Here is a 72,089-nt window from a genome sequence, read left to right as displayed (position 1 = left end):
GCATTAATAAATGAAGCTAAACAAACAAATTTGCTTTAAAGTGCAATTCAGCTCTTGAGTCATTTCTATGCTAATTACATCAAAATATCAGATCGTGCACCAAATTAGGCAGGAGGTGTCTCAGTGTAGAAAGGAGGGAGCAAAGGGAAAATGTAAGAAATGAGAGAGAATTGGACGGCAAGAAAAATATGAAACAGCAAACAGGATGACTTCCTCTGAAAAAATGGGTGAGGCGAAGATATATTTGATTCTATTTTTAAAGGATAACTCTTTAGCTGTGTGATGACAAATGACTTTCTCTGTGTCACAGAAAACAAAGTGCCCCACTGGGAGCTCTGTGCTATTTCGTGATTTCTCTGACCCTGGCAGTGACAAAGTGAAAGTAAAAAGAGAGACTTCCAGCCAAAGAAAGTCCCACAGCAATAGAAATAAAGTAGCCTTATAGGGCGTGACGGCGCATTTTTACAGGTTAAGTCCTCTGCGTTTGTGAAAGGGAGCGAACAAAAAGAGGGTGCCAGATAATTGATCGAAACAGCATGAAAAGATTACAAGTGTCTGTGTCAATATCCAACTGCATAACTACTGGACAGAATGTGTAATCAATGCCATTTGCTTCAGGAAGGACAGACAGGTATTAATCCCATGAGCTGCACCTTGCATTTGACATTGATGACTCTCAATACTAACCTCAATTTTTCAAAGGCGCCAGGGAATCCATTTGTTCTTGAGATGCTCCAACCTCTTCGCCCACCTTTTGATTCTTTCAAAATTCTTATTGATTCGTCCAACTTACAAGGGCCCAGTCACATTTGCTGTAGCCCTTTCTTGGATTATTGGATTTGGATCGGCTGGTTTTGTTCCTTGTTTGTTTCCTTTACTTAAAGCTACATTAATCAGTCTTTATTGATAGTAACATTGAATTAAAGGACTCTGCGTAATGTGGAATTGTTGCTGCTAACATTGTTTGGGTTTGGTTTTGGTCCAAATTGGCAGAAAGCCACAGTATGAAGGTGGCTGATGAGAAGAGGCAATAATTTGCATTACTTGGAGAGCCAAACAGTATCTGTATGTCTATAGGGATAAATGCCTAACACACAGCGCCTATGGCATACGTTGACATATTCAATCGACCATCCAATCACATAAAACTGGGTTCTTCTCTATTTCCCATTGGTTGACAGTTTAGATTGAGCCCCCACTGTGCTTTGTCCTGTCTCAACTTCCCGTTTCAATAACTGATGAGTAAAGATGGCATTTATTTCATTGGGTCTGAAAGGTCATATTTTATAAAGGAATAGTTCAATGTTTTGGGATATATCCAGTTAGACAAGAAGATTGGTACCACTCACTTTTTGTCCATTAGATATGAAGAGAGAGCCAATAAACAGCTAGCGTAGCTTAGCATGAAGCAGCAGGAAAATGACTAGGTATTAATCAGCTAAGTGTTTCCCCACTCCTTTATTTATTTGAAACCTTTTATTGACTTTTTTTTGCATAAAGCTATGGTAATGTATAATATAGCACAAACACAATAATCCCAGTCCTAATCAATTTGGTTTGTGATTATGTGCAGAGCAACAGAACAAGTCAGGCATATGGCTTTCAACTAAAGAAATAAATCTGACCACAGGCTCCTTGGCTTAGGGTTTCCTGTGAAAATATTAGCAGTCGTGATGCTCAGTAATTCATTCAAATGTGAAGTTTTACTGTGCATATCAAACATTATATTATCACAAATTAAGATTTGTCTGAGGCAGCAGACTCTGCAGACATCTATGAATTACCAATACAGAGACTTTTAAGAACCATTTTAAAGGGAAATCAGTTAAATTGAGTCCAGGTCAAATTATTTGCATTGGTCAAATATTCAATCACTAAAAGATCTTAAATGTTGTGTTGATATTGTAGGTCAGGGGTGTTACAGACGTAATGTGGATACTGTTAAACTGGAAGAAAAGGAGAGAAGATAAGAGGTGGTAAACAAATGTGACTGGAGAAGAAACGGAAGGAAGCAGAGAAGCAAATGGGATAAGATCTGAGATTTGGGAAACAAATAGGTAACTCAACTATTTCAAAAAAATGCAATATTCACCATTTGGCAAAAACCAATACCTGAGAAGATGAATTTATTGCTGGCACTAAGCAAACTTATTTATGGCTCACTATTAAAATGTACTGAATATTGAGATATTCTGGTAAAAAATAACTACAGAAAGCACATTTAAAAACATACTGAAGTCTACTGAATAATTTTACTTTTTGCTCATGAGATTGTCTGTCTTTTGGAGCTGTTTATTTGACCAGGACTTATACGATATATACATACTGTAGATGATTGCACAACAATTATCCAATACAATGTATCATATAATTTTAGGCTTATTCAGAATGCTGTTGATGATCTTTTAGTTTTATTTATTTATTTATTTCTGGACAATGTACATTAATGAACATATACAATAATACACGTGACTATGCCATATTGTAGCCTGGAGGCTACAATGAGCAGCGTTTTACAATGGATGGGAGTACTGGACATCTTGGAGGCAAAGAAAAAATATTTCATCTCCGAATTTCACAAACTGAAAAGCCAAACGATTTAAGGATACTTCAAAAATGGGATGTATATATTTGTCTAATCTCAATAATTGGCCCTTGATTGCTTGACTGCAAAACAGAATAAATTCATAATTGTTTAATCAGACGTGATTAATTCAGATTTAGACGTGAAATGATTTTAGTGTGTTTGGGGAGATATTTAATTCATGGCACTTGGTTGGGGTTAAATTAATTAATATGAAAATTACCTCCCATGATTAGGTTCACCTAGCCAACAGGCAGGGAATGGGGCTGCATCTAGGGGGAAATTAACAAGCATGTACAATGAACATGGCACCCCAAACTGAGACTAAATTACAAGAGCTTTGTGGAAATGGAAGTGCTGAAGAGATGGAAATGTACTACGAGGAAGCTGGCAGTCACGAAAGCAGCTTTCAGGTTTTATCGATAAACTTACATAGCTCACGATCCTTTTAAGACATATCTAGATAAACGGGAAATCATGCTGTTTGAAATTACACAATTGTAGCTGGATAACTGACCCGCTTGTTCTTCTCCTAACTCCATTTGACTAACCTTGACTTTTAGAAATGTATTTGTTTGTATCATTCATGGGTGTAAACTTTCAAAATGATCTTGCCGACATTGGGTCGGAATATGTCAAGGTATTAGGTAAATAAGAGGTTGTTTTTGTAAACTGCATATCTGCTTGGTGTAAACTGCCATTGAGGGTGTAAAAAGGGAAAGGTTAACAATGTATGTTTTTAAAACAGTCTTCTAGCATCCAGTCTACTTGTCACTCCTCTTGGTCCACAGCCATTGGTGATGGCCCTGATGGCTTTCTTCCTGTGTGGTCCCGTGCCATGCCAAGGAGCTTGAGGGCCCTGCATAGGGATTGGCCGGTGCAGCCTCTGCGGCCAGTTTCAATGAGCATACATTGCAAACAACATCCTCGGCTCCAGCAATCAGGTCTTCGTGCTTGTCTCCTTTTTGCTCTTTGAGGTGTCCTCCATCTGGTCTTTCCAAGAGACAGTGGTCAATCAGTGGTTAATCCCACTTGTCTTGCTGTTAGAGAAAACAGGGCCATGTCTGGACTGGACATGCCTGGACTGAGAGTTGTCTCTGGTGTCTGGGATCTTGAGCTGCCTTCCTAGGCAAGAACCTCACTTGATGATCTTTCATCGGTGCTGCTGCAGGTTCTTCCCTCTGACAGAGCCTTAACTGCAATTATTCACTTTGTCTAAAAAGAAAAGCAGGTATTGCTAAGAAAAGAAAATTGCAAAGGACCTGTGCATGAAATGAGAACAGCAACACCATCAGGAGGTCAGGGATATATATATAAAGGCCTAGCATGTGCTGAGTTTACAAACAGGCCAATTTGGAAATCAGAAGATGCAATTTTCTTTTCCACCCATTCTTGTCTCATTGAGGATGGGAAGCCTTGAGCAGACCTCTTAGGCATAACAGCCTTTTGGCCTCACATGGTGCCAATCAGGTTGTAGCTTGAGTGAGCCTTGCCTTGAGTGGGCTAAAAGTGCACTCATACTCTCTCCCTCTCTAAGCTGATATGAGCATCAGTGTTGACTTAATCGACAATACCTTAATGCCTCTACACAATGGGCTCGACAGACTAACAGAGGAGAGCCATGCTAAAATGTAGTCACTGAACCTAACAGTCAAACTGTACAACTTACCTCAAGAAAGTCAGATAAAACTTCTCGTCTGTGGCCGTGTCGCAGCCTGCTTCCGTTCACTCTTTTGTAATATATCATACATTGATAAGAATATGTTGTAACAGTATAGTGTAAAGTAGTTTATGTTATGGTTCTACATCCAACTGTTTAAATGAGCCAGATAACCAATTAATGCATTTTTCAACCCACAAGGCATACAAATTCTTTGAATTTCAATAAAAGTGTAATTTTGGATTCATTCCATCGATTATATTTCAACTTGCTGATCATACGAAATTGGAAGTATATCAATGAGATGGACAAGTCAGTGAGGAAAATATCAAGTAATTAAGATCTACCATGCCCTTGATGAGAAACAAAGGAATTGAATATGCCTTACATATTTAGGGAAGTCAGTACTGCTTCTATAATCACTGCATATTTTACTGTGTGTTTACAACTCGCGAACAGACTGCTTAACGAAAGAGAACAGGTTGCTTGTCTCATATGTTTTGCAAATGAGCCTGTACAGTACTGATGTATCTAGACTTTGGAGGTATTGCTCACAAAGAAAACATGGCCGCAAAAACAATTGTTTCCCTAGGGACATGCAGCTTGCACAGAAGGGGGTGGGGGTGGGGGATGCATGGGGGGGCTGTTGGGGAATGCCAAGTGAGCAACAGCCATTACACTTTCAATTGGTAAATTACCTTGTGTTATGTGCCAGGCTTTTTACTCTCTTACATGCAGATTTCCCCCTGAAACCATTCATTGATCATGGAAATTAATCCCACGCATATTTATTTGCCAGGTAGAATCTACGACTCAGGTAGGCTCAACATTTGTTTTCCTGGTTGTCACCGTGTCTCCAGGGAGCCATGTGCCACCTGTTCTGTTTCTGGGCAAAAAATGATTGCACGAAAGTGGGAATGGAGGTTTTTTTTTTTTGCCTTCCTGATTTTCAGTGAGAGTTTGGTGGCACATTAGCCTGCAGCTTCAACTCTCATTGCACCGTGAAGAAGCCGGAAACTTAACAGCAAAAATGATTGATGAGTGGCTCATAGCAGAAAACTCTCAAGGGTGTTCGCTAGAAAAGTCAACTTTTTTAAAATTAAGTAAAACTACTAATCTTTTTATTTTTTATATACTTATGTTCACGTTGCTATGATGTTTCAGTAGTTTCTAGTTGAACAATTGCCAGTTCTACAATATAACTTTTCTATAATACCTTGAAAGAAAACACATTGGTAATTTTTTAGAATGCAAATTGTACATTACTCTACATGCAAAAGATATGAAATTATGACTCAAACATTACTACAATTACTTTTTTCTGTTTCTAACATTACAACATGGCACTTAAAATCCCTGGAGTGTCAATGATTAACAACCCCCCTTGTACGACCCAGGGCATCTGGATGAGATATGGGAGATATGGGCTTCCTGACAGACTGTCAGTTTTAGTGATCAATAAATAAATCAATGGATTAATCAGTTAATGTTCTGACATCCAACTGAAGGTGAAATTGTCAGATGGCTCCAGATTTACGCAGAAGATCAGCAAGCCCTGGGGTCTCTTTAATAAATTCTTTAACCTCATCATTAATGTTCAAGGACACATACTTTTAGACATAAGCAGTGGTTTTAATATGGCCTTACACATCCAGATATGTCTGTGTAATCCAAGATGTATGTATCTCAATTACACTGCAAACAAACAATACAAAGTTTTCTGTTTTTACTTGCATTATAATTCTTCACTCTGAAACAGTTGGGGGAAATGTCACTGGTAATTACAGATATCAGCATTATATTGAACCCAAGTTAACCACTTGTTTGATCTAAATTGTATTCAAGCCTCCAGTAAAGTGCATACAGAGCACAGTACCTTAGTCATTAACATGGTTGCCCTGTACCAAGAAGATCCAAGCCGTGGGCACTTGTGTGTGCAGTTTGCTTTTTCTCACTTGGCTCACTTAAATTCCCTCCCACGGTCCGTAGACATGCAGGTCAGGATTGACTGTAAACCAGCAAAAGAGAGTGTTTGTATCTGCCTATGTGCTTAAATCAAAAAAAGTGACATGCTGCTTTTCAAAACGATACTCTTAGCAATGCTGTTGATATAGCAATTTGATTGGCCTTTAGCTCGCTTACACACAGTGAGTCTCACAAAGCGCATCTGTCATTGGTAGTTTCAGACTGAAACAGCTGTCATTCTCAACCTCAGTGCCCACATTACAAATTAACTTGCGACCATCTTTGCATTCATGGTTGGTCTTAAAATGAGGTGAAGCGATGCTGTGAACACCAGATTGATGTAGGTTAATGTCTATAAAGTGGAATTGTACTAGACTAGAGAACCAGGGAATGTATATTTTGTTGTATATATCTCATTTTTGAGTGAATGTGTAGCCTAAGTGAGATATAATTTTGTGAAGTAACTTTTTCATTGAAGCTTTTTAGAGGTAAACTTTCACCACAGTGTGGACAGTACATGCAGATGAGCAGCTCACAGTCTACCCCTCCATATGTGAATATAAAATTACTGAATAAAGATATTAAGAACAATGTCTGTATTTTGTTTTCAGTAGAACCCTCTATATTCCACTGAAAGTTCATGGAACAGCCCTGGGAGGAAAAAGAAAATTATGTTATTTTTGCTGTTTTAGTTGCATAAATAGGCCGCTAATGTTAGACCAAATTAAATCATGATATGATATCATCCAAACTTTTATTACTTTTGATCCATTTCTTCAGCAGACAACCGTTTGCTTCTTCAATTTACCAAATCCACACTCTGATTAGCTTCATTCATGTAACTTCCTAAACACACCTATGATTAATTAAGAGGATCAATACAAATACTTTTTGCCAAGATTATGCTGACTGGACTTGTTGTATTACTTGTGATCTAAGCCTGAAAACAGACTGTATTAAGAAACATAAATCAAATGGTGAATAAAATGCCATGTGTTGGTCAGGAAGAATTAATTTAGAGGAAGAAGAGGAAGAGTAAATTACAGTATTTTATGTTACTTTTTTACTGAATTTGTAGCTTGTGCAACAAAAAAATAAGACATTGTTGCATTTGTGTTACAGATCATGATGCAGACATTTGCAGATGATGAAAATAATCGGTGCAGACATTCTGATGCACTTTGATATCCGTACATGTGTCGACCTTTTGCCCTGCGAGGGCGCTCAAGACTTATTCTTTTTCTGCCCTCTGATCCCCTGGCAATTTAAGCACTCACAGTTAAAGTTTGCATGCAGCTCACTCCCACAACATCCGTCAAACCAGAATCATGTTTGTATGTCTAGGGAAGACCCTACAGAGCAGCTCAAATAGTCTCCACATCAAGTAAAATTCCAGCCATAGCTATCTGACATCACTTTTTTCTGTACACTTTTGGTAAGGTCATACTTGATTGCCATACTTTTCTCTAAATGAGGCCCCTCGTTTAGTCTTTCCTGCTGCTGTATAAAGCCAGGCAAGGAAACCTAACAGAAACTTTTGAGAAACGCCCACAGAACAACTGGAAGATTAAAAAGAATTGGTAAAGTTGCAATTTATTTTCTGCCAAACATTCTAGTCGTTTAGTTTTTTTTGAAGCAGGCCCCCCGTTCTAAAGTGGGCAGCATCAGTATTGGGCATGAACTTCTGCTGTGTTAACCTTTAAAGGAGTAGCAAGAAACGGGTAGGAAAATGGAGCGAAGTCACAAAAGTAAGGGATGGAGAGCCTAGGAACTACAGGGAACGGTTGAGATGAAAAGAGGAAATGACACACAGGGAGAAACATCGGAAGAAAAGGAGAGCAGAGCGGAGAAAAGAGCACAACCTTCTGTAATGAGCCCTGCTTAAGAAGCAGCACTATACCGTCTGTTGGATTTCATTTTGTATCTCTGTGCATTTTCTCTTTCAGTCCCAACACTGTAATCATGTTGTCTTGTAAAACTTCTTGAAAAAAAAAACACAACATAAGAAATCTTCTTTCTGTTTGGCTCCCATCGTTGGTGGCTCTATTCACATCCCTTTTCAAACATTCAGACAAGAAATGTGCACAGTGTTCCGATGTTTCCATTCGTTGTCTCACTCTGTTTCTCCTCGATCGGACGCTTTGAGTCTACAAGGCAACATGGAGAGCAAGAGTACACAAAGCTGCTTTTGCGCAGCCTTTGTTGAGATTCAAATGGGCTTCACTGTAAGAACTCTTAAGGTGGGTTTGTTCTTCTTGTCATAGCGGTCTCTGGATAGATACTCTTCAAGATGATGACACTGTATCTTTTGACAAGACGGGAATAACTGGAGATGTTCATTTTGAATAAGAATAGGGACAACTCAATCTGAGAAAGTTGTTCTCAAATACCCCCTAAAAAGTTTTTGACAGTATGAAATGGGATATTCGCCCAAAACAGTAATACCGTTCCCTAAGGAGTTCAACAGACCAGAAATGGCACAGATCTCTTATGTTGCTGATGGCAAGAAAACTCCAATTTCTGACTGCTGTTCTAATTGAGTGGATGAAGGGTGATGTGTGAGAGGAACAGTGACTTTGGCATCACTGACTGCACATTTGCTCTGAGTTTTTCTAAAAAATAAAAAAAAAGTGCTTGCTAATTGGCATATTTCAAAGATGAACCCTCTCTTCAAAGACATCGAACAAAATAGGCATTGGTACATGGTTCAAGAGCAACTTAATAACAGCCAATCTGAGCTTTTCTAATTAACTTAAAGTCGGAGGATCTGTGTGATGTTCTAAAACAGCTAGTGCCTTATTTTTTCAAGTTATTTACACAGCATATGCATCGATATGGCCGGCTTTGTTGCTCTCTGTGTCAATTCTTCCAGCCCTCAAAGATAAGTCATCCAGTTTGCATTGTCTGCATTTCTTTGAGGGTCACATTGCTTGAATAACAATGTTATTTTGATTTGTGCATCTCTGCCTTCTATCACTGAGCTGTTTCTAATGACACAGACAACTCCCCGTAGACCAATTATTCCAGCTTCTTCATCGGCAGCACAGCCTGACTATTAGTGTGGACTTAGGGATATAGTTAAAGCACTATATGATGTCCTCTGTTTGTGTGGGCGTGTATATTTGCGTGCTCATGTTGCAACTGAGAGGGCGGCGTCAGTGCGCTTTTATCATGAGCCTTCTTTAGAGTCCTCACAATGAGAGCTCTATCTCCAGAGGGAGCCCGTCCAGCTTCACCAAATAAGACTGTGCTGGGAAAAAGGCAAGGGAAGCTGTCAAAGAAACATGGAGAGAACATGCCCAGGCATAATGAAATTGGCAGCACGAGCACGGTAGGCGTTTCATGGCGATCTCATGCTGCTGTAATTATTCCGTGCCCTGGATTGTACCAATTCCAGCCGATTTCAGACAGGTGTTTACTCCAACTGAGTGGCCAGTGCCTACGGCTGTCTACACAACAACACATTTCATTTAGATCAGCGGGCTCCGTGAACGTGGGGGAAGGGGGCTGCTGGCAGGTGCATTATATTGAAGTCAGCTTGAAACATTCCATGCGAGTGCTTCCAAGTGTGCCTCATCCAGCCAGCAGTTTTCTAATTGAAAAGCCTCCATCTTCAAAGAGTTTCACAAAGTTCCTCAATCCGTCTTGGCCGTCATTTTAGAAATTGCATATCTAAAATTCCAATGAAAAAGTTAAATTGATTTAAAACTTTACACACAAATTCTGAGTACAAAAAAAAAAAAAAAAACAGAAACAAAACAACAAAAACATTCTTCATATGCAGTATTTGCACGTAAAGAAACCCATGGATGTCGATTGCTCATGCAGATTATCACATCACATATTTGTGTTATGAAAGTTGTTGCATGTATGGAGAATTGATTGTTGGGAATCTCCCTATCATAAGGTCCATTTTCTCAACAACCCCATGTCGGGCCCAAAGGCTCATTGCAAGGGATTACTATTTATTTGTTTAAACAAAGGTTTTTGTTTAGTTTTTTAAAGATAATCATACATAATACCTTTTAAAGGGTTATTTTACACAAATTAAAAAGATCAAAATCAGTCAAACAGGAACACACTGTTGTTGTCTCAAGGAATGAACTGCACCAACCAAAACCTGGCTTAATTAAGTTAAATCAGTTTGCTTGGCTACATATTACTAAGAGTATATGAAAAAATATGTCATTTTCAACTGTAAGGGGAAGCACCAGCATTTGTCCTCTCTAATTCATATCGAAGTAGCATTTGTCTCAAGTGTCCTCACAAAGCCTTGCATATAGCCGAGAGGCCAGCAAAAACAAAACATAAATTTCACACTTACACACTTTCCAGTGGGGCAGGGGTGAAGAGGACGCTTTGACAAGGCACACACTCAGGGACAAGAGCCTGATGTAGAGCGTGTTTCACCCCCAACGAGTAATAAAACACTCAAGGAACAGCCTCTTACTGCCATGGTAACAAATGTCCATATGTGTGTGGCGGAGAGACAAGATGAGCTTCCAGTGTAAGGAGAAAGTAAAAGATGTAACCTCAAAAGCGGAGGTCAATTAAGTTGGAAGTTATCCATGGTTTAGAGGAGGGACAGTGCTGTCGTCACACAAGATAATAGCCATTACTGAGTACAAGACCCAGATACAATTTCTTGCGGGCTATATGCCAATGCTGTCAGTTTGCATCTATAAGGTGTTCTGCTAAAAGGAAAAGAGGGAGAAGGCGTTCTTATAGGTCAGAGACAACAGGCCTCTGGAAACTTTGATAAATAGTTCCTGGCAAGTCTTTTGTGCAGTGCTTTTCGCCCCAATTTGTTTATTTGCTCAGACCCATCATGATGCATTACAGATCTATACTGTTCTGAATCCTCTGCAGTGCTGACTTTGACAGCATTTGTAAAGACAAAGAGAGCAGCAAGCAGCACAATCTCTCCCTTTTGTTCCGTTCGGGCTCCTAAAACCTGTACAAAAGTGTTTGTTTGAGAACACGCTTGTAATTATGTGCGGGAATCCATCTCCGTGTCTGTGTGTGTATCTATCTCACAATAAATAGCGCCATAAAGTTTACCTTCTGGTTTCTTCCATTAAACACAGTCTCAGTACCACTGCAAGACTGTAAACATTACAGCTAAGCTCAATCATTTGAACTGAGATGTGTGTTTAAACTACAAATAACTTTGAAGTCCCATTGCCTTCCTATCTTTTCTTTATCTCTTTTTTCACTATCTGTTCCTCACAGTTCCCTTGTCTTCCTCAGGCGAGCTCATTCTTTTTTAACCAGCCTTTTTTTGTTCAGTTTCCCTTTCTCTATTATCCACTCTCTCTCTGATGTCTTCTTTCCTGTCTTACTCTTCCCTCCCTCTGAAGATGGCCTTCACACCATGAAGGGAAAAATGAGCTCGGTGAGGGGCCAGGCAGGCACGGCATAGGCAGGCACGGCATAGTCAGGCGAAGAATCGAGCGGTAAACTGACAGTTCAAACACGTACGTGCGAGGCCTACAGCCACATTAATTGAGGGAAGCTCAGCAGGTGTGGTGAGGCAGCGCTGTCCGCTGTTAGGAAGTGCTGACACTTCAAAAAATGACCACCGCTGGTAGTAATGCTCCTGTCTTGCATCACTCAGTGGTGCAGGTATCATTATAGACACACAAGGAAGGGCAAGACTGTGATTGGTAAGAGTTGACTTATTATAGGCACTGCTGGGGAGGATATATCCCTCCTGATGTAATCTTCAAGCCTAGCTTCCAATTTTCCTTAATGTACCTGACAGATGAGCTCATATTTGCTCCATGAATTTGTTCACAGTTGATACAATAAAAGAAACAGAAGTTTATAGTATGTTACTGATATTTAATTAAACAGTCTCTACCGTATTCCTCCATTTGCTGTCAGGGTTCTGGCTTGTTAAAGAGGAACACCTGTGGATTTAATTGGTTATTCCAAACACTTTGATTAAAACAGTAAAACGGGTAGCACTTTCCAGGTGTCTGTGAATTTACAGAGCAAACTCCATCCAAATGTAGAGTAGTGCCAATTTGAACCGGATTTCCACAAAATTGGCAAAAAGAAAATGAATGTGAATGGATGTTTCCATCCATTACTGTTATACAGTACAAGCAAGAGGAATTTGGAGGCATCAAGATCAACAGCCAGTGATGCCAAATCTTCAGTCGGATGCCTTTAAATCATTGCAAAAGGAGAGTGCACAGTGTGATGATGTAATTTAATAATGAACTCCAGTGTTTCCACTTGTGTGTTTTATATTCAAATTGATAATGCAAATAAAAATGGTGGATTAATTAATAAAATGTGTCATTATTGCCTTTCTCATTGGCTGCAACTGGGTTTTCAAGCCAAGAATCAGTACTTTCCCATTTATTTCCATTGCCAATGTTCACTGACAATGCAGGAAGCAGAGGTTTTTTTTATAGGTGAAAAATAAGGGTGTGGAGGTAGGAGTGGCCTGACTGTAACCATAGTTTATCTTCCATGAAAATGACTATTCTCTAATCTTAGCCATACCTGTTGTCACAAAAACATATTGTAGGGCAAAAAAAGAAGGTAATCTCAGGATTTCCAGGAACAGAATGCAGCTAAAGCCTTCTACATCGTCTACATTGGCCTCAACATAAGCAGCCACACTGGTCAATCGTCTTCGTTAAATAGGCAGGGAAAATAAATGAAACACTATGGAACTAATTGGTGGAAGACGCCAGATGCCGACTGTCTCAACTGTCACAACTGCTTGTTCACAGTAATTACACCAAGGTTTACAAGTTAATGTGAAAACTATACTTGATAGGTTTTACATATACCTGCAATGCAGAGAATAAGACACCTCTGACATGTTTTTTTATCACCACTTTAAAATTATTCATGTGATGCTAACATACCTTCATCCAAGACAACACATGCTGTGTATAATATTTGAGACTAAGAGATACACTGAATGGCACATCCTTTCAGCTACAAAGAGACATTTCATCTGCAAAGGGCCCCCTTACTGAGAGTGAAATCACAAAGGGAAACCATGCAATTTAATGTGGATGCCAAGAGAAGTAAATTATACATCTAAATGTTAGCTGATATTCAATTTCCCCCAATACAAACGGCGCCCTGAAGAGAGATTTTGGTGTCAAATAGGGACAGCTTAGAAAAACTAAATTAGCACAGGTCACCCACTTATGAGAGCTATTTGGAAGAGTGGAGGGGCTGTCCCTAATAAGGAAGATACTGCCTTTTTAGAGGGGATGTAACCACATAAACACTTATCACTGCATAACAGAAAGTGTAGCGAGGGTGAAACTCGAGGGTCATGGCTAATTGGTTTGTAAATTTAAATGCAAACAGTGGAAGTTGCTGTCCGGTCATAGAAAAGACTGACAGGAGTTTACCAGAAGACAATGCTTGAAATTATGCAGTTTATGAGGAATCAGTCATAACAATGTGTTCCGTTTAGCAAGGGTTGGCTGGGTAGAGTGTGTAGCAGGCAGGACTTGATGCAGATTACATAGTAAGTGCCGCATGTGATCATAAACAAGTTTTTTGCCATTTGTTGGCATCCTTACACCTTACCGAACCTCCATTCCAGAATTTCTCCAGTTTGACATTTCTGTTGGCATCTTCCTGTAGATGACCCTGCTTCTTCACCGTAGGATGTTGGTTTTCGTTTGGTTTCACGTTAGCTGCATGATAGAAACGTCATTGACAGGCCCACTTGCTCAATGGGAATTATTCGCACATGGGCTCAACTGGAAATAACACAGACTTTGCAACACCTAGCTGGCAGAGTAACTTCCATTTGATGTCCCATTCCACCTTTTTCCCTAGCCGGGATTCGAACCAGGAACCCTCTCGCTGTGAGGTGCTGACCACCACACCACCGTGTCGCCCTTGTTGGATTTTGACTCCAGATATTTACAGTTGACGTGGAAACATGACTAAACCAAGTATCAAGTTGTTAAAAACCATAATGCAAAATTGTACAGATGTCAGGTTTCTATATATGGTTTTATTTTCAGTTTGGATTATTATTTATTGGTATTTCTACTTATTTACTACTATCAAAAGATACACTTCTTAAAGTATTGTAAAAAAAAAATTAAAAAAAATGAAGCTTCACAGACATGAAAAATGCAAAGGCACCTTGCCAAATCTCTCATTTTGTCTGCACCTGAAAGTGAACCCACACAACAACCATCCTGACTAAGAAATCAATAAAAATCAATGTGTATGTAAGCAAATCCAAACCTTCCTTTCAACACCGCCTTGACAAAAATGAAACGATCCTTCCATTCAGTTGTTTACACTGCGGTCGATTGTCTCAGATACAACTGGGTGAGAAAATCATACATATCGCCTGCATTCTGATGAGTTGTTATCTGCCAATTATTTTCCTCCGGCTGTCAACAGAAATGAAGCTGTATTTCTGCAAGCATGGCTAGCAACCCGCAGGGAGGCCTGTCTGTCGGGCGTGTGTGTTGGTTATGGCGGTGGTGGTGTGTAAGTTCATTTGGGGATGTTGCACTACGTAATCCAAACAAATAGACTGCCTCCTTATTGTCCTCCCCTCCTTCTTTCTTCCCCCCACTTTAAACCCCGTTTTTTCATGTTCTTGTTCACATTCATATTCATTTTTTACTGTCCCTTTTCTTTATTCCCTGAGCTTCTTCCTTGTTTACCCTTAGTATAGATCCATGGCTTTCTACATGAAGTTCGGTCTCTGGTTTTGATACAGACTATTCCTCTGTCTCTTGCTTTTTCTTGAGCTTTCTCTGTCGTCCGCCTATTCACACTGTTTCTGTCCTACTAATGCTGTATTCATGACTCACCTGCTGATTTTAAGTCTGGTGTTATGATTTATTTTTCTTCTGTTTCTCTGTCAAACACATGCACAAACTATTAAAAGTCCCACATTGGAATACGTGAAATGTCCATGCCTTTTTTAAAATTAGAGTTCAAGTTACCATATAAATTCTGGAAAAGTATCAAAACATCCGAGAGAAATGTTCACAGCCCGTGTTCGGAAACTGTGACTTTCAACAAGCCGTCAGGACTTCCATACATTTATGACGTCACAACTAAGCTAAAGTGCTACTACAATGCCCATAACAGTAATTCCCCAGCTGCGATGATGGTGACACAGACAGCACAGATGTGGAATACCTGGAAAATGCTGACCAATCAGAGCAGAATGGGCATTTTTTTTGGAGGGGGGGCTTAAAGAGGCAGGAGCTTAAACAAAGGTTACAGACGGAGGGTGAATACAGGTATTTATTATAAACAAGTGCTTTTGAACATTAGAGCATGTAAACATGTTCCATAAGCATATTAACACACACAAACAAAACTATATTCACTGACAGAAATGCACAAAGTCAAACACTATCTATGCAAGGCACATGCATGCTACATAAACAGGAGTGAGCAACTGACAGTCTCAGACTCAGTGCATGGGAGCGAAGGCATAACAGGCCAGAAACAATTAACCACAGAGAGGAGATGGGCCCGCTAGTGAGGGACATTTACATTATTGAAAAGGACTTTGAGGGGAATGTTGGATGCTGCATGCCCAGTAAACACACACAGGCTGCCTGCTTCACTTTTGGACATGCCAAATAATGATCTCTCCTCTGCAACTGCCTCTCTCTCTCTCTCCCCCCTGGTCTCTGTTTCTCTATGTTCCTCTGTGCCACTCTCTCTGTCTCTCTCTCTTGGATGCACCCTCTAGTATCATCGAAATCGTGATCTAATCTTTACAAATGGCATACCTACAGAGCTGCGTGATGTGTCACTCCGCATCACAAACTAGGCCCAAGTACATCTTTTGTCCCAGAGGACGTCTATTGTGGTTGACATTCCCCCTCCCCCCTCTGTCATTTAATCATGTGAAATGTCAGAGTGTGTGTGTTTATGTAAGCTTGCGAATAAATGTGTGTTGCTCACGGTGAGGCGTTTATGTGTATGACATTAGATAGATAGATACATATATATGTGTATGTGTGTGAGAGATTATTTGTGAATTGTATAATTGCCCATGTGGTGGTGTTCAACTTGTGTTTTTGAGGGTAAGAGAGAGTCTGACAGGGATAGGAGGAGACACGGGACTCATGGAAGCGGTCGGCTAGAGCAAGCTCTCGGCCAACCAGCCCCCTGGAGGGGAAGAATTCAGAGCGCTGTTCTTAGCAAGAGCTTGTCAGCCGAAGCAGCCGGGGTCCAAAAATCACAAATGATTACATAATCTTTAAGAACATACACACACATGGTGACACATGCCGAGCTTCTCTATACTGGTTGGGACTGAAATGACAGAATTCCCCCTACAGGTAGAAAAAAAAAAGTTGTAACTGCTACTGTCAACCAAAAGCACATTAATAATGTAGAGATAGTTTAGCCCATAGGCATTTTCAGGAGGTTTTCATGTTGGAAATGCTTGTTTTTATATTTACTATACTGTAAAATTCTTATCCACAGCATACCCCCTTTCCTGCTTTTGTCATGGCCTAATTTTCCTGCAGGGATCATTAAAGGTCCCATATTGTAAACATTTAGATTTTCATGTTTTTTTATTATGAAGTTGAACAAAGTGATATATCAATCATGTGAAAGTATCAAAACGCTCAATCCGAAGAAATGCACAGGCCGTATTCAGAAATTGTGCTTTACACGAAACGTCAGGACTTCTGTTGGGTTGTGATGTCACAACTCTACTATCTATAGGTAGGAAGTGAATTGAATGAGAGGGTGATATTCATTCACTGTTTGACTTGTTGGACTGCAAGGTGGCGAGGCACAACAAATCCAGGCTAATTTTAGACAAAAGGAGGCATTGACCTTTCATTCAGGAAATTATGGTAGTGTAAAGAAACAAGCAGCAGAATAGCAGGGTGCTGCATGGCTGGTAGTGGACAGGAAAAAAAGACATTGATTTGAATGGTTTGATAAAGTTTCAGTTTCAGCTTGTGGCATGCAATTTTGTATGCAAAATTGAATTAATAATTTAAAAGACAAGCCTGGTGAGATTCTATACTTTTCTTACTGTCAGCAAATACCATGAAAAGACCAAATCCAAGAATGAATTGATTTGTTTTGTGTGTGTGTTGCAAACCCTGATATATCCTTTTCCTTTGTGCCGTAGAGTTCATTAAAAACACACACCAGTGGGTCTTACTGTTCCACTATGTGACATGTTCCATCATTATAAAGAACAGAACCACTGTGCTTTATTTGAATCAATACCAAATACACTACCTTGCTGCTATAAATGCTCACTAAAGCACCAAATGCGTAGAAATCCACTGCTGAAAATAGTCCCCTATAAATGCACTTTTTCTCCTGTTTAAGAAGCATGCCTATTTTTAATACTAAACTTATTTTCTTATTGTCTTAAGCTTTGAATAATGTTGGGGTGGAATGAGACTGATAATAATTCCGTTTGTTGTTTTTTTTACAGCCAAAGCTTGCAATACTAATTGGTGAATATTGGCCAAGCTATATATGAATTTCAATGACACCGTAATAAATACATTAAAAGGAGAAAAAATAATATTATTGAGATAAAATGATGATTCGAGCAATTTCACAACCATTTTGAGTATTTTATCGTGAAATGGCTTTTGTATGAAATCAAAGCTGTTAAGTACCACTTGGGGGCATTAAACATGCCTACTGAGAACAAAATGGTTATGATGCTTAAAAATCCATGATCCATGTTTTGTGATTTAAGAACAAAAATACCAAGCACTATCATAAAATCTAATAACAGTTCCCTAGAGTGTACAATATGAAAGAGAAACAGTACTTAATGAGACACAATTTAATACTTTACCTCAATAAAGTTGGTTAATAAAAGTTAACTCATTGACTGTTAGTACTTAGTAAAGGCCAAGTTCCAAAACTAAAAAAAAATAGTAAAGTAATAGTTCTACTAAAAATAGTGTATTTTAATCGATCTTGTCTGGCTACCTAAAGTACACGTCTTTCCAACCCACATCTCCCACAATTCCCACACAACAAAACACAACGAATCAAGGGAAACTTACTTCTATTCTCCTATTTTTGTTTTGAACGTGAATTGAAACAACTCAACGTGGTTAGTACTTCAGCAACAGTACTACTTGGGTACGTCTGGAAAAAGATGATTGTTTGGGTTAAAAAGTATGTTTGCTGTTTAATTTAAGTCATATTTGTAAGTTAAGTATGTTTGGAAGGTTAATTATTTTACGTAAATGAGTTGACTTTTGGTTTTCACACTGCACGAGAACAGCGGCCTTCTGAGTGATGAAGTCCCATGTACATTTGAGCCATCTATCCATCCACTGCAACCTTTTGCAGATTAGAAATGGATTAACGATGCGTCAAAGAAAAACATTGCGCTCAAAACGTAACTGAGAATGTAGTTTCACCATTTGAGATTATGGGTTTTAGATTACAGGGCTGCCAGTTCTTAAAAAAAGGCTTCCTTTGAAATTCAAGTCTTCTGTTGAAGACGCTTTCCAACCGTTTCGTGCCCATCATGACTCAAATTGGCGGATGCAAAATGCTCTTGATTGCAGTCCTTGCTGTTGTTGTTGCTGCTGACATTGACTCCAAGCAAATTCCCTCTGCATCCTCACAGGCATTGAGCTGAGAAATAATAAAAGTCTGCTCCATAATAAATTACCTCTCTGTACCAGAAACGCCGGAGTAACACAAAAAATGGTGGGAGGGCCCTCTGTTAAATATTGAAGGAGAGCTACAATATTTTTTTTCATTATACAACAAACGCTTAGCACTTAGCGTGGGCCTAACTGCTTGGGAGAAGATATAGTGTGTGTGGCGTAGATACTTCAACCCCAAGTGATTTCCTCAGCTGTGCGCAGGTAGCTTGTGAACCCTGTCACCCTGGCCTGATGTACCTCCTCTCTGCCGGCTGTAGAAATATATCCCCCATGTCTTTGTACTTCCTTTAAGCAGTACAACAGCACAAGTCTTAAGTCGCTGTTGTTGTGAAGACAGACTCTGCTGTTGCACGTGTATTGATTTTTATTTTTTTTGATGCGGTTGATTTTTCAGGGGTGGCCTTATTGTCTGTAATAACCACATTGAGGTGCGAACTCACCACGCACACAAACATGAAACAAGCTTCTGCAAATATACACTACAGTCCAGTGCACAGAATACACAAACATGTGTGTGCACACACACGCACACACACACACACACTCAGACATCTCATTCAGACGCTCAGCTCCCTGCCTCCCCCACAGTGTTGTTGCTGGGGAGTTGCTTGCTGAAATATCACCTTGAGTCTTGCCATTTCCCAACCTCATTTACTTTATTACAGCAAGTGTCTGCCATGAGCGGGGGGAAACAAATGGGAGAAATAGAAAACTGGAGATAGAAAACACACACACACACACACACACTGGTGCGGCCATGTATGCACACGCAGACCACCGTAATCAGTCTCGAGGGGGACTCCATGCTAACGCGAAGGAGAGAGCGCGAGAGAGAGAGAGAGAGAGTAGAGATTAATAGAAAGAGAAGGGGAGTGTGTGTGTTTGTTTGCATGTATGAGGGTGGGTGGGGTGTGTCTAGGGCTCACGGGAGGTGGAGATGGAGGGGTTTGTTAGTACCGGTAGCACGAGCCAGCAGGAAATGACATCGCTGGGGTTGCCACGGCAGTGAAGGAGATGCTGTCTCCCCCCCTCAGCCCGCTCCTCCAGTCATCCCCCCGCTTCATCCATCAATTCCTTGCTGCTGCAATTTTCCATCTATCTTTTCTCCTCTACTTGCTCTCTGTCTTTGTCTCCCTCCCTGGGTCTCTTTATCCTTTCGCTCTACTCTCTTGTCCTCTCCTCTCCTTTCGTTTCTCTGCCTTTGCCTGGCAGGGCTCTCTATAAACATGCCAGGGACAGTGCCTCCTCTTCTCTCCCCTCTCAAATTGTCTTCCCTCTGTCTGAAACGGCCGTGATGATTGCATTCTCACACTGCATTGTAAAACAAAAAAAAAAAGAAAAGAAAGGGACAGAAAAGAGAGAGCGGATAGCCACCGTATAACGTGGCCCTTTGTGGACCACTGTTGGGAATCTGAATTGCCTGTCAAGCAGGGGACTTTCCAGCTCAGAGACAATACACAATGGAGCTGTTGCAGCTTGGGGGGAGATCGTTCTCCACAATGTCGCGCAGCCATTATGATGTCCTGACTCATTGCTTGACGGCCTGAGTCATATTGCAGCAAGCGCACACGTACACTCTCCCTCGCACACATAAATTATAGCTTGATGGAACAAATCAAATGCAAATTGCATACACAAACACAAGTAAACTGAGTGGATGTTAATGATATGACAGAAAATGTGTTTTGAAATGTCGTTTGGCAAATACCAATTAAAGGGCAAAAAGAGCAACAATGCGCAGAGCATTTTTTACAAATGATACTGAAAACTTATTTTCTTTGATGTTTTAACCCTGTTCATAACATAACAATAATCCAAATACTTTGGTCAGGTGTGAAATAAGAGGTTTAATTTTTTAGCATTCATGGCCTTTTTTTATGCAAACCTAGATAGTGCTGCATGATTTGATTCATGCCCTGAATCATATCTTGCTTTTACGTCAAAATAACCAGTGTAAATTATGCATTTGCTGGTTGTTAAAGTCATCGGCCGTAAGTACTGAGATATGTTGTTTCTAGTGGACGCTTTGGTGGTAAGATGTAATAGCATGCGCGCCTCTGGGACCTCATCTCCCAGAGTTCCTTTGGAAACTGAACAGTGACGACTGTATGACCCCAGTAGATTGACAGCTCTGCACTGATAGGAGGTCCCAAGAGAGAACAATGTAAACGCACCACTAACTGTGCACCGTATTTGATTTTAGCACGGGAAAGTTGCCACAGACACTGAACTAGAAAATCTTACGGACTACAACTCTAATGTCCTTCCCAGGATTCTTTAAGTATAAGTAACCTTATAAGTAAGTAGTAGTAAGTAGTCTTATAAGTAACTTTGGATGGTTTAATTTGACTCAACTTGGATAGTTTTTCTTTCTAAAAAGGGGCCTTTAAGTAATTTACATGAGAATCTTGTGTTTGACCACTTGGGGGCTCATCATTACTGCTAATTATTAGGCAAACAGCCTATTTACATCCAGCACATACAGCACTGGCATTCATCTGGGAGAGTGGGAGTGAGTCCTCAGCTTTTAGCTTCGTTTAGGTCTCCACCAGCTCCTTAAATGCCCTATTGTATTCACCAGCTAGTCAGTCTGTTTGCTTTTGCTTGGCATGTAGTGCAACGTGGATAGTGTACAGTTTGCTAAGAGATTCTGCCGCTGAGAATGGTGAGAGTGAACAGTTATGACGCCATGTAAAGGTAACAGTATACTGCCGATTCAACAGCTGCAGACGATTGGCTCTTGCTTGACTTCTGCATAGAGACTAACTCTAGCAGGAAGAACATCAAACATCCCCCCTATCTCTCTGCCAACCACAGGTTAATAATCTCACCCAAATCAATGTCATAGGTAGCTGGAGTGATTGACAGCTTGTTCACTGACGCCCTGGAAATCTCATCAAATCTCATGTCACCCTGTATGTTGCAATATTTATTAGTGCCGCCTAATACATTGTTAATTTATATGAGTTATATTTTGTATTTTACTCTATTGGTACCATATTCAAAAAGGAAAGTCAATCAATGGTGTATTGTTATTACACAGGCACAATCACAACATTACAGCCTGAAGCCCGGAGGCATATCTGACATTTGGGGATAAAGGTCTTGATGAAACCTTGCTGTTTCACACACTCACATCAGCGTCCTGCTAACAAATGCTTAAGCGAGAGCGGTGCCAATTTCTCTGTAACCCAAATCCCGGCACGGAAACATTCGCAAAGGCTTGCTTACTGATCAAAAGGACAAGCGTCTGAAAATCCTGACCCTTCCCTTTTACTGTAACTACCCCTGCTATTCAGTAGAGTAAGCTGAACTATGCTTTCACCATGTCTTACTCGCTCCACGTTATCACTATGTAGTCTTGACTCATCTAGGCCAACTGGCAGAATAATAAGCAGGCAAGGATATTTGGTGGGACTTTAAGAGAGCTGAAACTACAGTGCTGTATTAGTGCCACTTTCACTCACTCAGAAGAAGAAACACTGCCAGTGACTGAGCTTGTGTGTGTGTGCGTGTGTGTGTGTGTGCGCACACGCGCCTTGGCTCCATTGGGAGCCTGTAGCAGAGCCTTAAATTATACATATGTTCTCATTCCATTACCAGTGGCAACTACTAAAGGCTTCCCAGCATTTCCATTACCAAAATGAAAGGATGCAAACACTCAAGCTCTCCCTCTCTCTCGCTCACACACACACACACACACACACACACACACACACACACACACACACACACACACACACACAAACACACGCACACACAATCTCATATATAAGCATGCTTAAGCAGGACACTGTTGAACTGGTTTGTGTTTTACGCCGAATAGTGACAACCAAAAAGTTCAAGAAATTGTATTTTAACAGACTCCAGTGCATCTGTGACCAAACAGTTGCCAGTTCAGATCCTCTGACAGGCTAGTGAAATCTGGACAGAGGGAATTTATGATTAATGCTCTGTCTCCTAACAACTGCCACTGAGATGCCATTGAGGAAAGCATTTAATCCTGTCCACCAGCGGAGCCACTTAGTGGCCTGCAGCAGTTGAGCTGCACTTGAACTGGGCAGCTCCCAGTTGTAGCTCAGTATATGTTAGCAAATATTCAGTTTAATAATTCTGTCAAAGCATAAAGCAGTAGTGACTTGAGATATCTAATGGAAATCTTGGAAGAGCAACATAACACATCTTTCTTTTTCATGATACTTAAGTCATGAATAATGCATTATAGGATATGATTCCACTTTCTAAAGGCACACATGGTGCTAACATGCATTTATAATGGGAAATAAAGTTGTAATCTACTCACAGTGTTGCGTGCTGGAGCAGCATACATAAACCAATGACTTTACTTAACAGCATTAGCCAATTATATATCACATGCACAGGTTATGTAAGTGGTGAATAGTTGCTGCTTCATTAGACATTAGCGAAAGCGCTCAATTGTATTCAGTTTTCTCTGTTGTTTTTTTGTTTTACTTGAAGCTGTTTTCAGTGTTTTCCGACAGTTGGAGACATCGGATACTAGCCTTAACAATTCAGCTGCACTCTTCTCTGCTGTGAACGTTGCTCCACTTCAATCCATTTCCACTCCACCCAGCTGGATGCCAAATCTTAAACCTCCTCCGGTAAACACTGGTACCTCGCTGTGGCTGCTTCTCATCAGCTTTCAGATCGGATCGGAGTGGATGGCTCTGAGGAGAGGTGTTATCAGACAGCTAAAAGAAATGAGGCCCCGTTCTGTCCGGCCGTGCAGTCATTCGAGCCTGGCTACAAAGCTGAGACAACACCAGACAAGAATTAAATCAACAAACTAGATTGACCCTGGGTGACCAGGCGGTGGTACTTACAACTCTGTGGGGAGAGAAGTATTTAGTCTATTGGGGAGAAGACACAATGGGGGAAAGGAAGGGGAAATCAGGACAAATGATGTGAGGGAAGTTTCATTGAAGGAGACAGATTTGCGAAAAGGTTCAGGAAGAAGCTATTCCCAATATATCTGTATATCAGTTGTTTTTTTCTCACCTCTCCAACAGAATTCAAAGTGTTAAACTCAAGAGGAAAAATCAGTATTTCTAAACATTCAGTGTTACCTTTGACGTGACCTAGTACAAAACTGACCTAGTTTGACTGTATTACCTTAAATGGCTCCAATGCCACGGTTAAACATAATGTTGTTTATTTGTGTCTGCCTCCTGAGTAGCGTACTACGCAATATGGGCTTTTTCAGGTCAACTAACTTCCTGTTCAACTCAGCTGCGTTAAAGAGAAGAGTGTCAATTGGGATGGATGGAGTCAGATTTTTACAGATTTTTGGTCTCAGATGGACCAACAGGGGGCCGGGCTTCAGGTCAGTAATGGCAGTCTTTGCTACTGCAGCTATCAGAAAGCATATTAGGGGAGTGGGATTAAAGGAATGTTTTGACATCTCACCAAAAACACCCACGTTTTAGTGTTGTATATAGACTTTTTGCCTTGAGAGATTGCATTCCAACAACTAGTTGACCATGCCATTTTTATGCCATTTTGACCGACTCAGTGCTAAAGTAGGAAAGACATGTAGACAAACTGTACAGTGTATTAATGTAAAACTTACATAAAATCACCTTGGCTGCAAGGAAAGCACTGAGGGGGCCATGGGAGCAAGTGCCTGGATACAAAAACAACACTCAGAGGTACTTTAAGGCACAGGGTAAAATGCAGTAATGTTTGCCAGTCAGTTTGTAGCCAGCGCTATGCTACCATAGGGAACTACACAAGAGCTTACTGCAAAGATTCAGTGTCCAGCTTAAGAGCTTCCATTGAGTATTCTTTCCAAATGCTCATTATATCAGTGTTTTAGTACAACACTGCTCTATATATACTGCAGTTTTAATATCCAAAGACAAAATACATGGATAGTAACTTCAGAGAAAAACAAATAGACATTATTGAGGCTAGATTATAGTTCTAGATTTGGAACGACTGATCAGATCAAATTGGACTGTCTTTGTCTGAGTGTGTCAGACAAATAAATAACACAAAAAAACATGAAAAAACCCCTCCGCACCAAAGTAAACTATTTTCGGTAGAATGTGCAAGCTGCTTATTAGAACAAGCTTTCATTAAATCTTAAGGATGTTCCATTCACCATTCCATCGTCATGCAGTTTTGTTTCATCTTTTTCTAACTTGCGCATTACTTACAAGACTATATGATGCGGGTTTCCCTTGCGTCATAACTCTCATTGTTTAGTCTACCCGTTGCTTTGTGTGAATATATTCCCTTTTTGGACTGTGACAACCAAAATAGTGTTATTATGTGTCATCTTTGTGCGTTTCAGTAGATTTTAGGTCCATTTCCAGCCCAAAATGCATAAAAAATGTAGGTCTGTCTGTCTGTATATGAATTATATATTATTTTAAATGTTCATCAGATCTTGTGAAGCATTAAAGGCTGTGACACTGGCCTTTAATAAATTATACAGATTATGAAACAGGAGCTGATATCTCAATTTGTACGTTCCACGCTTCCTTATTGTCCCAATACCTTGTAAGCACTCAAAACACTACAGCAGGCTCTGTTTTCATATGCAGCACAAGTTTTCAGCACAGGTTTTTCCCCTAGGGCCAAAATCACTCAAGCCAAGTAAAAATAAGCAATTTTGCAGCAGGTTTTGGAGATTAGACTGACTTGAACTAAGTTTCATTCGCATCCATACAGATAGAAAGTGAAATCGGGTTGTTTGGGCATTTTATTAAAACATTCATGATCAGCTGAACTACTTTATCAGATACTACTATAATGTGGATGTGGTTCAAAGCTGCGGGTGGATTGAAAAAAGGTTTCTATTACAATTCGTAAACAATCTGATAATTTACTTGGCACGATAGAGAATGAGAGGAGGGAGGTGGGGAAGCAGAGAGCAAGCAAGAGGGAAACAGCAAAACAGAGGAGCTGAAAAGGCATGAGGACGACTGCCAATTCAATGATAATTATAGTCTCGAGAAAAAATCTCAAATCAACAGAACAAAACATATTGAGCTATGGATTTCTGCCCGAGGTGAGGTGCTGACGGTATCTCTCCCTGCTATCTGAATCTGTCACAGAGCTTATTCCTAAATTTTAGTTCTCTGGAGTTCAAGAAGAAGAAGAAGAAGTAGAAGAAGAAGACGAAAACTCCCCTGCACTCTATCTCATCCATGGGCAAAGCCATCACTCACATGGTCATATTTGAATTAGGTGTCTAGACATACAGTTTGCCAAAGGACTACTCTGCTTTGTCGCCAAGGGTTTCCACGCAGTCCTTATCCTCTATCAAAATGATAGAGTCCCAGAAAGAATCCAAGGCTAGAAATGAATGTGGGTGTAAATGGATATGATCTAGAGGGGTTTCCTGGGAATGGCCTTGTAAAGCCTCTTTCTCGAGGAGGGAAAGAAAAAGAGACATCCACGAGATGCAACAGAATCAATATGGTACAGAATGATATGGAAAGATTTGACACAACAGCAAAAACAAGAATGGGTACCATCCTACCCAAGCTGTGGTTATGACTCGAAATATCAATGATGACCTTGGGTACACATACATAACATAATTAGAATTTTAGAACTGTTGGCTGCCCACTTAGGACCATGACTACTTTACATAGCAGTAAAATAGGATAATGCTGTCAGGGCCGTAATAGTAGTACTTTATGATATGCATCAGCTGAAAAATTCAAAGCTTTTAAATTTGTCACTCTATAATTATTTATATAAATGAAAAGATTAATTTGTATTATCCATTGGTAATGATCAACTAGTTTTTATCTGAATATGGAGTTACTTGTACAGTCATGGTTAATTTTGTTTAAAGTAAGAATGTCAATTTTCATAGCCAGTAAGCAATACGAGGGGGTGCCCTCCCACTTTAGTCTGCTTGACACATTGATCACTTATCTAACGGATGTTGGAATCTATGACCCTGACCATGGCTCTGAAATACAGGTAGCCTATCTGTTCATAGATAAATCCATGGTGCTGTCCATGGTGCTGGAGTAGCAGACACATTTGTAATTGTGATTTCCTCTCTGAGTCCTTGATCTAGTTGGTAGGCGACTCTAGCATTGTTTTATTGATTTGTATAGTGGATTGTGGAGAGTCTATATAGCAATGCTAGCAGCTCTGTGAGGTTTGTTAACGTCATGGTAATCCATCCAATAGCTGTTGAGAGCAACCTAATAGTGGTGCGAGAGGTAAAGTCAGAGGATCTAATGGAGAATTTCATGGTAATCCATCCAATAGTTGTTCATTTTAGAGTATGTTTCAGTCTCGACCCCTATGTCACACTGGTCGACCCAACAACAGACCCACATTGCCATCCTGTTACTGTGGCTAAACAATGGTGCTTAGAGATGCTTACAAATGGTATTTGCTAGTAGCTGGTCTAACGTCAACTTCACCATTTTAGTAAACTATGTATTTGTGATCATGTTAATGTTTTCTATGACAAGATTTTGTTGGCACATGCTTGGTCATAATGCAATTTTAGCATGTGGGCAGCTAATATTTTGGTCTAATACAACAAGGCTTTCAGTATTCTATTCATGAATTCACATGCAAATCACATCTGGAAACTAACTGATTTAATTCACTGTTAAATTGAATAGATGACTTTTTAATTTGGTGCTACCATACAGCTAGCTTGTGACCAGCAGAGGAAAGAATTTATATCTTTATTATATAAGTATGTAATGGCTGTATGAGCGCTCAAAAACCACCTCTCCTTAGCTTTGCCAAGCTTTCCACTCCACAACCCCTACTTGTGTCTAAAAATGACCAGTAAGTGGAGAAACAATGTCAGTGACCATTACACACTGATTGATGCTTTCTGGCTCAGCGCTATGTAAAGGACTGGCTTCAAAATCAGATCAAAGGATGTGCAGAGGGCTGATTATCATCTGGGTTTGTGAAGTAAAGTAACTCGGTGAGTGCTCACTAGCACCTCAGGAAAACAGTTAATCAGATCCATCGCCCTTTATCCCTGCCCTCTGCACTGATCACTTACCTACGCCCGACTTCCACAATATCCTAACAGCTTGCCCACACTTCTGCATCCATTTTACCGTCTGAAATTGTACCTTTTTTCTTATCTTTCCCCTCATGTTGCCAAGAAAATAGGCTCCAATCAGCGTGTCTGATTATTCACAAATGTTCCATGCTTACATATTTGTGAGCATGAAAAGGCGCATATGAGTATATGTGTAAGGGTGCAGTCAATTAAACAAACAGACGTGGTCCTTGGAAAAGCGATTTGGGTTTTTTCGAGCACTTATCTTCAATTCAGGGACAATTCTCCGTGTTCAATTCCCAGCTGTATAACAGGTTATATCATACTTGCATGCCACACATAGAGAGGAGGGAGAGAGAAAGGGAGAGCGGGGTTAGGAAGCAAAAGATGGAGAGAGGGACAGCGAGTGGGGGGGAGGAAGAGACAGCACAAGATAGACACAGAGACCTAGAAAAGGGATCAGAGAAACAGGATGGAGGAATTAAATTCACCACCCAACAGTGCCATCTAGTGGGGCTCTCTTATCATACCCCCCCCCCCCCCCTTTATTTCCTATTGTTACTTTCTTTTCTCCCTGCCACAGTACATTCCAAGCTCTCCCTTCCATCTTTTTTTTTTTTTTTCAGACACACATTCATCACACGCGCCTACATGCACGCCCACGCGTCTTAATATGCATACAGGGCCGTGCATGTACGCCTGCACAGATTCCTGATCTGGCATACTAAAGCAGCAGTGACTTGATGATTCAAAACAAGAAACACACTCACACACACACACACACACACACACACACACACGAACACACGCACACACAGTGAAGAAGTAACCAATGTAAAATAACTTGCTTGTCCCTGCCGTCCTCTTACCCTTGTTTACTTCTATCTTTCCATCTCCTCGCATTGCTTTTTTGACCCCCCCCCCTTCTTTTTCTCATCCCTTTAACAAATTCCCCACCTCTTTATCCCTCCCTCTCTTTCGCCTCTCTAGAGCGCCACCACCCAGACTGTAAACAGCGGTGATGGATTACTAATTGTCCTGCTCTAGATACAGTGGTGTGGAAGCATCTGCGGGCAGGTGGACCGGGATGTGGTTGTTGCTCTGTGTACGTGTGCATGAGTTACACAACCATAACAGATAGTTGGGTTCATTAAAAAAAAAAAACCTGATCCGTATCATACATGCAGTGGCTGCATAAATGAAAAGATCTTATTTGACGGGACATTTTGACCTTCCAAGCATATGTCCTTGATTGAGCATTTGCAGTTTGATACCTTGCCCATTAGTTTTGCTTTGATAGGCGTAATTAGGCCCTTGGGGGATCTGCTGCAATCTTCAAGCAATAAACTCTGTCATGAAACATAAAAATAAAGCACGGATTTAATGCAAAGGGTGTTCTCTCAAGTGTAGGTTTTCGCAAGAAATGAGAATTCAAAAAATAATAACTTAATCTCATGCTCATGCAATTGTGTTTGTAAATATAACCAAAACAGCACCTTTCCCCTGTTACCTATAATTGTTAATTGTATATCTTTGAGACATACAAGTTGAGTTTGAGACAACTTTTTCCCTGTACTTGCTGTGCACATGATAAATAAAGTCCTTGAAACTTCCATTTCAAAGTAATTGTCAGTTGAAGCCATTTGAGCACCAACTTTCATTCTTGAAATTATACAAGTGACCTCTTCTGAGTGATCTTGTTTTTGAAAAAAAGAAGAAAAAGCTGTAAATGCATTTACAAACTGTAGAGCTTTGATTGTTTGACTGAACCCAAGCTCTGTATTTTTCTTTTCTTGCTCAAGGCTTGAATAGCAGTGTGTGTGTTTTTTTTTTTTTATAGTCTGTGTAATGTTACACATAATGAATGGGCTGTGTACCGATGTGTGTGGCTGCCATTTTCTGGATAGCTATACACTCACTTGGGTCTAACTTGAAAGACATGGATACCAGTCAGAGAGGGTCTAATGAAAAGATGTTGACAAGTTGCATTCTGGGAAATGTTGTCTATGGGAATTTGGAGCTTTTCTAGAGAATTTACTAACCTTATCTCAGCCTTTTCCACTTCAATTCAACCTTTTAAAAAAAATAAAAAATAAAATAAAAACTCTTTCTTGCAAGTCCACTATCTTGATGGAAGTACAATGCCTATTTAACTTCAACTTTTTTCCCAAACTATGGGCTGTATGTTTTAATGTTTTGGTATGGGGAACATGTGAAAATAGCATGTCTAATCTGGGCTGGAGTCACATAAAAGGGTGCAACTCCATGCAACTCCATTATGTGAATTCATGCCATTAAATTGAAGTTATGTGATGATAGTTCTGGCTGGATTTTCTTTTGTCTTTATGGACGGATGATAGTTTAAAAATCCTCAAGCTTTATATTTTACTGCATCATCCGGTAACAGCGATGCTGGCTTTACAGATTGGAGTAGAGTTGTAAAATCCAAGTCTTAATGCCACGCCAACACAGAGCTTGAGTCAGCACACATGCACCCGCACACATCCCCTTATCTTTATCTCCACCTTCCAGTACATCCTCCCCTCTGCTTCCTGCTTCCTTCCTCTCTCGATCTTAGTGGTCACATCACTCATCAATTAAACCGACACCTGACATTGGAGTTGTGTGCCTTTGGCTTGGGGTGGAGAGGAGAACTAGTTGATTGCCTTAATGAATGATATCTGCATTTCTGATAAGCTCTACTTTTGCCCAGCTTTTATAATAATATATTTATATAATGTGTCACTTTGTCTAATCGTCACTGGCTGACCCTGTGTTTGTCCTCAAATCTCTGGGAGGGAGAGAGGCCCAGGAGGAGTGCCAAATGTGTTTATATGCAGCTTTCCAGCTTGGATTATTAGGTAGGAACTGCTTTTCTAAGAAGATGGTCAATAAACAAATTTGGTCTTATTCAAAGTGAAAGCTTCTTGGATAAATTCTTAAAGCAGACAAGACACAAATGGACAGTTTCCCCAAATGCAACACAATTTGCATGAATACACAAATGATTGATTGATTGATTGAACGATTGGGTTTGCCTTCTAAGCTATGCAGCAACTCCACTGCTCAGCAAATGCCATCCATAATTAAAACAAAAAATATGGGATCAGCTTCAGCAGTTCGAGTGGCGGCCCAATGGGCCAGATCTTCTTGACATCTTTGCAGCTTTAACAAAAACAAAAACCCAACTGTCCCCTGAGCTTAAGCTGCTTGGTGAATAATTTTAACGCAAACTTTGGCAGCTTCAATCCAGTTGTTAAAGAGAATGGCTTAGCAGAGTAAGATCAACATTTGATGGTTGTGTGTGAAAGGTTACCTTAACGATCTTACCTTAACCATTCAAGGTCAATCTTTAACACCAACCATGCAACCTTTGGTCAATGCCTTACTTAAACCATCTAACATAAACCATTCAAGGGCAATGCCTAACCATAACCAACTCACGAGAGTTTTGTAAATCTTGGGTTACCATCTAGACACGACCCCATTTGATGGTTGTATTTTTCCAATCTGAGCCAAGCCAGTCTCCTCATTAGCACCTGTAGCCGCAGCCACAGCCACATCAGAACTAATTCACAGGCTCTTTCATCAATAGTTTTTGCTTCGGCTGTCACACAGTTGTGAGGTACATTGAAGATGTATTCACAGAAGGATCTCTGTCTCTCTCATATGTACACACACTGATTGAAAGGGTTTTTTGTCCACTGAGTTTGCACAATAGAACAAAGCATACTGACTCATAAGTTATAGTAAAAGAAACATCTTCAAAAGTACTTGGTAAGTCAGAACACATACATTCCCTGCCTCCAGTTGTACCTTGTGTATTTGCATTTTTGCATGGATTTGAATGTGTGTGTTCTGGTGGGACCCGTCAAACAACATTGTTTTCCAGCAGTCCAAACTGAGACAAAATGGTATGTCACCAATAATGTAGTTCCATGCTCTGACTGGAGCATCACAGTGACAAGTCTCTCACCAACTGTTGCAATCAACAGCAGAAGTCTTTTTTTTTTATCAGTCTTCTGATCTTAGTAATCAAGATGAAAATATACTGTCAATTGCACTGATATTTCCCTCAGTACATGCGACAGACATCAAAAGAGCTCCACATTTAAGTCGCTCCAAAGTACAGTAGGTCTCCTTTGAGGAGGAAGGAATTGCTATAATTGCCATCATTTCGACACCGAAGCCTCTTTCATTTCCCCAATGTTGCCCAAGAAATTCAACTTGACATTCTGAGAAGTTCCTTTTAGACCCTCTGTTTCCATCTGCTACCTTTTTTTTTGTCTCCTTGCCCCTCCGTCATAATCTGCTCCTGAGAAAAAAGACAAAGAAAAAGTCATCAAAAAAATACTCTCCACACTTCGCCGGAGAGGTTCTGCAAAAAGCAGCCGCAATTACTTTTACTTTGAGCCTTGGGGAAAGGGTTGAGGGGAAGGGAGGGGTGTTTAGAAGAGAAGAAGTTGGACAGTGAGGATTCTGGGTGTGATTGGTCATGCCTTACGTTCCCTGCTCTCAAAGAAACAGACATGAGTGGGATGGGATTGTCCATTTTGTACCTGGATAGAGTACTATTGGGATCCACGGTGTTGAACCCTCTGTCACAGATAGAAAAACAGACATGCACACACTGACATCAACACACACACATGCAGCCTTGCTTCTTTGGTCACTACACCCTGCAGTCCAAATGATGACTCAGTGCTTTAATCGTATTTGCAGGGTATTTATGCGCAGAGTCTCCTAACTGTACGCTATCAGAGAGCAAGGAAGAGATAAAAGTGATAGAAGGAGAGAAAGAAACCAGTAGAAAAAGAGAGTAATCAGATTCAAAGGTGCAGCTATTGAACCACAGTGACTGTTGCGCAGAGAACTCATTATTGTTCTCAGTGGTGAGAAGAGACGGCCTTATTATTTTCCTGTGCATAACAGGAACTCATAACAGAAGATTGCTGGCAGCGTTTATGGGGAAGGGATAATGCTTAGGTGCTTCTTGTCCTGACTTTTGGCACACTCTTTTCTCACATAATCCAATCATTAAAGTATTCTCAAGCTTATTTTACTAGGTAGTACTTCTCATTCTCCCGGGAAGAGGGAGGTGAGGGTGGTAGGGAATGGGAGAAGGGTGAGCCTTGGAACTGAGAAGTGGTGTGTGTGTGTGTGTGTGTTTGTGTGTGTGTGTGTGTGTGTGTGTGTGTGTGTGTGTGTGTGTGTGTGTGTGTGTGTGTGTGTGTGTGTGTGTGTGTGTGTGTGTGTGTGTGTGTGTGTGTGTGTGTGTGTGTGTGTCTGTGTGTGTGTGTGTGTGTGTGTGTGTGTGTAAGGGGGGGGGGGGCTGGAATGCAAGCAGTGGGGGGGAAAATGAAATGCACTTGGGTTTATGCATTGGTATATTTTCATGTCTACCCTGACAATTTGGAAGAAATTAACACTTGTCATGTCATAGAAAAGAACTAAAGCCTCTGCACTTAATGCTTCAGTGCAGTTTAATTTCTAACAACATCCTTTTCTAAATGTAGCTGCTACACACACACTTTCCAAATATAATCTGTTATATTGCCTGTTTAAATTTGAAACCATGAAACAGTAAGTAGAAATCCTCAATTATCACTGTTCACACAAATTTAAATTTACTGCACTAATCCAAAATTGGTGGAAGCTAAGGTGCAAACGGGGGAAAAGTTCCTTAACTGAACGCCCCTAAATGACTACTGTCTTGAATCCTTAACACGTTTCACATCAGATACTACATACTCTTCAATTATTGTATGAACCAAAGGATAAAGTAAAAGGACATAAAGTTACAATGTATTGAGGTTATTATCTGTTCCCAGAGACTGCAAAAACTATCTGTGACATCACTCATAGGTTTCAGAAGCCTTATATAATTTGAACCACTCCCACAGTTGTCATGAACAGGAAATTAGATATAGGACAAAACAATTTTTTCATTTATATGTTTATTTCTGCTGGAAAGATGGGGCATTTTACCATGGGAGTCTATGGGGAATGACTTGAATGACTCGAGTTGCACTCTTGGCACTTCCATGAGGTTTCCACATCTGTGCCCCTAATAGTCGATGCATTTTTAAGATGTACTTGCAGTTACCACCAGTGGCCACAGGTGTTCAAATTTTAAATTTAAGGATTATAACTCCAGTGTTTACTTCTACAGGGACAAGTATGTAGTATGAGCCACTGCCACATACTTCAGCATTTATAGCCTTAAAGCTTGCAATGCAAGGCCTTAAAAGGGCCTTTAAAATACACAAAACTAAAAGAAGAAAATTCAAATAAAGCTGCACAAGCACAATGATACAACAAATTACCATAATGCTCCAGATTAATCATGACTACATGACTGATCCCTCTTTAAAATCTGTCCCAATTGGATTTGAATTTTGTCGGTATATGTTACACGTATTGATCATGATTATATGTCATGGCGTCAGGCCCCAAATGTTCAAAAACAACCTTGTTTCATCTTGTCATTGTGATTCTATTCTGGGAAGTTTTCCTCTTTAGAAATGAAGAAAAAACCCAGTCATGTGCTCCGTCTAAATTGTTCCTGGCAAGAAGATGCTCCTTGGTGATTACAGTAATGATGCTGAAAGAACTCACAGTTGCCTGTTGGAGATCTGTGCTTAACAGGACAAAGGGCAGAGACTCTTAGTGGGCTTTGTGTGACATAGGATTCATTATGAAACATTATCATTTACTGTGCTTGAAAATGCTGCTCTAGCTTTGATACGCTCTATCTTCTCCTACCTTAACCTTAGCAGCACAAATTAAATGTATCTTGTTGGTTTGGAGTAGAGTGCCCTGTTCATGTTAAGTTACACAGCAAGGTGAAAGGCTCTGACACTGCAGCTATGTCTGGAACAAGAATAAACAAATTGTACATGTAGATTAAACACCAGTAAGAGACAAGTGGCCATTGGTACTGCAGTCATGAATTGCCAATGACATGCGTTCACCATGGATGTAATAAGCAGCTTATTATGACAGTGACCTCTAGTGACTATAAAAGTTATGATGGAAGCAAAGGAGGGGGTCAGCGACCTACTTTAAAGAGTGATAAAGTATGCGTAGGAGGAGATTGAGGTGGATGGGTGGATCAAACAAACAGAGGGTTTTCAGTGTATCCCATGTAAAACCAAAAGTCAAGGCTGAGTTATTGTGACTTGCACACGCAAGTTAGCTTACTTACATAATGTACTTTACTTACATCACGTGTGTAACATCCTTATTTTAACCCAAATTTTACTAAACCTTTCCAAGTAGTTTTGTTACCTAAACTGAATTGAGTTGTTCTGCTTCAATTCACAATGTTAACCAAATGTTAACAAACCAACCACTGCAACCATTTCACATGTGATTTTCGCTGGTACTCTCCAATGGTCGTATATATGCTTTTTTTAATTAAAAGTGTATGGGAGGAATACATGTAAGCTGTTTGCATTTATCTGACTGATTAGTTGCAAAGTTTGAAAAGCCAGAATGTTTTTTCAGCTCTGTGCTTCAGGAATCTAAAAACAACTCATAGAAGGTTGACTTCTAAGGAATGACTTTGGGCTGTGTCTGCATCTGCATCTCTGGACGATAGGCTGCTAGGTTGGATTTAATCTCATATTTTTCAAAGAGATAATGGAAAACCAAAGCATACACAAACCCGAGCACAGGCTATTGACTAAGTATTTGCCGTGCAAGGAAAATGAATGTGGAGAGTTTATCTCCGTTTCTCTGCACTGCAGCGGTTGAATTGGTCTGTGCACTTGCCATTAATACTGTTAGCACCACTCGGAGTGTTCACTCAAGTTAGAAAGCAGTTTGAAGGTCCCTCTATCAGTACCAGGACTGCTTTCCCAAGTGTTTTATGTGTGCAAATATGGACAGTATTTTACATAACCCCATGTATAATTCCCTGATTTTATTTAAAGTTGGATTTTTTTTTTATCATCCATTTATTTATTGGTTTATTTTGCAGACCTTCGACTCAACACAATAGGAGCTCTGTTTACGGAAACACGGGAGAGCATTAAACCCTCTGAATATTCTTCAGAAAAAAAAAAAAATCAACCGAGCGATGTAATAAAAACAACAAAGGCTAGCATAATGAGCATGAGGCTTCCACAGCACCATTATTAGCCAATGCAGAGAGACGAGGGCCCTCACACAATTACAAGTCCAACACTTATCTTGTCGAAGCAGATTCTGCAGGGGAAAGAGATGCATGTGTGTGGGTGCGTTGGTTGGTGGGCAGCTGGAGTGCATGGCCAAGCCTTTGTAAAAAAAAAAAAAAAAGCTCAATAAACTAACAATCTGTGAGGATCCAATTTTCTATAAAATTCACAAACTAAGCAAAACACCATAATTCTTTCTTTTTTTTTTGCTCATTCCTGGGCAAGTCATTATCAGAGACCGGGGCATGATGTATATCAGGCCTTGTTAACCACTATAAAGTGCTGATATGTCGCGTAACTATGATGGATTGGGTCATATGGCATTTATTATAGCTGCAGCATCTGTGTTAAAGGGTAAACCCACACTGAATCACACTGGGTAGAAAACTGCTGCTGGCTCATTCTGTACTTGTTGGACATATCATTTCTCTGGGATATGATTTGTCACATCATATATATTTTTATAACCCTTTTTTCCCACAAAATACCATTGTAACCTAAAGTATTAAAGGTAGCATGAGGATTTTTTTTTTCTTACAAACAAATGTATGTTTACGTTAACTGTATATCACCTAAAAATCATTATGTCCACATTTAAGGCCTCATAAACACGTTGAAGGCATTAACGTCCTTGTAAAACACATTCAGTGCGTTTACATGCAGTTCAAAAACCTGTTTATATTTGGGTTAAGGGCATACCCCAGGTTTCTTAAACACGATGTAAACATTTTATCCTGGGTAAAATCGGTATTTTCATACCCCGGTTAACAGAACTAGAAAACTCCTTCAGTACCCCGATTATTCATGCACGTAAACAACATTCTCAGATTATTATCGTGTTTCTTGTCTGCGCATGCTCAGCACTCTGCGGCAGTGGGTTCTGACCCAGAAATAGAATAAACCTGGGATCCGTTTCACAAAGCAGGTTTAGTGAAAACTCTGAGTCTGTTAACCCTGAAATGAGGGAAACTCTGAGTTTTCCGTTTCACAAAGGGAGGTAACTCAAACCAGAGACAGAGGGGTAACTCTAGCCTGTTTCACAAAGAGAGGTAACTTAACCTCTCGGTCAGTTACCATGGTAACATGCTCTCTGAACCTAACCTGGTCGGGACCAGGTTTTTCTCAGAAAACCTTGAGTTTCTCTCTGTCTCCGCCCTCTTTCAGCCACACACGGTGTTTGATTTCCTCATTCATTCAGTCAGCACGCGAGTTTTGGCGTAGTATAGTTCCGTCAGTTTTTCAGAAAATCACTGCAAAAATCAGACATTAGAAGTTATATTAGGTGGCGACTATTTCACTACCATGGCATGTCCTTTTGATAACGATCCCGTGGATGAAGGTGCAGCATTACTGCACAGAGAATTAAATATTCGTCGGGAGATGATTATCAAACTATTGATTATAGATGTGCTTGCATTTCCAGGCAATTCTCTTTTTGAGCGGTACCGTTTCATATCACAGCAGATATTCTGTGTTGCGCTGCGTTTTTTTTTTTGCAAACGGGAGTTTTTGTAGACAATGTATAAAAATCATTCAGTAGGCCTACATTAGAAGTTATATTAGGTGGTGAATATTTACACTACCATGGCATGTCCTTTTGATAACGATCCCGTGGATGAAGCTGACGCATTTCGCGCAGAGAATTAAATATTCGTCGGGAGAGGATTATCAGACCGCGCATAGACGTCCTTAATATACTGCAGCCATAATTACAAAATGAATGAAAGGGATCTTTTGAGCAAGTTGAATGTATTTGACTCAGCGTTTCCTAAATATAATCCCAGCTTTTCTTGCAATTCATAGGTTCAAAAGTGTGTGCTTTTAGTTGGGTTACCGGTATATAAGCTACTCCTATAGGTGGAAACAACAGCCTTCTGATCCAGAATATCGCCTATAATGCGAGGTGGCTGAATACGCACAACACCGTTTCATGTCACAGTCCATCTCCCCTCCTTACATTTCCAACATTCACAACCAGTAATGCTCTCATATCACAGCAGATATTGTGTGTTGCGCTGCGTTTTTTTGCAAATGGGAGTTTTTTATACAACATTTATATGTTGTATAAAAAACAGCCACTTACGGTAATATTTACTTTACCATGTAAAACCTGCTCAAAATGAGGCGTCACCATGAGACAGTGCTGAGGTTTTACCTGTTTGAATACCTGTATGTTTTTATGTTTCATCTTAAGCTGCTGCCAAATGCGCTTCTCCCCCGTGGGAATGCACTTAAATGAAATAAATTAATAGGCTCCCACTCAAGCAGTTTCCCCTGTGATATTACTGTGAACAGGACTACATTTAAACTTACGCACTGACCCGAGCAGCAATGTTCTCCCGCACCGTCTCCCTCTCTTTTGCTGCTGCAGCGGTGTAAACCTGCTCAAACTCATCGTATGAGCGCATTAATATTTACAGTTGCAGTTGTAGCGTAGCCCTCCGCTTCCCCGTTGCCATGGTGACTCGTCGAATCAGGGCTCCATTGATGCTGTCTTTTTTTACTTGTGGTGCACGCGCTTAACTCCAGGTCAAACTACTCTGAGTTGATCAACCTAACGCAAATCTGCTGTTCTGGAACCGAAAACTCAGAGTTTCCTATCTTAGAGTAGATCAACTCAGAGTTCAGGGTTAAACTCAGAGTTTTTTTAACCTGCTTTGTGAAACGGACCCCAGGAAGCAACGGTGCCGAAAACAACATAAAAAAACAACAATAATAGAGCCTAGCTTTAAACCAAGGGAGGACTTCGCAATGGCAAGCAACATTACTACCAAGATGACTTGTTTTGGTCGTAATTCTGTCCGAACGTTCGGCCGTTTGTGACTTTGACAAAGGTGAACCAGATAAAGAGCTGTATTCAGTCCAGCTGTATGTTGGCGGAGCGCCAGCTACTGTACCGGAGGTCGAGTTACTCCGTCATTTTCCCATTCAACCCCTTTCATGTATATGATGGGAACTTCAATAATCTGATAATTCCCTTGACTGGGGTAAAGCAATTTTAGGGTTACTGATGTGCATGTAAACACAATGATTGCTCACTTGCTAGTGGCCCTTTTTTCTAATTGCCCTTGTTGGCACATTGCTACATTGCTTATTTCCCGATTAGCATGAAACCATTGCCAAAATCATGTTGCCCGCTGTTACAATTCAGATTGTATGTAAAGTAAAATAAATAATAGAGCAAATGGCTGTTTTACTATCTGAGATGTCTAAAAGGCCTTAATTATTACATGGATACTAATTAAAATGGCTGACAAACTAAACCTTCATTATATTAAACAAAACGCAACACTTCCATATTGGATTTCGGGCTGAAACAGTCCCATGTTGTGTTCTACAACCCAACACCTCTTCATCACCATGGAAGAGTCGGAGGGTTTTCCTTCCAACCAAACTGTGCAGCAAATTAACACTTTTCAACCATACAAGAGGGAATCAAGTAGTTGTCAGCCTTTTGTATGGTTTGTTTGGAGGCGAAAACCTACACACTCCATGGCAGAGGGCGGGTGAGCAGTGATTCACAAGACACAATGGCAGGGTGCATTTGTTGAACTCATGATGTTATAGGTTAATCTGACTCATCACTCTGTATTTATCTCTGCCCTTATTTTCCCATCTTTCCTGTCACTCTCTGCTGAGCAACGCAGTCTGAAATAGAGCTGAAATATTTTTCAATAATCTTATCATTCAAATTCTAATGGAAATGTGAGAGTCAAATAAAAAAATATTCATCATTTGCCCATACTCGTGTTAACTTCTCCACTATTATGCGTCCCTATTGTGTCTGTGTACACAATTAAGGCTTTGATACCCAATACCTCCTTTCCGGGACTGTTTTTCACTTTTCTGAATAAATTATTTAATAGACTTGAGTGTGGTGACTTGCGATACAAACCCACAGCTCATTGTTCTCCATGTCCCCTGTGTGCTTGTCGGCATGATAATCAGGTTTGTCTGAACTTGAGACTTCCTGTGGGAGTTGATTTATGTAAGAGGTTACTGTGAAGGGAAGAAAAAGGTGCACAAAATTAGGCAGTGTACAGTATTTTCAGACCTGCATTTGAAGTCTTACCTTACTACTGATTCAGACGGTCTTTATTCACTGTACGTTTGTATAAAAGTAATGCAATCTTACCATCTGGAGCGAATATGAAAAATGGGTGATATCGTAGAAAACAAGAAAGTTGTTTTGGTGCCGACACTTTAACGTAAGCAGACAAGTTGAGCCCTTTTATGCACAAGCTTTAAAAAATAATATTCAGTCTGGCATATTAAATTTACACACATACATTACATTACAGCTGTTTTCACAGCGCATCGCAGTAACATGACGCCTCCGGCCAATTTAATTAGGGGCTGTTTCGAGTCCTTGCATCCTCTTGCACTCTTACCAGATGATGTCAATAAAGTCTGTGAGGGTTTGAGGCATAAAGCCTTGGGGGGTCATGCCAAAACAGTACTCCAAATTTGCAAAACTAGGAATATAAGATAAAGGCAGACATTGACATCAAATGGTTAATGTAAGTATAGGTCATCAGGATACAGCCTCTAAGCCAGCAAATCACTCCTCTACAGTGACCACTCATAATGTGTGATTCGGTAATCCACATTCCCTCTCTCATGTTGATCCTTGCTAGTGGTTAACTTAGCAGTCACGCTGTTACAGTTCCTAAAAGATTTCTGAACTTTGGCACTAGCTGAGTTGAAATTTGTGAGGATAACCATATGTTGGTTTGGACTTATCTTTTTGTCTATTGAAGTCACCTTTGTCTTAGAGATATTGATTTGACTTTTCAATGGCATAATTCTTGTTCTTTTTTTTTGCTTATATAACCTTTCATGACGTTTTTCTCCATACTGAAGAGGGACAGTTTGAAAGAGTAATAATTTTCTTGGCTATTAGCTTTTTTCTCAAATGTACAGCTCCATAGCTAATTAATTGGTATGGAGGGAAAGATTCCTCTCTGCAGCATCACAATCAAAAGAGCCGTTAGATGTTCAGCAGTACAGAAGAACAATGTGGCTCAGTCTGATCTTTACAGAACAACTGTCATTAGAGATTACAGAATAATCATATGGTTATACTTTTCTGTTTTTAGCTCAAAGCCAGGCTTGTTTTCACAACAGACGCTATATTGGTCCATCCCATAAGAGAAAGTCAATAAAAAAACTTTCTTGTTGTAGAGATGGCTTTTACATCTTCATTGATAAAGCGTTATAGTTTTAAATGGATGCTGTCAAGTCAAAATGTTGGGGAGGACATCACCTCTCCTTGCTTGGCGCTCGCAGACTGACACTTTTAATACTACTGCCAGGGAGGAAATATGGTAGGTGACCTAACACGAAGGCTTACTACTGATGGTCACAATGAGAAGGCTCAGTGTCAAAGCCATTATACAAGCCTCTGAGAAAATACACAGAGAAGTCAACCTCTGCCGGCATGCCAAGAGTTTTGACTCCGCAGACAGCCTTCGGGGAGATTTCCTTTTTCATCAGCTTTTCTCTTCTTCTTCTTCCAACCAGAAGCAGTTAGAAGATTGGGATTTGATATGCTGTCACTCATCTCCTGCTTGATTTGGATGACAGGCGGGTTCATGCGCTGCTGTGGAGTTGACGCAAACCAAGCAGGGAGGAAAGTTAAAGGCTTTGGCGGATTCCCCATTGAGAAGGAAGGCAATCATTAGAATTAGGAAGGGGAGGAGGAAAAGACAAAATAGTTCAGCGGAAAGGGGAATAAATTTAATGGAAAGTCAACAGGTATTGATTTGTATGTAAATTTCTACACCGCAGAGGAGGGCCTGTTCCGTCATGGGCTATCAGGATCCAAAATAATGCTAAAACTGATGAGGGGATATTATCCACTATTCACTGCGTCTGCTATTTTTCACTATTCTACACCCTCTCTGGTCACTGACTGTTTCTCATTCACCTTTCTATGTCTCGTTCTCTTTCTCCCTCATTCTCTCCCTCCCATTTCCACATCCCCTTTGTATTACTGCCAAGCAGTCAAATGGATGTTGGCATATTTTAGAGCCCTGTTGTCCAACTCTCTCTTATGTGCAGGCCAAGTCTGTGGCTCAGCAGAGTGCAACTTGGCAACTGACGAGACAAGCACACAAAAGCAATTAGTCCGGCCACCAACAGTCGCTTGGAGAACCATGCGTCCGTTCTGTTCACAAGTCAAATAGAAAGTGTTATTTATATCCAAAGGTCAGAAACCTCCCTGTCAGAGGATTTCAGATCTGTTAACGTGGGATGTGTATGCTGTTGGCACCCAAAAAAAAAAAATGTAAGCAGAGTGATGTAAAAAGGGCAGTCCCATGACAACGCCCCCTCCCATGCACATACATGCAAGCACAGCAGAGATTGAAACTGTGCGGTGTTAAAAGATCCGGATTATAACAACCCCCTTCTAACATACGCATACGGGAATGCACAACTGAGTAAAGAGGTCAGTCAAAGCAGAGCACTGTTAAAGGCGGCGGAGTATGACAACCTCAGTGGGGATGACCGCCCTTGCTGTCAGAAAAGATGACCCTCATCTCACAGTCTTTGTTCCGAACAAGAGAGGAAGCAAAGCGGACAAAAATGACAGTGAAGCCTAAGAATACTATGTGCTGCTGGGATACCTGAGAGTAGCGTGCCTTATGTGACATGTTTGGCATGAGTGTACTTTCAGGGTTTCCATGCAGGTCTGCAGAGCATTGGGTTAGGAATAGCTGAATCTGAGATGATCAGTGTGAAAATTATGGTTGAAGCTACATTTTCATTATGATGAGGTTTTCATCATGATGTCAATCAAGTGTTGTGTTGTGACCTTCCATAAACAGAATGATACCCCTGTACTGTTTCAATGGTGTTATTTTTCTGCACAAAGAGTAAAAGCTAAATTACGTACTTTCTAGAAAATGTAAAATTTCAGGTCTGCAGAGAATCTATCATACCCCCTGATTTCAGAGTCTCAATCATATCCTTGAACAAGTCCTTGACCATCTCGGGTGCGGCTTGGCGTGCTAAAGGAAATGCAAATAAATGTACCTTGGTTTGGTTTTGTGGGACCAAAAGTGCAAATGAAAAATCCCTAAAAGAAACACATATATAAAATGACCCCAAAGAAACATAAAACTAAAAAAGGCTCAAAAAGATGACGAAGAGAGCGTAACAACTACACAGAAAAGCAAAACAGCTACAAAGAGACTCACAATTATGATGAAAAGGGGCAAAACATCCACAAAAAGACACAAATTGACTTAAAATAGACACAAAGCAACTACAAAGAAACTCAAAAGAGACATAAAGCAACTAAAAAGACTCAAAAGACACAAAAAGCAACAAAAAGACCAAAACAATTACAAAATGGCACATATCAATTACAAGGAGACACATATTGACTACAATTAGACTATACACCTTGCTACTATGTCTGTGTCATTGTCTCATAATAGACCAATGCAAACAACGGTAAGAAAGTGACACCTGTGCAGATCCTTAAGTATTTGATTGAAATATTATTAATTCCGCTGTGGTCTGATTGATTATTGATTAATAGGGATACCACCTGTGGCATTTTCTACACTTGCACTAGCAATAAAAAAAAATGATAAGCACATTTCTTATTTAAACATGACTTTAGTCCTTTCGTAAGTATCAAGCAGTTTAGAGGTCTCACATCATTGTTAAAATATTATGGGATTACGTTTTTTTAAGTCTCTGCATTTCCAGATAGAGCGTCAATCCCTAATACAACCTGTGATTTATGATGACCACTCTTTTTTTAGTGAGCAGAGGGCCCAGGGCCGACAATGTCAGTCAATACCTGCAATATTGCCTCATTTGCAGCAGCTGTCAAAGTGACTTACACCCGTGCACAAGCATACATCCACGTACGCACACACAAACACACCTCCCCCACTGTCAAAGTAAATTGGGTGCATGTTCTCTAAACCCTATTTATGGGTCTCCCATTGTTTTTCTTGAAGCATTGTCTGACACAGGGAAGAAAGGGCAAAATTCATCCAACCATTATCCGGGAGAGAGAGAAAAAAATATATATGTATTTGAAAGTGAGAGCGAGACGGAGATGGGCAGACAGGACAAAGAAGACGGAAAGGTTGAAGCATACTGGCAGGCATAAGAAAGAGACAGATGGATAGAGAGACAGAGAGAGGGAAGGTGAGACAAACACATAGACAAACAGAGGGATAGACTGCATGCCATGAACTCAGCTGTCACTCCCACCCCACCTTCCCCACCTCAGCTTCCTGTCACTCACAACTGATGACAGGCCCCATCCTGTCTCTGCCTCCGTCACCTCAATCACACAAGAACCTGATACTGTCATCACACTCTGAGCGGCATATCAAACTAGTACACTGCTATGGTTGTGTATGTTTGTGTGTAACTGATTGGGTATGTGACCCCTTACTGGGGGAAAGATGTGAGCCTGTGTGTGTGTGTGTGTGTGTGTGTGTGTGTGTGTGTGTGTGTGTGTGTGTGTGTGTGTGTGTGTGTGTGTGTGTGTGTGTGTGTGTGTGTGTGTGTGTGTGTGTGTGTGTGTGTGTGTGTGTGTGTGTGTGTGTGTGTGTGTGTGCGCGCGTGCGCGTGCGCAAGTGCCTGATTGTGTGTCTGCAATTTGACAAGCAAGCCTTGTTAAGAAAGTCTTTCTGACTGTCGGCCTATCTGACAGGCTCCCATTCTGAGGAAAGCCTATGGATTAGGCCATGCCAACAAATACACCCCTCGTAAATCTCTGTTGCTTACAACGGGACAGCGGATGCTTTCGATCTCAGGGTTGCATTGAATACAGATAAAAATCTGTGATGTGGGACTTCAACTCTTTGAAAAACTTTCAACTCTCTGGAAAACATATCTGGATGAATGATACTGATCCATCATTTTTCTTTCCTTTCTTCCTTTCTTCACTTGTAGCTAGAGCAGGTTTCTATAATTATAGACGTATGCACATTGAATACTTAATAAATTATGTCAGAAATACAGGATTACTCAAAATCCTAAAGTCTTACAAATTAAACCTGTAGCCTATCGTATTAGGAAAAAAACTCACTAGGTCATTTGTACATCTTTAATTTTGAAACATCTTAATCATGTATTAGGTGCTATATTTTGATATCCCTGTTTCTTGATGAATGCAAGGATACAAATAGATACCAACAGAACAAAAAAAAAGGGAGAGGGCTTGGAGAAAAGTGAGCTATAGCCTATAGCTAATAGCTATAGGACTAGAGGGCATAGATTTAAATATGTTTAAAATGACTGCCTGCATGGGTTTGCATGACTGCTGTGGTCAGTGTAGCAACTTCAGTTGATTATAACGGACGCAAGCTGCTCCTGCTGCTGCTGCTGCAGCAGACGTATCACACCGTGTCCGTGCCCCTTTTACTTCAGTTGTAGTTTAAGCTCCAGCCACCTCCCTAGCTGTCTAATGCAGAGAGTTCCAAACTGGATTCTGTGCCTGTCAGAAGGATGAGATACTTCCACATCAGCAGAGCAGCAAGGGTAATGCACAGCAGACTATAGATACACAGATGGGAAGGAATAAATATTTGAAAGCAATACAGAATGCCAGAGAGCCCACTGCATTATTACATTCTATTATATTTGTAGATTTTTGAATTGTCACCTGGCACCCGAATTATTGGATTTCCTTTACAAAAATGAAGCCATTTCAAGCATAAATTGGTGCAGAAAAATTCACGAGAACGCAGGAAACACTCAAAATGTTCCTCTGTGAGCTGTACTTGGGAACAGGGGTGCCTATGAATCAAATGTGAACATCGGGTTTAGCAGGTATAATGTTTACCATGTCCACCATCGTACTTTATCATGCTAACGTTTTCTAAATTGCAGTAAACGCAATGTTCAGCTGAAGCTGATGAGAATGTCATTAGTTCCATCTACCATGCTATTAGCAGAACAGCAGGACCTTTGGAACTAGAGTCGCTGTGTGTCATATTATTTTTTTCACAGGCACCTTCGAACAGAGCTCTACTGGCTTCGGTAGCTAAACTCAATGACCGAACCCCTGCTGAGACAGACACAATTCACTTCAATCATTTTGTAATAGGTGAACGTTCTGACAAACATATGGTAGATGCAACTTGATGCCGCACTCTGAGGAAAGCCTAATTGACTGTAGACGCTGTACATGTGTCACATATCCGAAACCTTTCCTTTTTTTTCTCTACTCTCCTTTCATAATACAGGTCTTAACAGTGCACTTCCACTGTCAGACTCTTACAAAGTCAGCATATTTTAATGTCTGAAACCTTAGTGTGAAACCAATAGTACGTGAATTGGATACTGTTTCTGTTGAAATATTACCGTAAGCAAACACTGAACACTATACCAGCAGAAATCCCAATATTCAATGTGATATTGACTGCAATGTTCATAACAGACAACGCTAGGTAAACAGGAAAGAATTGACACAGTAATAAAGTCCACCTTAAGCTTAATTTGAATGGCTGCCTGGGCCAAGTGTGACACTAACGAGTGGTGCAACTCCACACCTTGCACAGAAAAGCTTGGGAATATTTAAACTTTTATGCACATCTAAAAACCACAAGAAGACTAGTTTACTAGTTCCAGTAATTTGCAGCAATTCCTGTAGAACTGGTGTTGGCACGGGTTGCCATGGTTACATGTTCTTAACCGGCAATGTGGCTCTCAGGAATTGATGTGGAACTTACAGCTCAGTGCATTGGAAATTATCCATAGTACTGTTTATTTACACAAAAGTATGATGAACATATTGAGTAACGTGCATAGTATAGGTTTCGGAAGCTGCTCCAGTTTATTTCCTGTTGCAGTATATGTGAATGACATCAACTGACAGGAAGTGAACAAGGACTCAGGCTGAAAAGCTCTATATAGTCTTGTTAAAGGAACTGTGTGACGGCTGCATTACTGGCATACTGACATCCGATTAATCAAACCCTGAGTAGAGCCATAACCAAAGTGGTTGGGTAGTTCTGTTCATCCGTGCTCCTTCTCCATCCAGCTGTTTCTCTGCTACTCACTTGGACTCTGTTTTGGTTTCCCCCCTAAATCTTCCCAAGGCGATGTTCTTGCCCAATTGAAATCTGTGCACAAATTCAGAAAAAAATGTCCTTTCATGCCTGTGCAGGGTGTCCCATTTTTTAAATATAAGTTATGGATTTATTCATTAACTTTCATTATGTCCACTCAGAGGACACGAGAGGAGACGAGGAGAGGAGCTTGTGTGTGTGTCTCTATGCTCGCATATGGACAATGATGTGGAGGATTATGTCTAACCTTTAGTTTTGGCCATTTTAAGATGATTAATTTGCCACTGTGTTTTTAGCTTGAGGGCAGATGCAAGCGGCGGAAACTTATAATTGCCTCAATATTGTGTACCCTTCTCAATGTCAAGCCCATGATCTAGTGTCCCTATTCAATATTGCCAAATATAGGAGGGATTTAATCAGGAAACAGAAACAGTTGAAAAACCAGTGTGAGGTCATAGTAATTAACTAATTCTCCTTGCACTGACATGCTTTGTCTTGTTTTTGTAAAGGCTTTTCATACCAAGACACTTTTAGTAGCATCAGGTATTCAGTAAGAAAACTTTATCTTATCTATTATCTTGTAAGGGGTAGAAAACTCTTAATATACTTGACATCAAATGAAAAGGCGCATGTTGTATGACAGTTCACTAGGTTTCTTAGATTATAAGATTGTATTTTTTTTTCTCAACAGCGATAACAAGGTCCCGTTGGATTCCATTAGGACTTGAGTTTTTAATGTGTTGGTAGATTTTAAATAAAGAAAATCCATTGAATCACAAATTCTACTCTATTGTATCCAAGATAGTTCTGCTTTCTACTTTTTTTTTTGCTTTCCCGTTCTTGTATGTAATCAAACAGTCCACTTAAAGTATTCATGTGTGGTCTCATACTTTGTGTGTGTGTGTGGGGGGGGGGGGGGTATGGTAAAATATGGTAATTCTATTTTATTTATTTTTTTACTTTACTCCCTTGATACTTTAATTGCCTCACATTAATCTGTCTGCTTTCTGGCTGGCTACCTGAGGCTGGTGAGGCACATTTGAAAACATGAAAGAGAAAGTTATTTTTCTTTCAATGAAAAATGCAATCTCCTCAGAGCTTATGACAAACTGCCAAAAACGAGCCAACGAGAAGCTGCAGCAAAACTTTGTGTTCTGCAGGCTTCCTTGTGTAGTCTACAGAAAATTAATGCACATGGGGAAAGCAACTTTGGATGAAGCCATGCTTGTCAGGGGGATTAGTAACGCCTGCTCATGTCGAGTGAAATTTTGGCGATCCTCGATCGGTTCTGTTGCACCACAGCGTAGGAAGCACAAGCAGAAAAATGGCACTCACCTACATGTCGCAGGAGCGGGGAGGGGCGCCATTCATCTGGATGCACTGCTCATGCTACAGTGACACAGAGCTAGGCCCTTGGTGAGGGAAAAGGCAGGAGTGAGCCAGCAGTAAAAAGTTACATTACTTTATATTCATGTAATATATATTCAAATGTTATATGAAATAATGAAAAACATAGTGAAATGAAAAAACAAAAACATTTTTTATTTCCTTATTGTTCTTTTTAATGGCCACCATCAATGTAGTATAAGCTGAGATATTGACACTTCTAGTCATAGTTTTATTAGACTCTCCCTAGCCTGACTCGCCTGATGTAGACTGTTGGTACCCTGCCACTGGCCACCTATTTCAGATACAATTATCTACCCCTTCTGCGATTCCTGCCATCTGTTTTGCCAAGATGATGTGATTGGTTTACAGAAATACATATAGGCCAGGATGCCCCCCCCACCTGTAAAGTTACGTGACTGCATCTTCCACGGCTGTGATGCTTACACCAAATCGGGCCAGGGACGTAAAGGGGCAATTGGTCCATTCCCTTCTATCTAACCCCTCTATTTCATCCACCCAATGCTCGAACCATAAACATCTTTGATCTCGGCCTTCATTTTGACCTCAACTACACACCTTAAGTTAAGTTTTTTGACTGCATCTTGCACTTTTATCAGACCAGGGGTAAAAAGTGAGTGAGCAAGGCCTCTTGCAAAAACCCTACTCCCCTACGTCCAGGCTCGTAGCTCAAATCGCATAATAGCAGCATTGCTGTCCAACTGGTGATTAAGTATGCTTTCATATTTACTTATAAAACTATTGTGATCAGAAATAGTCTAGCACAAGTCTACCGTGTGTCCTTCTGGTTCTTATGGACAGCCACTTTAAATGCCAATTAGATCTTATTAAAACTTAATTTTAATTCTTAATATAGAAGACCAGTTAATATAATACATGTTTTGTTCTGCTTCAGCTAGTGTGACATCTCCACAACCCACAACAGTAGCAATTAAAAACAGCAACAATCTAAATGATACCAGTAGAGCACACATTCAATCCATCCTCACCCATGCTATTTTATCCTCATCGTGTTGCACTTCTCTTGTGCAATCCTTGTCCTCATTTGCATTTAAATTCCTATGCTTGTGCGGCTCGATGTGGCTAATCCTGTGCTAACCTAAATGAGTCCTGTGTTCTCAGCTAAAGAGTGTGTGTTCCTGTCTCGGGCCCCATCGCTTCATTCTGAAAACCCTTTTCGTTCCTGTCAGAGACACACACATTTTTTTTTACCCGCACATGTGACTGCTGAGCACTTCAGGCCTACACACACACACACACACACACACACACACACACACACACACTGACAGCCACGTAAGCAGGAACACCACAGACCGGAGACACATTTCTCAAAAAGGCTGGAAATATTTATTTATGTCTCGAACACGCCGTATATCCTTATTTCTTTTTTTTTTCCTGCAGCGTCACATCTTGCTGAATGAGACAAAATAACCAATTAAATCAACCTTTGCACCCTGTATATATGCTATGCAAATACTCCTGCAGCTGAGGGAAGGAAAAGGGTGACAAATTCTGTCTCTCAGCTCTCTCTCTACCTACAGTAAAAAGGTGCTTAGATGGAAAGAGGATTACAGCTTTGCTACCCACCTGAGACGCCTGTTGGGGGCTTTATTGTGTTTGTGCGTAAAAAGCCCTTTTACTAAAGTGCTGACGAGCCATGGCCAAATGCCGAGACAGAATGAGAGGGATGCAAATTGTGCTGTTGGTGAGTGCATCGTGATTGTATTTAGATAATGCTTAACACAGCAGCTGTTCATTAAGGTGTGCATGTGCGTGTGCAGTAAAGTTTGCGTGCAGATGCACATAGGTGGGAGTTTGTGTGCACTCTGGTGAAAATGCATCTTCTTCTGAGAAGTTTATATTTGTTCATATATAGGTGGTGCATTTGTCACCAACTCCTGCTCCCAAGGTCTCAGCCTATGCATTTTTAGCGACACCTCTACTCATATTTAAATCATCATTTAAGAACATCTAACGCATTTCTCTTCTCCCAGCAAATGAAGATTTAACTCCAGGCATGGCTCCCCTTCCACCATTGTGGATCCCAATCCACAATGTAATATACAAGTATGAATCTGGAAATGAGTATAACAAGCAAGAGTTTCCAAAGAAAGTAAAAGCATATACATCAGTTTAAGTATAAATGATGCAATGTACTACTTGTCAGAAAATACCATGAGGGAACTTTAAGGTTTAGTGCAAGAGAGGATGGTCTACCACGTTTTGAAGTTAGTAAGCAGTGTTTGCCAGAAGAAAAAGCAATTGGTTTTACGTTTGGCATGGTGTACAGCAAAGAGATCTTGATTAGATGACATACTGTAGGTGGCCGATCAATGGTGTAAGGGGTTTGGTAGCTCAGGGGCGGGTCATGTAATGCCGTATAAGTGATGAAAAGAATCTTAAAATCAATGCCTTCACTGGAAGCCAACGAAGCCATGCTAAAATAAGAGTGATGTAAGATCTATGGCCAGTCCTAGTTAAAGCCCTAGCTGCTGTATTTTATACAAGCTGAAGGGCAGTTTGACTAAAAGGTCATCACAATTTTTTTTTAATAAATAAACGTTTGAATGATGCGTTCTAAACCAAAAGACGGAAATAACAGGTTTAACAATTTAATGCTAACATTCCTAGAGATTGATTTGACATAGTGAGCAAGTCAGTCAATGCACTTAAGTATGGCATTTGTATTGTTTTTTTAGTTAAAACAAAAAATGCGAATCTCAGTTTTGTCGGAATTTCGTGACATCCAGTCGGTTATAGTGGCTTAACAGTTGTGGAGAGTATCTACGTTACTAACGTTATCTGGTTTCACTGAAACATCATAAAAAGTAATCAATCATCAGTAAACAATATCTATATAAATGCAGTCATTCCTAAAAGTTTACGTGACATGTATGGGTTTTGAAGTCTGTTTCAGGCTCTCGCCATCCTGGCATGTTGTCAAGCTGTTAGCTATTTCTGACAGAATCCCGGTGAGCTGGCTGACTCACTAGTCGTAACATCATGTGTTTTCAAACCGTTTTTCCCCCCACTCTCGTCTGCTTGCCTTTTGGCCAAGGTTGCCGCCCGCTGTCCCGCCTGCTGGGCCAATCATTTACTTTTAAACGCTTGTACTGCTGTGTGTCACAGTGATGGAAATAGGTTGAGAGTTGTTTTCAGAAACACAGTGTGCTTGGCTGTTGTCTGCCACAGCACTGATATTGCCACAATGCTCCATTTATTATTTTGAAATGTTACTTGGTTCGTGAAGTTTTTTATTAATAACAGGCTTGGGTCTTTTTCCCGGTACATAATAAATCATGATTATATTTGTTGATAACCCGTCAGCCTTTAGTTGTTGCTGACGATGAGTTGCTGGCTTTAATTTAAAGGAGCACTCCGCTGATTGTAAATGTCAAAGTCAATTTACCAGTCACAAGGAGTACTACACTAAACCAAACCCCGTTTTACAAACTTGGGACAAGTGTTTCAAAGATGTAAACCCTTACTAGATACAAAATATGCTCTTGAGTTGCATTATGGAAATTTTAGGATAAAGGGCTTTTGAAGCTTGACCGATATTGGGGATCAAAAATTCAGAAGATCTCCATTTCTGCTGAATCAATTATGTTCATTCTTTTTTATCAGACCAATCAGAGCAGACTGGGCTTTTTCAGGAGGCGCATGTTGTATAAAGGTTTATTCAAACAGACAGTATGAGAAATGTTTAAACCAAAATACAAGTATGAATCTGAAAATGAGCATAATATGGTACTTTTTCATGGTAGGTTCAAATATACGGGAAAAGTGTTTTATGATTATGACAAATGCAGCCTATTTGCATTGACATTTCATGTTGACAATCTGTTTTTAGTCAAATTGACAAATGGATGACTATGGAACCACTTCCAAAACAAGATGTTTCTAATTTTGTGGTGTAATGCCATGTTCTAGAAGATCAGACATGGAACTGAGGTTGAAAGTAAATTTACTACATTTTCAAACCGGAAGGAAAAATAAATTAAAATGAAATAAATAAATATCGCTCTGCTCTGTAAATTAGATTTTCATTTCATTAAAGCGAGCTGATCTTTGATTTCAAACACCTTTTGTTTGCCTGGAAAAGTGGCTGTGTGTCAGTGCAATAAGAGGGAGAAGATGATGACAAATCCACTCTTAATGTACCTGGCACTTTATTTTATTTTGCTCTACGCACACACACACACACACCACACACACACACACACACACACACACACACACACACACACTCATACGCAGATACACATCAGAAAGGACTGACTAGTCACAACATATTGTCAGTCATAGTGTAAGCTTGTCTGTTGAGTAAATGTATAAACTATTTTTAAGTCATTCTGATTTGCAGCATAGGTTTATTACAGATTACAGACATAGACAGTTTATTACAAACATGATTTACATTAAGAGATAGATTTGAGAAATACACTTTTTTGCTCTCTTTTTTAGACACAGCACAGTCAGAGTCCTATAGGACTCACACATCATCATTAACATGGCTTACTTGGGAGACTGGGCAATACCTCATTTGCCAACCCCTGTGTAACCCCATTTAGCTCCCCACCCACCGGCGTGCACACACACACACACACACACACACTATCATCCACTCATTCTCTCTCTTTGGCCATGTTTGCTCTTGCTTTTAAAATCCCTTTCAGTGATCCAAACACAAGTGAACAGCTGAGACACATCACCATTTGCACCTGTGTCTATCCAGCCCATTTTCATTCCCAGGGTGTCAAATACCGATGCTTTGTCACAGCTCTCTGGATTTAATACCAAGGCACAAGGCATTCCTATGAAACGCACCGGACATTCAAATGTAAAACCATCCATTGCAATATTTGACGTTCAGGGCAAGTGCTTCATGATTAAGAGCGACAAAGTCTGCATAGGGAGGAGTTTGTCGATGGCTCAGAGGAGGACTTTCACCGCAGGAAACCGCAGTTCATGCCCCGTATGTCACTTTAGTTAAGTTAAAAAGATCCTGATTTTGACCCCACTCAAGATCTTTTACCAACGCACAGTGCATTGGCAAATGTCTCAAAGGTGTCCTGATAAAGCATCTATATGTGAAAACTTCGGAAGGGTTGTTCTATCATGCATCCACCAGCTGACCACTTTTGTCACTCCCTATGTTACATCTGCTTATTACGTCTTTGTCACATGCACCAACATCCTTTATTTCACTTTCACAAACGTCTTATAGGCCACAGGTTTTACATGGAACAGGATCCCAGCAGTGGCAAAGCGGCAGTGACTGTGCTGAGGCCCGTTTAGCATTCAACTCAGCCTCTACTCTCAGGACAGCGGGCTCTGCAGGGACATCACAGTGTTAGAGGCTTTTAACATTCTGTAGACGACGAGAGAGAGAGAGAGAGAGAGAGAGAGAGAGAGAGAGAGAGAGAGAGAGAGAGAGAGAGAGAGAGAGAGAGAGAGAGAGAGAGAGAGAGAGAGAGAGAGAGAGAGAGAGAGAGAGAGAGAGAGAGAGAGAGAGAGAGAGAGAGAGAGAGAGAGAGAGAGAGAGAGAGAGAGAGAGAGAGCAAAGGGGAGAAATACAGTGATGGAGAACAATAGCAGAAGCAGATAGAAGGGTTAGGGAGGAAAAGTGGAAGGGGAAAGGCAAAGAGACAGAGAAATGGAAGGCACTTTTTTTTCTTTGTTTGTGTTAAACACTGCAACGCTAAGCGGTGTATTCGTGTGTCGATCCTCAAGACGTCTTCCCCGGTGCAATTACAGTGCATAGTAGACATAGAGTGTGAAAATAGTGGTGGAGTACGCTGTGAATTCATGGATGAACACAAAGAATGTTTTTCATCTTTATCCTGCCACTGACATGTTTCGCTTTGAAGCTGGTTAAGTGTCTCGAATGACAAATTGCATCGTAGGGTGCGGATATGCGAGACCTTATTCAAATACATTCCCAACCTGAGTCTGATACTCATACTAACATTCTGTGCACAAAACCTTCAGACAATTGCATGATGCAGCTGGTGAACTGCATGTCAGCGGTTGTAAATTAAAAAAAAACGTTACAATTTTAGATCATTACTGAGCTACATCTTATCAATCAATAGCTTTTAGGCCTAATGGGCATGAAAGAGAATGGTGCGCTGGCTGTACTCTTTAGTAATGCCCTTGAATGGCTCATGCATATATCCCAGTCTACCAAAGCTTTCTGTAATGCATTTGATACTACATTTCAAGCGATAGTAAATAATACAAGCTGACACTCAGCTTTGACTGAAAATGAAAAGTTCAATTCAATTTGGTTCAATTTTATTTACAGTGCTAAATCATAACAAAAGTTATCTCAGGACTCTTACAAAGTAGGTATAGCCCACACTCTACAGCTTATTTATGATTTATATAGTCCCAACAATTCCCCCTTGAGTACAAAGTGGCAACAAAAACCTTCGCTTTAACAGGCAGGAACGCCAAGCAGACCCAGGAGGACGGACATCTGTCTTGACCGGTTGGGGAGGAAGAAAAGGAGAGAGGAAGAGAGACAAGACAGACAGAGAGATGGACAGAGAGACAGTCCCAGAGATGCAAACAACCACAATAGTAACTATAATAATATCTATAGTATTGTGAATATTACTTATATGTTATGGCAGTTAATATAGTAGAATAGTAGAAACAAGCACAGCTACGGTGATAGAATGACAATGATAATTATGGTGGTAAATATGATCAATGATGAGTAGTGCTGTGAAACAATGTGACTATTCTACTCAAAATAAACAGAAAAGCTGGGAAATCCATGTTGTGCAAGGAGCTCTGAACTGCGCGTACTGTCAGGATTAAGGTGGTCAGCTCAAGACAAAGACAAATCACAAGCATTGAGGTTCATTCTTGATCTTGGGATTAGTATGTGTGACAAAATAATCTCCTTTCAAGGTCCACTTACTCGCTTTTTTTCGTCAGACCTTTTAACAGCATCGCATAATCTTTATCAGCAAATCTCAACATATATAACACTGCTTAACAAGAAAACAGGTTAATCCTCACTATGTAGTTCACAGGCAAAGAGGCACTGTTGCATGTGCTTTGCTGTATAATGGTTTTCATGATTTTTCCATTCATAAGGCTGATTTGTCTATAGAGTTATCTCACAGGGCATGTACGATATTTTACATACTCTAGCCTTTTACATATTACGTGCAATGTTCTAAGTGGTCAGTGATTCCGGGTAAAAAATGCAAAAATGCTCTTGGTGTCTGTGCACCATCATTTTACCGGCAAGTTGTCTTTTTTTAGACTTGATGTCTTTCAATTTCACTTTTTCAGGGACAATATATTTGACTTAACTGAAATATGATAATGGGATTCAATATTTGTCCAGTGGAATTACATCCCTGGGAGTGTTGAGAAGGCTTTGAGCCCATCTTTAAAGCATGATATGGGGTGATTTGGACTCATGGCTTGTACTGCCCTGGTTGTTGAGGCAAAATGCTGGTCTTAAATATGAAATGGAGTTTATATAATAACAGCCTTAAGGAATAGAACAAAACATAAACCGTACAGTTAATTGACTAAAATAATCAAGTTAAACTAAGTTGACACGTCAATGATGACTATAAAAGCACACTGATCTGTTTCCGAGGTTCATCTCCTAAGGTGAAGAAAGAGTCCTTGATGTGGTATTTCTGCGCCTCACTTCTTCTCAGAGATCTCCTGTCAATCCAACTGAGTGGGCGGGACTAGGATGCCTTTAACCTTCAATTTTTTCCCCCTTCACCGTTTGTTGATGAAACTGGAGACATTCTTTGTACAGCTAACAGTTCTATTTTGTGTGCTGCCTTTGCCTCTGACTAATACATTATACACAACACTTCAAGGTGACCCCATTTAGACCCACGCGCATTTATTTAAAGCATATTTGAAAGATGTATTAACCTCACTGTGGCTTTACATTCCCATCAGGTACGTAGACGGTGGCCACCTCACATATGCATTAGATGAGTCCCCTTCAAGTCATCAGTTTCTATCAGCAGTGGTCACCTTTATGCCCTACAGACTACATCCTGTTGGTATATTTCCATGAGCTGTTGGCCCAGGGAGCAGCACCAGGCACTGAGAGCACTATATCAGTGTTTTGAATCATATTAAAACGTCTAATGTAGACTTATCTGCTCGCTGGAGGCTACAGTAGCTCAGGAAAAAGCTTCTGTATACTGGCCTTTCACCAGTCCCAAATGGCTGATTAGCATTTCCCCAGGGCCACAGAGTTCAGTACCTGGGTCGGTGCCATATGCAGCACTAAGAGCTGGCTGTTTTCAAAGGTCAGGAATGAACCAGGAACAGAAATGTACAGATATTTTTTCATCACAAGTTAATATAGTTATTTAAAATACATTAAAAAGAGAAAGGATCCAGTTTTACACATAGCCGAAGACTCTTTTGTGTTTTAAAACTTTTAATTCTAATGATTGAGAATGAGTTATTCAACCATGAGTGCAAAACATATTTTCTGGTCACTGCACAGTATTTGCTTGAGGCAAGGTTTGTAGGATACACAATTTATGACAACTAAAATCCTAGACATCATAGTTATTCATTCCTTCTCCTTGTCAGTGTCTCCTCTCTTCCCTAAATCATTCTGTTTTCTAACTGCAAATAAGATATCTCCTTCTTCATCTATTTATCTTTCAAGCCGTCTCCTCCTTGCAACGGTGCTCTGATTTCCCCCCTTCTCCTTCCACCTTTCTCGCTGTGTCTCCCCTCCTCTCCTAAACAAAGTCAGCGTGGGTGTGATTGGGCCTAAATTTGCATTAACAAATTGTGCGGGCTGTTGCAGCTCAGCAATGGCAACAGCACTATTTTTTTGGATGATTCAGCTCCAGGTGGGTGTGTGTGTGTGGCTGTCACATCGACGCAGAGAGTGTTTGTGCGTCGACATCCCTCTGCAGTCGTCCTACTTCCCAGCCACCAGTCAGATCCACACACACGTACTAAAATGTGCTTGACGTATTAATGCTTTTGGAAATATTAGCACGCTTGCTGCTGCCAAGGATTACTCCACCGACAACACCCCCTTCCAACCCTAATGAGAATTCATGTTACATTTTAAATAGCCAAGAAGACTGCCTCACTATCATCTTTTTACTCTTTTCAGCCCCATATTTCTATGTGACTCTCAGGTGCCAAATTCAAATCCATTTCAGCAAGAAAAAAGTGTATTCTAAAAGACCTATGAAGCAAGAGAATGCACTTAATCCAACAAATATGCGCTCTGTGTTAGTTTTGCAGTTTAATAGAGCAACTGTATTCTTCAGATAGGCTAGTCTCGAGGTTTGTACGAATGAGAAATGGCAAATGAGCGTGAAGAATGGGCAAAGTTTCAACTCGCATGACGACTTAAAAAGTACATCCAGCTTTCCAAAGGAGATCCAAGTGAAGCTCTGTTTATGAATATTAGTGTGAGAGTCGTGAGAGTGTGTGCGCTGTATAAGCGCGTGTATCGTAATGAACAATAAATACTCCCTGTGAAGTTCTGCGTATTAATAAGCCTGTGAGACGAGTCTCAATGCGCGTTTGTGTCTGTCATACACATAACATAGGTGTGTGTAAGCTGAGGGAAGAAAAGTCACACAGTCAAATCCTTGCCATGTGCTGCACTCCTCATTTTGTTTGTGTGATTCTGTTTTTTTTCCCCCTCCAAAGCGTCAACCATCAGTAGGGCACTGGCGTGGCATGGTAAAATGGGAGGAGAGGAAATGAAAATGAGAGCTGATGTGAAAGTAAATATGTTATTCCATCAAAATGAATGTTCTCAACTGGATTTCCTACAATTTTAAAGGTCTTATATTGTAAAAAGTGAGATTTCCATATGTTTAATTATAAAGTGGGTCAAGGTGCCAAATAAATACTGTTACAGTATCCATTATAGTCATTCCCTGCAGTGAGATGACAGATGCAGAAGATAATATAGAACATTTCTGACTCCTGAATACAGGTGAGGGTGATATGTCCCCTTTAACCTGTGCAACTTAAAATACATTTTTTTCTTCTTTTTTCTACACTCCCCATGTGTTGATTTTGTATAACTGTATGGAGGGCCGAAGTATACTTCGGCGGTAAATTGATGATGTACTTTTTTCAAAATTGCTCAGAAAGAGGCCTTAAATGACACCTAATGTACCTGGCATAGCATTTTTTGTTGCCTTGTTACCAAAAGCACTACCAGCCATATTACATCTTTCCATCTCTCTTACTCTAGCAGCAGTGTAAATGAGACGGAAATTTTGTAAAACTGCAATACAAAATCTTGAGCAAGCAGAGAAAATGATCTTTGGTTACATTGAAAGATCTGTCTGTTGGTCTCCTCCAGCTTCAAACTATTTTCCTCCTCTGAGAGGTGCTATTTTCATCTTGGAACATCACAGTCTTTGTCATTCTGCATCTCTCAACTAAGTAGCCAAAAGCTTTGCCTACCTTTTTTTCCAGTCACCTCCTCCCTACACACCTGTCCCTCAATTCCTCATTGACCCACGCATGTGACGTATTCCCTTATTAAGCCCCAACGTATAATAAACAGCCACTTGCTCAGTTCTGTTCAAATCAATGTTTCCTTGCTCCCACTGTGGTGTAGCCATTGTTTATCTGTTGTTTATGTTACCCTGCCTGTAATCTGTGTCCTCCCTGTCCTTGTTTGCCTCGTTGGACACATTTCCCTTCAAGTTAAAAATCTGTTCACTGTCCGTGATTCAAGTCTCTTTTATTCTCTCTGCTTTGGTTGCGCTAACTGCTGCTCTGTACCTAATTGTCATTCAATGTAGGCATTTTATATTCTCAACTTTTTAAAAGCCTATCTACCAAATTGAAGGCTGCACTTCCTGATGCAAAACATGTGAGAAGAGAATCCCTTAATATTAAAATAAGTAAATTGGTAAATCTACAAAAAAAAAAAAAAAGTCAAGGCTCCATTAAATTGTCTCACATTTCATTATAAAATGTATTAAATGCATCTCTTTGAAGTCTAGCCTAAATTCCCCAGAAATACCTTTTTCACATAAGCTTCACTGTGACTCTCCAGACTGATCTAAGATGCATCCTGTTTCCTTTTGATCATTAAAATGTCTCTCCAATTTGACTGTAGTTCACTTGGGATGAATGATATTGATTGGATGTGCACTTGTCTAAATTCAGCCTACGCAAACACAAAGCTTTGAAAACTTCAAGACAGAATTGTGTCAAGGTATTGTTCCAGGAGGAGCAAAGATTTGCTAAAGCAATATCCCCAGCACAGCAGGCTCTGTTGTTAAAAGGTAGAAGCCGGAAAGCACCATGACTCAAACTGGGGAGGTGATCAAGAACATAATGGTAACCTTTAACAGGGCTGTGGTGGTCCCCTTACTGCGGAGAAGGGAGAAACTGCCAGAAGTAAACTCATACCTGGAGCTCTCTATCAAACAGGGCTTCATGGCACAGTGACCAAATAGAAGCCACTCCTGAGTGAAGAGGTAGAGAGAGCTCACCTAAACCTTATAAAGCAGCCTCTGAGAGAGCATTTTGCCATGTGCTTTTAGGCCCCATTTTCTCTTCTGCTTATACACGCCGCACTCAGTTTATAGGACTAGGGGAGTACTACTACAGTTGTGAAACAAGTTGTATGAAGCCTTTTGTGGATCCAGAGTGAGGTGTGTAAAATTTCATAAATTGACAGTTAGGGTTGACATCTATAAAGTAAAAACAAATTGGGGGTGTGCAGTTTGAAGGAAGTGAGCTTACCAGACCTCTGTACCCTGCTCCTAGCTCTGTTTGAGGGTAGTGGCTCAGGGCTATTTTAGACACTGTCATAGACTGTATGTAAGAAGTGGATGTAGCAACTGTGATGTTACCCATTGAATGGTTGGTTTTGTCAATCCCCATATTGGTGTTTTGGAGCCAGAAGTGACCATATTTGGACAATAGGGTGGAGAGGTCGTTAGCTAGCTTGATCAGCAAGGAGCAAGTAAACAGCCAACTTCTTAAAGACATTTTTAGGTGACAAAAATGTTACAATTTACAGTCATGAACTAAGAAAAACACCGTGAAAGAGTCAAAATTCAAAGATGGCATCGCAGACAACACAGTGGTAGCAACTTGTCAATCAGTACACATGCACTAAAGTGTGGCCTACTTTATATCCTTTTTTAAACTATAATTCGATCCATAATTTACAAAATGAGCATCATGCTGCATTGAAGAAGACTTGGAATTGGTGATTGAGACCATACAATTGTCAGGAAAATGTATTAATTGTTATAAATATATACATTTGATGTAACAAATCAAGTGAGAATTATTTCTATGCAATCTTTTTGCAACCTTCTTTGTACTGTTCAAACTGTGAGTCTGACCACCCCACACCCACTGCTGAGCCAGTAAACAGAGCCAAATCTAGTGGGATCCTTGAAGAAAACCTGCTTTAGAGTGCTCACAGCTTGAGACTGGGATGAAGATCCACCCTTTAGCACAACAATTACCTCGAGCAGGCAGCCAAGTCTGGGCTGCCGTGGCTTCACGACAACTACTCTCTGCATGTTCTTGAGTGGCCCATCTACAGCCTGGACTTGAACATGTTTGGAGAGAGTTGCAGATCACAGTGCAGGGAAGTTCAGTCACAAGACGGAGCTTTAAGTCCAAAATGTTGACTAAAGCATGCCTTTGGATTTTGTTTTTCAAGAGTATGAAGAAGGCTTTGTACTGATTATACAGACAAGATTAATATATTCAGTGATAATTTAGCCATTTTACACATCAAAAAAAATAAACATATATGTCCTTGAAATCCCCAACAGTAATCTCCATATGAAGCATCTCCTGTTTGGCCCTGGCTCCAAGGTTCACAAACTTGTGTTTTTTTCTCGGCTTTAATCCAACTTTGCTCTGCAGAAATAAATTAATGACAAAATCCCAGAGGGAGCTTCCTTAGATAAAAAGAAAATCCGGAGCAAAGAGAGACTAGGTTTTCAGCTTCTCAAAGCATGTGCTTTTGACAGCTCAAAATGAGACTGGCCTCTTCTTTTCCTTCACCTCTGCTATTCATTTCCCTTATTGGGCATTTCTTTCAGATCCGTCTCTTTCCACCATCGCTGCTCTACTCTCTGCAGCGTAAACGACCCTGGAGGGTTGGCAGTGAGCAGAAGCTAGTCAATCAAGATTTGAAAAGAGAGGGAGAAGATCCAAGACATCATGCTGGATTTCAGGCCGCGTGCTTGTGCATGCGTGTATGCGTGTGTGAGTTCCAGCAGGGGGTTGTCAGCACAGGTTGGCCTGACGCAGGAGTCAGTTTCAGAGGTTGCCTTGGAAATGAGGCGGAAACGATTCCGCTAACTCTGTTCTTAAAACAGACAGTGAAAGTGACTTTGGGGAGTTAACAACCACTCTCACAAAGGACAGGCTGAGCTGAAGTTAAAAAAAGAATGTTTTATTTATATATTTTTGCTTTCTCTCTCCTATGAGAGTTTGGAGGAATGACCTATAGACTTGGAAAGAGAATTTGCAATTACTTCTGGAGCATGACGTTTATCTCATTTCGACACCTTGCCTGCATTATACATCCAGGAGACAAAGCAAATTTAAAATGCATGGTGGTCTGGCACTTGCCTAGAGTTCAGAAAGGCTGCGTTACACAGCAGTTAGTGGATAAATGAAGCTGGCAGAGGCAGTCTGGTTTATATATTCAAGAGTTTTCTGCCCGATGACTTGATTTCTCATCTGATGAACGTTGTTCAGAATCTGGCTTGTCAGTGTTTTTCCGAATCTTCGCATTATTCACATGACTGATCTAAATGAAAGGTTAGATTTACCTGAGGTCCAAAGAATGTCATCGGAAATGGCCCGGCATCTGTCTTCAAGGTAATGAACTCAGGAGAAATCCAGGTTTAGTACACAGAAGTGAAAGAGGCTAAATCAAAATATGATTAAAAGCTAATTAAACACACCATTAAATCGGCAATGAATGTGGTTGCCTATATTGTACAATGAGGTTCATGCATCACGCCCAGCGCTCAGGCTAAGCACGGGCCGCTTCATTTGTCACTGCTGTGTAGCTTCAGTGTGGTGTCACAAATAGTTTTTCTGTTGATCCACTTTCTACATGAGTCCGCTATTTTTTTTTCTTTCTCGAGGAATGGCAAAGTCATACAGAACCTACAAATTAGCTTAACCAAGTCTGTAACATCTCTGCATTTCCTGGACGATTTACTTTGACCAGCCGCTTTATTAAAGTATATAAAGCAATACTTCCCAGAAAGAATTAAATAAAACCTGACTTATATCACTTTACTTGCATTTACATGTATCTGTTCATAATAGAATTTCTACTCTTTTCAGCAACTCAATGCATTTAGGCATGTAGACAAAGTTATGGTGATGTGCAAGTGTAAATCAAGCATCAAGATGGGGGAAGAAAGATGATTTAAGTTACTTTGAGCATGACATAGTTGTACCAGACAAACTGGTTTGAGTATTCAAGGAACTGTTGATCTACTGGAATTTTCACGCACAACCATCTCTATGATCCAATGTTTGCTTTCTGCAGGATAATCCACCTTGTCAAAAGCTCAAATAAAATCTGAATCAAACTGGTTTCTTCAACGTGACAATGAGTTCACTTCATCGGATGTGTATCTGACAAATCTGCTGCAGCTGTGTGATGCTATTCCCTTTCAATATGGACCAAAATCTCTGAGGAATATCTACATCACCTTGTTGAATCTATGCCATAAAGAATTTAGGAAGGTATTTCTGAAGGCAAAGAGGGGCTAGCTTGGTGTATATAATAATTTTTCCACCCTGAAGAGCTGATATATCATCTGTGGATGCAGTCTAAAGTGCATGCTGTTATAAATAGAAGATGTAAAACAGAAGAAATAATATTCTGTACCTGTAAATGTTCTTCAGTGAGCCGTCACTCAAACCTGTGTGGGTAGTTGGCTCCGCCACATTGTTCTGGCCATCTTCTAATCTTCGCATCACCATAAAGTTCTATACTACACATGCACAGAGCCATCCATCACAGTGCAAACTGTTGAAAGGTGAGGGTGTCTTTGATGCTGTGAGACAATTGTGAAGTGAAGCAAGTGAACGAAACAGCATCAGATAAGGAGAAATGGATAAACCTTGTTTTTCTGAAATTGCAAACATGTGCACCAAATTGCTTATTTCCATACTCAATAGTATTCTTATTTAGTTTCCTCATTTTGCTCAGTGCTTGTGAAGTAACATACCTGGACTCTCAATGTGCTATGAGCTGCTTAGAATGTATGGTGTTGTTTTGATTCAGGAATTTAATACGCTGCATGGCTATACTTCAGTTTTTGTCTTTTAAAATACAATAATATGGCTTTCTATTATATCTATTGTGTTGGCAAACTTAAACATATCTCATAACATCAGAATCCTTTACTTTATAACTGTTGCCTTTTAAACGAGCAGTAAGTACTCCATTGTACCATTCTGATGTCACAACTTTACTATATATAGGTAGAAATTGCTGCTAAAGTGGGGCAATAATGCGGGAGACCCGGAAATACTGACCAATCAAAGCAAAGTGGGCTTTTTTGGGAATGTGGCTTAAAGAGACACAGAGCTTTTAAGACGGATGGTTAAATTCTTAACCTTAAATTCTGATAACTGATTTTTAAGGGTGTATATTGATCCCACAAATTATGTGGAGGGGAAAAAAATCCTAAACTTGACCATATCCATATTATAGCCACATTCCATTTATCAAACATGAATTCAGGAGCTAAATGCTAATATAAACATGGAAACAATGACAATGTTGACATGCTGAAGTTTAACAGGCATAATGTTTACCAGTGGTGTCAGAGCACGGCCGTTAAAATTGGTTTCTCGACACATTACTTGCAATAACTTGATGTTCACATCAAATCCAGAGCTGGCCATCCATGACTTCAAACACATTTCTACATATCAGCCAGAGCTGATCTTGTCTGTCATGATGGAAGACCTGTGCACCATGACTACATGGCATGAAAACCGATAATCTACAGCTCCATTCATCTGTTTTTTTACATTTTGTATTTACAGAAGTGCGGCTCCAGTGTTAAAATGGCATTAATCAAACAAATTTTGGGCCATGTCTTTTGATAAAGTGTTAAAGGGATCGGTCGGCTTTTTTAGAAGTGGGTTTATATGAGGTGCTTTTCCGTAGTCAGTGTATTACCTACAGTACATGGCTCTGAAAAAACCCCCAGTAATTTAACCCCGCAGAGGGGAATGTTGCAGGTCTTCCTCTGCCTCAATCGTTTAGTTAGTATTGTTTCCTAACAATTTTAAAAATCCAAAGTCACAAACAAACACAACACAAACAAACTACCCAATCGAGGCAGTGGTAGTCCAGCAATTTCTGCGTTCTGATGGGTAAAAATTATACAGGAGTGGGGAATGCCAGCCTCATACAACCCCACTTCCAAAAATATGAACTATCCCTTAAGCTGCACCATGACTATAATATGTTTACATAGAAACCCATTGTATATTAACTAGATACAATTAGATTAATCTTCTTAAGACATGCATTTGATCTATGGACTCATTCCTTTGTGAGAAAGGGTTTCAGCGATCCCTCTACTCATTAGTGTGCTGGAACATCCTTTGGTGTACATGATTTTTGTTTCGTACAGTTACCGAGCCCTGCCATTTTGGTAGTCCCTCCGGGGGGAAAAAGTTCACACATATCATAATTTCAAAAGTAGAAGGTTCACCCACAAGCATGTATAATTACCCATCATACAACTGTTATGCATTTGCAGGCATATTTTTTGAAACACCATCTATTCTTTTGTTCTATATTGGAAAAGGTACATTATGTATAAAGCTAATTAAAGCTAATTAACTGCAATGATGGCCTTTTACAGAATGTATGAATAAAATCAATAATAATGCAAAATCTTTACTTACATATTCCGCTCATACACATTATGAATGTTATTAGCTGGTGTTTTTTTGTGTGTGTGGCTCAGAGGGATCTTTTAATTCACAGCACAGAATACCAAATACTCTGGCTCTCTATGATTATATTGTAAGGTCTTTATACTGCAGTTTTTCTGTAAAAGATTGTGGGAAGAGATGTAGGAGTCGGAGGTTGAGAAAAGAAAGAAATATTGAAAACTACAAAGAGCTATTTGGCTCATCAAACAAATACTGTTCGTGTCAGCGTAATGCTCGAAATGCTTCCTAAACAAATCCCAAAAGATAATGACCTGTACACACCCTTCTGTCAAACAAAATAAAAGTACTGCTTCATCAGCCTGTTCTTTTTATTATCTTTTTTTGGCATCGAGGCGTGTTTACAAGACAGCTCCTTATTGTGTTTCCTGATCTTATCGTTTGCCCACTTTCATTTCCGTCTTGCGCCTTTCATTTAGACACCACAACGCAGCACCTCTCTTTGCCAAGCCTCGTCAACGTCCACAGCTAAATATGCAGTGACCTCAAAGGTGCTCTTACCCTCCCAATCTCTCTTTCCCTACCTCTCTTAAGTTCTCATTCACTTGTTTCTCCTAATCTTTCCTTTCCCCATCGCCTTTTCACCGAAAGCTCAAGAGCAACCGGTGCTCTCAGAGGAAATACAGGCCCTGCCAAAGAATTCATTGAATTTGTTGTACAATTGATCCCTTGGAGGCAAGCTGAGGTTGAGAGTGGGATGAGGGGGATGGAGGGATGGAGGTATGGAAGGGTCAGGAGAACGGAGAGGGGGGGGTTAATGCGAAGGGCTGGCAACTGCATCAGGGGAGGCTGATTGAAAACAACACGGAAAAGTCTCAATTGGAATGGATCCTGTTCAGATTTACTCCCCCTTAACGTATCTCCCAACACTGTGAAACGGGTGAAATGGGAGACTGCAATAATTGAGGCAACACTGTAGTTGTTTTTTGGGGGGGATTTTCCACTATGATTAAGGTCACAATCCTGATATTGATTAGCAAACATTGGACAAAATCCTCTGTAATGTCTATATTTTCTTTGAATATATATAGATCTATTGGTGGTATTCTGAGATTGGTGTACATTATACCAAACTTCCATTGATGGGACTGGAATTCATGTCAGTTTGTTGATATAACCATGGTTGGTGATACTCTTGACCGCCAGCAAAACACTCAGGAGTGGTCATGGCAACAAGGTTGGATGTGATTGGACGCTAGAAGTGCAAAGATCCAGTTTATTTGAGAACATAGAAACAGGTGGACATGTACAAGTACATGCTTGCCATTCAAGTTGTCAAATCTTTGACGTGTTATTTTCCATGTGCAGCTGAGTGGGATAATCTGCTCTGCCCTGTACAGTGTTGCTATGGAACTTGGTGTTACTCTACCACTGTGATGGGTACACTCCATGACCCCACTTTGGTACTAAACAACAGACTTGTCAAGGCTGCCATTTCAAGGTTTCTTCATTCATAGCTAATTTTGTAATCTTGAAGTAATTTGTTGAGATATATCACTGAAGGACTCTCTTGATTTTGCAGAACAACAGCCGAGGTCAGCTTGTGTCTCCTCGATTTGTTTCTTAGCACATTCCAAAGCATACAGCCCCTGTAAATTCTCCATTGAGATTCTGAACTGATTAATAAGTACTGAAGTAAGTTTAGTTCATTTTTATAGCACCTTTCACAGATAAAATTCACAAAGTTCATTAAAAGAAAAAAGTCAATGATGAAGAGAAAAAATTACATTACTACTACGGGTTAGCCTGGCATCACCAGACTAATCGCGAATAGACATTAGTTTGGAGATTGCATTTCAGCAAATGTGTTCCCCCTCTTTTGCTCTCAACACAGTATGTTAATCTTCATGCAACTAAAGACCACTAAAATGTTATAAGTCAATACACAGACTATAAAAGGACAGCAAATGGACAGACTATAAACAGAAACAGTAATACTTCTGATACCCAAATCCTCTCCCTTTTCCTCTTTCATTAGAAGCGTTGTCATCTTATCCTCGTTAGTGTGTTCACTGGTTGAATACTGTTCAGTTTTCTAATCATAAGAAAGTAAAAGTTTATATTACATCCCACCCATCATCCACCCACACATGCACACAGATTCTGTCTTATTACAGTGTGTAACACATCTAACCACAGTAATTGAAATCATATATTCGGGTGCCTGTGACAGGATTTTTGATAGAGTTTAAATAGAATTGCAGGCTAATGGCTTCCACATAGATTCCATCATTAAAGAGAATAAAACCTATCTTTTGTAGGGTGCTGCCGATTATCCACCTGCTCCAAGAAAAATTGGACCTCCAATTTAAATCTGCATGGGTGTAATCATTTTAAGGTCCATGGTGGCATCAAACAGTACAGATTGGTACTTGTTTTCTTGTGATGAGCCACACAAGAAAGCCAATCATTCTACTGCATAATGGATAATGACGGCAGCTGATAAGCAATTTGTACAGACACATTTTTTTCAACCATCTTGGGTGTATTTATTTTAGTGTTTTAACTGTATTTTATATATATTGTATATATATATATATATATTGTATATATATATATATATATATATTTTTTTTTTTTTTTTTTTTTTTACTTGTTTTTTACTTTTTGGCTTCTTCCCTGTTCCGATTTTCTTTTGTGGAAAGAAAGGGGATGAGGCGATTCAAAGTTTTCAAAGAAAAACCAAAGTAAACATATAAGGGAGGATACAAAAAGCACATGATCTATCCCAACAAGAAGTGGATTCCAAAACTTCAGTTCTTAGGCTTCCAAACAGCAGCAGTCTATGTTTGGACAGAGTAACCGAGACCAGCGGCTAGCTGTCTATCTTCAAAAGCATTGAAGCAGGAGGGGAGTGGGTAAATAAACCCAATGTTAGGCCATGTTTCCGGCATGAAACGTTTTTTTCTTTCTTTTATTTCCCTTAAATTCTCATATCCCCTGCTTATCTTGTTTCATGAGTATTCTGTGGGTAGCTAACTCTGGCCGGTTTTACAAGCTGCGAGGTATCCAGGAGGAGCTGAATTTCCTCTATTTTTTTGCTCTGTAGAGTGGAATATAGCGGGACTCATGAACTGCACCTTCCCATCCACCCAGTTGATTGGGGCATAGGAGCTGATTCTCCCTGTTTCACTCTCAGTCTGACTAGCTCTCATAGCACTTTCAAGTACCTTGCCCAGACCTCTGGCAATCTGCAAGAGACAGATCTTCAGACATGCTTCAAGAGGACTCGGACACACACATCCTGCACATGCACAGCTGTGTGCACATGCCAACATACCATACCATGCATTTTTTACATGACGTGTACTCACTTTTATGTTCATGTTATGTTTACTTACTTTTACCACCATGCACAAGTACTTCCATGAACCTGAATCCTAAATAAATGTCTTCGCTCATACCTGCAGGCAACAGAACCAGCACTGAATTAATTTACTCCTAGCCCATTATGATGATAATCATAATGATAATTTAGTGTTGCATACTGCTTTTCTACTTATTTAGAGAAGTTCCTAAATTGCCTGGAATTACTTTAATTGACTCGGATATGTTCCTGCTTAAACATCTTCTCAGATTCTCTAGTTTGAGTTTAATTTCCAGTCGGCCCCGCTGCAATTTCGCCTTGTTCCCCCAGTAATAATATTAGCATCATTACACAGATAACTATTCCCTCCTATTCTCAGCCTCAAATGCTTAAAAAAAAACCAAATCTCTACCTTGAAATGCACTTCCACAGTGCTATGAGCTATACGCCCCAAGCTACAATTCACTGGGGCAATAATTCCATTACTATACAGAGCATAGCATATAAGGGCATCGATTCTGCCTCAAAACACACTGACTCACTGGATTGAAATGTGCCTTCAGTCTACATTACTTCCACAGCATTCGTCCCAAAGGATGGGCAGACATACACACCTGCACACACCAAAACGTGCACACCTGGAGGAAACTAACTTTGAATCTGTCCTCAAACTTTTATTTTTTCACTGAATAAAAAATATGTAAAAGCTGAATTTCTGCGTGGTAGATTCCTGTGCTGTTTGTGAATTACATACAGTACCAGTCGAAGGTGTGGACACGCTTTGTCATTCACTTGAATAGGAAAGCATGTCCAAACTTTTGACTGGTACTGTGTGTGTATATATATATATATATATATATATAGTATAGTATAGTTCTGACATCACAATCCTATAAAAGACCTGGCTTGTTTAAAGGCAGTGTCTGAATGCGGCCTGTGTGCATTTCTCCATGGACTGACCTCTTTGATAATATCACGGTATTTATATAGCACTAGACCTGCTTTACAATAATAAAATAAGGACAAGGAAATCTTTCTGGTTGGAGCTACAATTATGATAGCAGTGTTGTTGGTGGAATTTATCTATTGGATTTCTGCACTTACAGAAACATAAAAGCACTAAACCAATCAGAGAATCCACTGATTGTGTTAATGAAAGTAATGGTATTCTTTAATTCCTAACACTGCCACAATCAACCAAGAACATAATAGAGTGAGAAATTGCTGCTGTAGATCTGTAAAGATTGTTTGTAAGCTCTTGGACACAAAGCATTCCGTTGAGAAAAAACAATAATTTTGAAGCTGAAGGGGGGGAAATGTTGATTTGATGCCGTGAATGTGGCACAGAACCATAAGGCATCAATGTAAACATGTAAGTGTGAGTAACGTTAAGTACCATAATAGAAAGAATGCTGTCATGATGATGACGCTTAAGTGTACTATAAGTGTTATTTTGTCGGGGGAAAAAAAATTTTTTCTCATTAGGATGTTTAAACTTTTGGAGATTACATTCACTCACGGTGAGTGTGTTGGGCAGCAGCAGTACCTCAGCGCTAAAGTTTTAATGTCAAAGTGTAAATACCAATGATAATGTTGGTAAAACAAGTCGAGTCTTTGTCATGTGAAACTTTTAACTAACTCAAAGGTAAACCCATCCTCAGCAATATTAGAAGCTCAGAGCAACTGCTCAACTGCAGCACTGTAAGATATAGTATAACAATACCATAAAAGGTCCACGTAGGGATGCGTTCTGGGTAGATCAATGGGTCAATCAAACACAGACATAGGATTTTAATCCAAACCAAAATCTTTACTATTCAAGGTGTTGCAAGAGTGTTTACGCCCTTCCTCTGATGTGCAGTTGACCCATAAAATGACTAAACCAAATGGGTGTTTGACTCAAACAACACCCTTAGGATGTGTATGCTACACTGAAAAATGCAGTTGGCATCAAATCGCCCAAGAGTAATTGCAGGGCTTTTCCAAAAAAGCTCTTACAAGCTCCAGCGTTAACATGCCTGATTTGAAGCTGAGATGTAAAGGTGCTCTGAATGTGGGATGATTTGGTTAAAGGATGGTTGGAAAACGGATATGCGTGGTTTCATAAATCCACACCTTGGGCGATGTCTTATGTTGGAGCTAGAAAGTTGTGGGTGGAAGAAGCAAAAGCTTTGCAAGCTGTTGCACATGGGGACAGCGAAGTGATCCCAGGCATCTTGTTTGCATTGTCTTGCGTGGCCATTGTTTGTGAATGTCAGGCAGCAGCTTCCAGCTCTCAATGTGCTGGAGAGGGTTGAAGCTTAGTTCAATGACGGATACACACATGTATTGGTACATACACGCACACACACTTGCGCATACAGTTTCAGTTCCTCTCTGTTGCAGAGGCTTGGAGAGTGGCTTACAGCTTTTCCCCAAAGCCGCAATCTGGAAAAGTTCCATTATAGTGTGTGTATCACTCTCTGCTGGCCGACTGAGTGAACTGCACCCACACAGCTCCATCCACTGACCCATAGTGTCTCATCAACACTATCATTTCACCTTTTTGCTTTTTCATGCTCATACCAGTTGAATTTAGCAACTTATATTTACCCTAATCTTGTGTTTGGTGACCACAGGCCATATTTAATTGCAGAACACATACTTAGCATGTTGATACATGAATTTTCCCACATTTTATCAGAAACATGATTTTTAACCGATGACATGTTTCAGAAACCTTTTTTTTTTCTTTATTTTTGGGTAAACGAAGTTCCATTGCCATTTCTGCATGGTGTCTCCTTTATCAAATCCACTTGTGGCAGAGAAAAGGGTAACTATTTAAATGGAAATTAATGATTGTTTTTTACAATTATTAATATAATTGTTTACACAGTGGGGTCTGTGGAACCCCAAAGCAATGAGAAAGTAGAGCCAACATCAACAAAACCCAAAGGGTTAATAATAAGTAAAACAGTAATAAGTAAAACAGTAATTAATCTAGGCTGAGCTGCGTTGCTGTGTACTGACTCTCTATAGGTCAGACAAGGAGTAACATTTGGTCCTTTGCAAAATAAGGTATTTAAAGGTCCTGTTTTGTAAAAAGTGAGATTTCCACAACTTTTATTTATTATTAATAATTATGGAGCAGGTCAACGTGATATATAAATACTGTGAAAGTATCAACATACTTAATCCACAGAGAAATGCACACATCCTGTATTCAGAAACTGTGCTGTTAAAAACGAGCCGTCAGGACTTCTGCATGGTTGTGATGTCACAACAACAC

Source organism: Echiichthys vipera, assembly GCF_963691815.1.
Source record: "Echiichthys vipera genome assembly, chromosome: 23".
In the NCBI taxonomy this organism is placed as follows: Eukaryota; Metazoa; Chordata; class Actinopteri; order Perciformes; family Trachinidae; genus Echiichthys; species Echiichthys vipera.
This window is presented reverse-complemented; position numbering follows the sequence as displayed.